Consider the following 72089-nt stretch of genomic DNA (forward strand, 5'->3'; position numbering starts at 1 on the left):
ACTTCAGGAAGTAAAATCTTTATCCAAGTACAGTTCTACAGCTCAAGAAGTCAGAAAAAAATATTGGTTAATATTATTATTTTGATAGTTGAAGAGTTTTGTAGATAGTGTTGTGTCATTTATGATTGATATTTTAGATATATTGAATTACCTATACGTTTTTTAGGCTTTCCCGCTTTTTGCTCTTAAATTCCGATTTTTTAATTTCAAATCGTAAACATTCCAATTTAGTAAAATAATTATCTGGCAACGCTGTCATGCATGCCAGGCATAAGTTTATGTAATTTTTTTCTGTACAATTTTCCGAATGGGGGCGAATGAATAATAATCGATCTTGATTACATTCAGTTAAAATAGTTCCACCTTGTGGAACGGCATGCGGAGAAAGTATAAACATTCTTTTTTCCTAGTACATGTTGCACGGGCCACATCTACCCGAGAATGCCATTTGACACTTGTCATTTACACTAGGATATTCGATTTTTATGAGAGCATTTTGACAATGTGAAACTAATTGGATTATCTCATCAATTGCATTGACTTTATGTGGTTATTGTAGTTTAAAAAATATTTAAAATGGTGCAGATAGACAAATTTTGCTGTTGGTGATTTGATGAGACTAAATTGTTCTAAAAACCTTAAATTTTTTGAGCACCTAATATAATATGCGTGATATTGATTGGCTACATTGGTGCCATGGATTGGACTAGTATTGCGACAAAAATGTCAATTGTGTTGTTTGGTGAAAAGGTTGCTACATATATTTTTCAACAGAATTCTCGAGTTGATTATTAGCTACACTAAAATTTTGATCAAACAGAATTGCGTGTGCAATCTGTATAAACATTGGAAAATGAATTTGCAAATTTTAGTCGATTAAATATAATTTCAGAATTGATATTCAAATTATTGTTCGGTAAGTATATATATGACACCCACGGTGGCCGCGCGGCTTAAGCGTTGTACTATAACCCTGTGGGTCCCAGGTTTGAATCCTGGGTCTGGCAAGTACACAAATTGTTTTTCAATTTGTATCTGTCAGGGTATGGACCTAATAGGTTGAGCAAGTGGCTGACATCCATTTCTCGTAAAAAACAAAAATCTGTTAATACAAACCTCTACTCTGTGGAGGCCCATATGATCCTATTAGGATCGGACATGGTCGAAAGAAGAAAAGAATATACAAAATAGTTGAAATCAGTGAAAAATCACAATAATAATATATTTGGTACTAACATCGATTTGCTGACTTGCCGGCTATACTTACTGCTGACCTGTTATGTTTAAATATTTCATACATGCGTTAATAAGATTCACAATGGAGAAATGGTCTACCCGTTACCATATTATTAAATTACAAGCAACACAATTATTATAAATTCTAATGTTTTGTATTATTCCATTTGAGTCATTTTTTGGGCCCGGGTTTCGCCTTTTGACATCTTTAGGCACACAAAATGCATTCAGAGTGCATTTACCATTGGTGAGTGCGCATAGCGCCTGAAGATGCCGGAACTCGAAACCCGGGTCGCAAAAAACTATAATTCCATCAAGTATCCTCCCTCGGTTGAGAGTATTAATATTACAATTAATATAATTGATAAAATTGTCCGATCGCCGCGGATCAAAGGTTTGCATACCCCTGATGTAGGTACAGCTCATACATATTATATATTTTATACGTATTATGCAAAATTCCAATATGACATATTGATTTTTTGATGTTAAGTAAACATTTATTTTAGTTCGCAGCTGGCTGTCTTGACACGTACTCAAGCATTATTTTTTTTTGGGCTGTCGGGTGATCCTATTTTTATATCAAAGAAGCTGGACAATCATAAAGTATGTAACAATTTTTTGATCTCGACTCGAAGAAATCTTACCTATTAGGTAAACGATAATAGGAAATGAACACATAGATTGAAATTGCATTGGCTTGAGCCAAAAATCTGTATGATATTGTAGCATGGTAAATTAGTGGAGTAGAAATTGTACTTGGTATGTGGCGGTAAATGTGAGATATGGTACCCATACTGGCTGTGAACGGGCAGCAGTTGATATTGATCATAATGTGAGTATAAATTTTATCTTTTTTTTTTTTTCATTTCACTTATATTTTTTATTAGGTACCTACTACACTATATTTTAAAAAGAGAATGCATCAAGTGAAATTAAATGTGTGTATTACATGTCACCGGTATTGGTAGTATTCAAAGCATGCATCGCAGTACCTATCCTGGGACGTCACAGGCTGTTTGAAAAATTTAACAAAACCAGAAATTGACGTTTTCCTCCAATGTTCCGCTCTACTTCCACCAAATGGTCTGAATAGAATTTAAATAATTTTCAAGAAGCTACTAAATATGGAGATGTTCACATTGATTCAAGATTTGAGAAAAATTAATGTTGCTGCAGTGGCAGGTTGTCGGTCGGGGCAGCAAATTAACGAAGGACTACAAATAATACACTTTGATGGTTGTGGATGTGTATCAGAATTTCAATTTGATGGACAACTTTATGTGTATTCGTTTTAAATATGGAAATAATGTGAGAACCAGGTGGGTACCTAATACAAACAATATAATAGGTAGATAGGTAGGTAACACAAAACTTGAGACTAAAAACAATATAATATAATACTATGTCTCTGCGTGGGTAGGTATCTACGAGGGTGGGTCAATAATTCCTTAGAAAAAAGCATTAAAACAGTTTTTATTTTTGTATTTTTTTTTTATTTCTCAACATAATCTCCTTGGAGCTCAATACACTTGGTTAGACGTTTCTCAATTTTTTTTAAACCGTCAGAAAAATAAGTTTTTGGAAGGTCCTCAAAATAAGCATTTGTCCGATCGATGACTTCTTCATTTGAAAAAAAAACGTTGTCCACTTAGCCATTTTTTTAAGTTTGGGAAAAGGAAAAAGTCACTGGGGGCTAAATCTGGCGAATACGGTGGGTGGTCGACCAATTCGAACTTCAATTCTTCAATTTTAGCCATTGATCGTAAACATGTGTGAACACGGGCATTGTCCTGATGAAAGAGGATTTTTTTCCTGTTTAAATGAGGCCGTTTTTCTTCAATTTTGTTTTTTAGCTGGTCCAATAAAGATGCATAATAATCCCCTGTTATTGTTTTTCCTTTTTCCAAATAGTCAACGAAAATAATTCCACGTGCATCCCAAAATACAGTAGCCATAACCTTACCAGCTGATTTTACGGTTTTCGCCTTCTTTGGACATGGTTCGCCTTTCGCAATCCACTGCTTTGACTGTTCTTTCGTCTCGGGAGTATAGTGGTGTATCCATGTTTCATCTACAGTCACAAAGCGACGAAAAAATTCATCCGGATTGCGTTGCATGAGCGACAACAGGGCTTTAGAGGCCACCACCCTATTGCGTTTATTGTCGACTGAGAGCAAACGCGGCACCCATCTTGCAGAAATTTTTTTCATACCCAATTTGTCATGTAAAATATAAATGACGCTACCTTTTGAGATCCCTGTAACCTCAATTATCTCACTCAACTTTAATCTTCGGTCACTTAACACCATATTGTGGATTTTATTGATCATTTCTGGTGTAGTCACCTCTACAGGACGTCCTGAGCGTGGTTCATCCTTTGTTGATGTACGACCACGTTTAAATTCATTTAACCAGTTATAAATAGTTGCAAGTGAAGGAGCAGATATGCCGTGAACTAAATCCAACTCATTTTTTATTTCCTTTGCTGTTAACCCTTTTATATTAAAATGTTTAATAACAGCTCTAAACTCAATTTTCTCCATTTTCCATTTTTCCATTTTCCATAAGCAATTTTTTTTTTTAAATGTACGAGAAACATACAACAACCCGACCAATCTGATTGAAACTTCGCAGCATACTGAATCGGTAGTGCCGCTGCATGAAAACAAACCGCTTACAGTACTAGTCGCGCCACCTGTCGGCTTTTCTAAGGACTTATTGACCCACCCTCGTACATCACTGGGTAGCTGTGTATAGTTTGATTCCAACATTTGATGAGGTGATGTTGAACTGTGGACTCGCCTTCTGAGAATTTGTATTTTTCTTTGACCATGTCCGATCCTAAGAAGATCAATATGACCCTCCGCAGAGAGATTGTTTTTATGAGAAATTGATGTTAGCCACTTGCTCAACCGATTAGGTCCATACACTGATACACATTGACAATTGACGCTCGGCCATTGTGGGCATATTTTTTAGGGCTTTGAACTTTGAATCTTTACACAAAAGGAACTGAAACACAAAGCTTTCGCTGCTCTAGGCTGTCGACAATGTATGGACTATAGTCCATCTTTATAGAATAAAACTTATTAAACCGGTGTTGAGCAAGCAGCCAAAACACATCGCTTCCGAGAATACTGTTCACTAAGTTGAACTCTCATAGTTCATGTTGTAGGTCTGCTGAATGCATTCTGTGGATGTTGTGCACTGTCCTTTCGGAATAACAAAATCCATTTGGATCATGTGAGGACAGGCAAGGTTGATTTCTGTAAAGCCGCGCTGACACGATCCGAGTACACTCGGACAGAGCGCATTCATACGAGACAGCTTCATACTAATTACTTCTATCCGAGCTACTAGGACCGTGTTCTACTCTTCCGAGCTAGCTCGGATAGGAGTAATTAGTATGAAGCTATCTCGTACGAGTGAATTCGGACCGTGTCAACGCGGCTTAACCTTAACCGTAGTGCACGACTGGAAATTGTGGAAAATAAATGAGTTGATGCTGAGCTAACAAATATCACAGTTTGAAAGATGTTTTAATTTTACGGAAATTTCAATCGATACACTGCGGGTCCCACATATGACAAAACCTACTCGCATTCAGTGGCGGCCGGTGGTCTTCAGAATAGCATTTTCTGGTAGTGCACAATGGTTTACCTTCTATACCCAGCATTAGAGCATAGGGCAAGCACAAGTTCGCACCACTTCCCTCGGTCCAACGCCAACTCTTGCGCCTTCCGCCATGTCAGACCTGCAGCACGTAGGTCGCTTTTGTAACACCGCTGCAGGGTGAGGGAGGGCCGGCCATGGCAACGGAACCCTTGAGGCTGTGCCATAAGGGTATGAAGTGTCACACTCTTGGGCGGCATCAGGAACACTTGTCCTAGTCACGTAAAGGTCGTAAAGCGTCTCTTCATTATTACCTTAATCACCGAAGGCTGCCGTGTCAATAAGCTAAAATAATATCTTAGTGTATCGTGCACTAATACGTATCTGAAACGTCGAACTTCTCAGAAGGTAAATTAAATCAATACGTTAGAGCAGTGGTTCTCAAAGTTGACTGGGCCCGACCCATCTAACAAAAATTTCCAATCTTAGGACCCATCTCTTAGCTGTCTTAGAGAAAAGAGGGTATAAATATTGGTAATGCTCAGATTCCCTAGTGGCGAGTCGTGGAACTACTTAATGCTGTCATATTTGTTCTAATTGAAATAAAAAAAATATTTTTTATAAGTGTTACCAATTTGAATGAAAGACTGTTGAAATAAGAAACACAACTTAAATAAAATAAAAAATTACTTAAATACCTAAACCTGCAAGGTTTTTTTTACAAAGTTATGTCAATGGGAAGGATGTATTTGTTTCTTATTTTTTCTTCATTACAGTTTTAGCATCAACTTCAACTTTAGTTACTTTTAATCGCAGTGAGTTTGATATATCCAATTTATTTCGGTATTTAGTTTTAATGTTAACCGTAGCCGAAAATCCGACCTCACATAGATATGAGGTAGTAAAGATGAGGAAGATTTTCATAGCTTCATCGAACAGGCAAGGATAATTATCAGCAACTGAGAGCCAGAATTTCGTTAACTGTTTACGATTGAAAGTATTTTTCAGTGACGTATCTTCTGATAAATCAATGAGTTCTTCACTTGCTTTTGTTGACATACTAGTTGGTAAGTCGTCTTGAAATGGGTTACAAATCCAACGCAACGAATCAAGCCATCTGTAGTGCATTGTCAATTCAAATTATTATTATTTTATCACAATATTTTCCGTAACTTAAGTTTATTTCAATTTTTAAGAATTATAAATAGCTGAATGAAATATCAAATTTATAACTTTCTATTTTTTTAAATTCATGTATACAGTGGCGACGGCCTACTCAATATTCGCTCGCGACCCACTGGTGGGTCGCGACCCATAGTTTGGGAAACCATGCGTTAGAGGATAAACCACGGAAGTCACGCTTAGACTTTTGTTCAGGAGAGCGATTTTAGTGTAGATTAAATGTTTGAAACTCTATAACTTTTTTAATAACTATAATAATTAGGGTCTGTAAACGGTATCAGTCATAATTAAATTTATTTTTGACCATAGTATAGATAGAAAGACCAAATCATTTAGAATTAAGAAATTAATGGACTTCCGTGTTTTATGTTCTAACACATAATGTAGAAGTACCACTAAGCAATACTTCACCTATAGATAATACACGGAAGTCCATATAGGTATAAATTATTTTTATTTTCTGTGCATCATTATTAATAATTATTTTATTATAAATACAAAATATTTCAGAAGTCTACATATGAAAAGGAATTATATTTTTTTTTAAATTTACATAAGTACAACATTATTTGAAATTTATTACTGCTCTAGAAAAAAATCAACGCAATGAGAATTATTCCTGGTCATTCTCCGGTACATCAGCTGATGAGGAATTATGTGGAATTCTACCATAAAATTCTTGAAATTCACGAGATATCCATTGATTCATAGTTTGCAGATCTTAATCGGACACGGTGGTTTTGCCTCCAAGATCTGTCAGCTTGGCCTAATAGAATTTCCAACTTTCTTATGTGCCGAATTGCAGGATGCCGATCACATCCTCTGGGAGTGTTCCCATACGTCGGTTGAAAGGGAAGAGCTTCTCAAGTCTATTCAACCCTCAGTTGGACCGGTCGGCCATTGCAACTTGGTATCTACGAGGGAAAATTTTTCAGCTTTTGAAAAGTTTGCAGCATTTTACGGCGAGCGAGAAGGTCTTTTCTCATCGAGAATTGACCACAATACATTATATCAAATAAGGGATCACACACACTCTAGTGCACGCCAACCAAGGTCTTGAGAAGTTGGTCCTGGGACACTTTCGGCACGAATTTTTAAGAGCGCCTAACGTTCGTTACGCCACGGTATACGCCTGCATAACGGGTGTAGAAACGTGGATGGAAAAGAAAGTTTGCAGATCTTTGTAATTTGGCCGTGCTAATTGGACGTTTTGAACATGTGGAATGCAAATGTGAAACAAAATATTTTGCGACCTTGTTTTTCTACGGAGGTCTTCAGTTTGGAAATCTTCATCACAGAACTTCGCCTTATAACGTAGATAACCAGCGCTATCAAAATATAAATAAAAAAGGTGTGCCATCAATATTCTTTTTTCGAAGCCATAAAAGGAGCTGAAGATGATGCATACAAAGACCAATAATTGTTTAACTTTAAAAGTCTTGTTTATTTTACAAACTGAGCCCAATCCCATGGAGTAATAATTATCTGCATACCGTTCAGCATCTTTTTTGACGTTCAGTTATAGAGTGGTCAGTGTCGATCTCCATGTGTGTATGGCCTCATAATAGGAATTTGTGATTTATGATTTTCAGCGTAGGAATGGTTTTATATATATACATGGTATATGAAAAACAATCATGATATTCCTATTTTGGCCAGGGCGATTAATTATCATACCAAATCGTCAGCTCTTCAATATTTGCTAAAATATTGCTAGATGCCTATTTCATCAAGCAGCAGCCGGTTATATTGCCACCCCTTCCACTTTTTATTTCATCCACATCAGTGTTGTGTCTGTCTCACCACTTCATCATCGTAAATTGTAAAATTCAGAGTCCACAATTTTTTCAGATGGAAACTATATTATATGGAGTAGGTAAACATTTCTCCAAGTCAACCATTATTACTTTCATCCTGGTAAATTTTTATTTTGCAAGAGTTTTATCAATCTTATTTAATTGCAGTTGCTTCCTGTATGTGTCTTTGAATTTCTTTTTCTTCAAAAGAAATATTAACATCTTTAAGACTCATCTTAGGGCTATTGCAGGCGTCACAGGTATCATTATTGCTTGGCAAATGAAACCCGAATAAAATTTTTATTTTATTTAATTGAAAATCCATTTGTATAGGTATATGGCGATAGAGCCACAATTTTGGGTTCATTCATGTGGTTATATTCTTTGAAGAATAAATCAAACATTTTTGTAATACTTATTTATGTATAACTAGCTGTATCACCTGGCGCTGCCCGGGAGTTACGTAAAGTGCAAAGGATTGAATTTAAAAAAGTCAAAAATATAATATTTTAGATTTTTATTTTTTTGTACATTTATTGCATTTCAATATTTTAAAAAGTAGGTGTACAAATTCAATTTATTATTGTAAAACTGTCCCGGGGTGCAACGGGTTAAAACTGAAACTCGAGACCCCGACCACTCACTCCGGCTCTGATGCGTCCCCGGGGTGCAACGGGTTAAAACTGAAATTTGGGACCCCGACCACGCACTCCGGCTCTGATGCCACTACATACAATTATTGATAATTGTCCGTGAGTGAAGCATTCCGACCTACGCGTAACACGTCATTTGCATCTAACTTTGCCATTTGACCTCCGATCAAGCTGAAATAAACGCCAATATTTTTAAAATGTACATATTCTAGCGACATTTTCAATAAAAAATGGGGGTTGCAGTATTAACTTCCGCGTTTCAAGGCCTTGTACGCGGTGTCTTTTTTCCGCAAAAACCGTAAAACTGTCCCCGGGGTGCAACGGGTTAAATCTGAAATTCGAGACCCTAACCAAGCACTCCGGCTTGTCGGCCTCCGTCTACTGTCCAAATTTTGTCGAAATCCGACTCCGCGTGTGGATTTGTACAAAGAAAAACGAAAATTATAGTACCTATAGATAATATGTACATATTGTTGGACATCCGTGTTTATGGAATTATTATACTGGTTTATTAACATTTTTCTTAGAGCATAAACATCGTAAAAGGACATCCGTTGTTTATGCACTAAAGTGAATTAGCTATATCGGTTAATTTACTACTTATGGACTTCAGTGTTTTATTCATTTGCGTAGGTAATGAAATAAAAAAAAAATCTGCATATTCTCAGAAACGGTAAAAACTGGACTTCCGTGGTTCATCCTCTAATCTACAGAAATAATATGTCTCTGTTTATTTAATCTATTTTTTAAAAAAAGTTTTTAAACAGTTAAAATGATTTAATATCAATAAAGAAAAATAAATGTCATGGTTTATGGCTTTACGCTCGAACAATGAATGCGTCAGCCAAATATGAATCGTTCTAAAAACGGATAACGGACGCTTGGTCACTTTGTTAATAGTGAAAAGCAGTATGTTTATTTTTTAAATTTCACATTATTATTAATTTAAGTGAAATTATAAAATAAACTAACATTGCGTGGGTAATATTTATATTGTAAATCAGCGTTCCTTCGAACTCAGATTTATTTCTGATGTATAATAATAAATATGTCATTAAAAGTATGTTTCTCTTATATTATCGTTCTTATTTATTATTCAGCTACGACCTACTACTCATGTAGTGCTGCTGTGTTTTTGAATTTTGATTTATTATATTGAATGTACCTATTTGAGTGGTTTAGAAATAAATGCGGGAGTTGGTATTTTCGTAAAATTTTGGCGATTCATTAAATCTTAAATGTGAAATTGTTAAAAATTAACTCGCCAACATTGTTATAAAACAGAAACTGACGTTTTTGTTTCTAGAGTCCTAATTTCGTGCGCCGATCATAAAGTGTGTAAAAATGCTACACAAAACGCTACCACAGGAACATTGGAGTACCGTTTAAGAAGTATACAATGGCTTCATTGTAATTCTGTGCAAACTGAAAATCCATTCGGATCGCAATCGCTTTGCGCACGGAGTATTGTTCATAATACAGCTACATGTTCTACTTCGCGAAGTGAGTGATACACATAAATGAATAACAATGAAAAGTTGAGTGATGTCTTCAAAAATGCTAGCAGTGCGTAGCACTTGGATGGTATTAGAGGAGCCGCCGCTGCTCGCATTGTATTAAAACAAATAGCCATAAAATTTCTCTTTCGAAAGGTTTCAAACTACTGAAGTGTCTACCCATTTACTTTTGTGTCGTACTAGATATTGCATTAGCAAGAAAGAAATAATATTTTATACAATATTTACATAACGACATGAAAACTTGTTTTGACAATAATTAATTAATAATTTAAATAAAGATTGAATGGCTCAATTTTGCTCCATTTTACGAAACTCACTATCGAAAAACAAAATGTGTAGGTGGGCCAGTGCTGCCATGTCTACTGAAATTTCAGTAGATCTACTGATATTTGTGTTTTTCCATAATTGTAAGTAAACTGATGATTATTTTAATAATAAACATGAAATGATTTTTGCACGCCCTTTTTTGATGTGTGACTCTTCTACAATGACAACAAAGAAAACATTGTAACTCTACCCAAGAACGCAATTTTACCCACTAACATAATCATTGTTTATGAAAAAAGAATATTATCAGTTATTGTTATTCTTATTAGTCTTAAATCATATCTAATATACTACATTTTCCAAAATCTACTGGTATTATATGGAATCTACTGAAATATTTGTCAAAATCTACTGATGTTTTAAATTTTGACTTGGCAACACTGAGGTGGGCATTGGTAAGTGGTAATACCAGACCAGTGCAGTGCACTTCTGTCACTGTCAAAAGTGTCAAAACAAGTTGTCAGTCTCGATATTGTGATAATGGCAATTTCCACGATTTGTTTACATTGTTACATTCACATAATATACAATTGGAGATAGTTTAGCCAATTAAATCATTCAATGTCATAGATACATACCTCTTTTTATTACATATATAGTTGGACAAAAAAAAGTCCGTGGGTTTTGTTATCAGTCAGTGCTAATTTTAATTGTTACGCTCAGCGGCCTTATCTTATAATACCTATTGTAGGATATTCGACAATCGTTAGTCGTGACACTCCTCGTACTCCACGGCGGCATTCTTGTTTGCATTTCACCAAAGAGAAGCATGAACATTTTTTTTTAATTCCAAGTGAGTTCAACATCATTCAAGTTGAATATTGTGTATCTTGTAGTTACCTCCTCACATATCGTTTGTAATTTCTACTTGTATTAATGTAATTTATCTGGTGGAAAACATGTAGATCCCTATTCAAAATTTTGCAGTCGAAATTAGCCATCCCCGTAGCAGAATACCAGCATACCGGCGATACCATGCAGAGGTCACGGGTTCAAATCCTGTATATTATTCTCTACGTGTACTTGAGTCCTGAGCATCGGTGCTCTCAGGTTCTATTGCCTTCTTTCCGTCTCCCATACGGAGATGAGTGAATGCCTGACGACAGATTCACGTAATATCTCTCCAGAAGGAAGGTGTGGATATCATTAGCCAGAAACTGAAGTGCTGAGGAAAAGCTTATTTAGTAATACGTAATATAAATTTTCCAATTTGGGTTATTCTAGAAACAAGATGCGACGAAATTTGGCATCCTTGATTAAATTTGTGCTTATGGCATTATTCGTGATCTCCGTGACTGTCTTCGCATTCAAGCTGATCAGCCCCATCAGAGGGCCTCAACAGAAAGAGCAATTTGCAGAGTTTAAAGGGTTTCAACATTCGGTGAGTGGTATTCAATTTTTACTATCAGCTTTATAATAAAACCGTCCCAATACTACTACACCCAAAACTACATGTCATCTCATGTCATGTCATGTTGTACTTGATTTTGAGCTTCAGAAGCGCACACCGATTAATCGGTCACATTGTAACAACATAATTAAATTAAGATTGAGAGACTGCGATGGCTAGGTCATGTGCACCGTATGAATGACAGTGAACCGGCAAAGAGAGTGATGTCCAGCAATCCAATAGGACGTAGAAGAAGAGGGAGGCCAAAGATTCGCTGGTTGGATGGAGCTGCCAGTGACTGCCGTATTCTGGGGGTAACGAATTGGAAAGCGGATAGGGACAGGTGGAGGGTGCTGTTGCAGGAGGCCAGGACCCACACCGGGTTGTCGCGCCCCTGATGATGAATTAATTAAATGAGCTGCTGAGGATTGTAAACACACAAGTGACATATAAGAGAAAAGTGAGTTAAAAGCAGTGTTGTTAACTTAAAAATGCCATTCACAAAAATATGCCAAATAGGGTGAAAAAATAAACTTTAAAAAGTCTGAAAACTAGCATTAAAAAAAATGTCATAATAATTATGTATACAAGCAGAGCCAACTGTCTAGTTAGGTCTTGCAGTCAGCTTGACGTCATATCGACATGCGGTAGATTTTATTATAATTAAAGTAAATCTAAAAATTATATAGGTATGCATTTATTTTGTGGTACAAGTTTTCCTTTTGGGATGAACTTTCTCACCTCAGACAGTTTGACATTTCACTGATAAGATGTCACTTTTATGATTTGCAAGTCGTTACTGCCAATATAAATTTGGGGGTATATCCGTCATTTAGCTATTTGAGATTTTGGCCAAATGATATTTCAGCCATTTGTGATTTTGGCCTCTATGGGATGTCGTCCGACACCGCCTCACGTTGCTAAGCCCAGCAAAACAACTGGCAATCGCCGATTGCTAACACTGATATTTTGATACAATTTATGGGTTTTATGATTTATGGGGCCGCCGCGCGGCATAAGCGTTGGACTATCATGCCGTGGGTCCCAGGTTCGAATCCTGGGTCTGGCAAGTACACATATTGTTTTTCAATATGTGTGTGAGTCAGGGTATGGACCTAATAGGTTGAGCAAGTGGCTGACATCCATTTCTCGTAAAAAAAATCTGTTAATACAAACCTCTACTCTGTGGAGGCCCATATGATCCTATTAAAATCGGACATGGTCGAAAAAAAAAAAAAATATCACGTCATGCATTTAAATGATAATTTATACATCTCAAGCATTCGAATATGAAGCAATAAATGTGATTATCATAAATTGCAATCCAATATAACATGAATTAATCTCCCATGTGTCCCCCTTAGGGAATAAAAGAAGGTTAGCTATGTAAAAAAAATAAACAGTAATTTTGTTCCATTGTCTATAAAAACAACTACAGTACACTCTCAGTAATCCGCCGCTCGATTATCCAACAACTACTATAATTCACCGTTATTTTTACTAGTTGAAAGCACAAAATCAAGCTCTATAATTTGATGGTATTTGAATGTCGAATTCAGTAGTCCGCCGCGTACAAGTATACAACGCAGATGAGACTGGTTTGTTTTCGAAACTTCTCCTTCGTAAAACATACGTTCATCGCGAAGAAAGTAATGTGCCAGGGAGGAAAGTGCCCAAGGACCGCATCACAATTATGCCGTGCTCCAATGCAACCGGGACACACAAACTGAAGCTTTTGGTCATAGGAAAAGCCAGTAATCCTAAGCCATTCAAGAATATCTGCCTCACTGAACAACTGGTTGTGTCTATTGATTTACTGTTTAATGTTTAGTTAATAAACTTAGTTTATAAATATGTATAAAATAGTAAATCCTTGATTTTGATTTTAAATAAAACTGTAATTTGCTAGTACAAATTTTTCAAAAAAAAACTATTTTTACGAAATACCTACCTGTTTTAATTTTTACCATATTTTGTATGTATGCAGTATCATCCGCCGCTTTCACTAATTGGACATTTGTCTGGTTTTTGGGGTGGCGGATTACTGAGAGAGTACTGTACTTACTTATTTGTAGTATTTAAATAATATTAAAAAATTGTTGGACAAAAATTTTAGCCTTAAATAATATGATGTTTCAGATCGAAACAAATGTTGATAAATGAAGGAATCCATAGATCTAAGAGTAGTTGAATTAGTTTGGAAAGGACTTAACAAGGAAGTGACGAAGGAGAAATTATCGATCGCATTAGTCACAACACGGTACTGACTTCTGTTGACACTTTATTGGAGTACATCGACCAATGGGAATTCGAATATAAGGATATAATAGCTCTGACAGCTTGAACTGATATTAGAAAATCATTAAAAGATTTCTGCAAAAGAAAAGAACCAAATTCACAGATTTTCTTAATAAATAATGAGTATTAAACATGTTAAAATAATTGTCTGCTTTCGAAATTAGAATGCAGAATTTTAAAAAGAAAAAACCATAGTTCAGATTATCCGTGTCGCCTCTCTCCACCATTAGCCCAGATAATCGGGAGTCTACTATACATAGCTTAGCAGGGATACCTACCTTAAATAAAGCGTAGTTACCTTTTGACTTTAGCTTAACTATTGGGAAATCAGCGGTGCAATTACTGATTTTTTTAAACATATTTGTTTATTTCTGTGTTGTCGTGATAAAGGGGTAGAATTGGTAATTTTTAACGTATCTAAATTGTTAATCTTACGGCTTGACTTGTCCTCCTTCAAATACTATATTAATCCAGTAATCTTTTGGACTCGCCTTAATTGTTTTATAATTTATTAATTAACTGCGGTAAAATTTGATTTCAATTAAATTATCATGAGTATGTTTAAATTAAAAATCTTTTTTTTAGAATAGTAATGTTGGATCATTTGAGAATGACAGTTCGTTTAAAGAATATCAAACACGTATGAAATTTAACTTTGAAGTCGATTTAAATAACTAACTGGCAGTGGCGAAGACTCCATACTAGGCGATTATTTAAAGCCTACCTTCTTAAGAAAAACATTTTTTAATTGCATATTGACATATTTATATACTTAATCACTTCATTGTTTTATGTTATATAAAAATAATTTATTTTGCCAACGAGAGATGTCGTATATGTAGGAATGTATTACAGTATTACAGAGTTTACAAAACAACTGCAAAGGTATTAAAAAATATACCACAGCGCGCCGTAAATAAATAATAAACGCCGCAACGTCTCGACGTAAATAAATCTCCGATTATGTGTGAAATAATTCTGAATTTTTTTCGTATGGACTTTACGTCTCGTAACCTCAGCAAGTCTGCTGATTTGTACGAAATAAGGTAAGCTCCTATCGCAGAGCCTTAAACATTCGCGCATAATAATGTTGTCACGACTGCGCACTTTGTCCAAAATCATTAATACGAGGGTGGGTCAATAAGTCCTTAGAAAAGCCGACAGGTGGCGCGACTAGTACTGTAAGCGGTTTATTTTCATGCAGCGGCACTACCGATTCAGTATGCTGCGAAGTTTCAATCAGATTGGTCGGGTTGTTGTGTGTTTCTCGTACATTTAAAAAAAAAATTTGCTTGTGGAAAATGGAGAAAATTGAGTTTAGAGCTGTTATTAAACATTTTAATATAAAAAGGTTAACTGCAAAGGATATAAAAAATGAGTTGGATTTAGTTCACGGCATATCTGCTCCTTCACTTGCAACTATTTATAACTGGTTAAATGAATTTAAACGTGGTCGTACATCAACAAAGGATGAACCACGCTCAGGACGTCCTGTAGAGGTGACTACACCAGAAATGATCAATAAAATCCACGATATGGTGTTAAGTGACCGAAGATTAAAGTTGAGTGAGATAATTGAGGTTACAGGGATCTCAAAAGGTAGCGTCATTTCTATTTTACATGACAAATTGGGCATGAAAAAAATTTCTGCAAGATGGGTGCCGCGTTTGCTCACAGTCGACAATAAACGCAATAGGGTGGTGGCCTCTAAAGCCCTGTTGTCGCTCATGCAACGCAATCCGGATGAATTTTTTCGTCGCTTTGTGACTGTAGATGAAACATGGATACACCACTATACTCCCGAGACGAAAGAACAGTCAAAGCAGTGGATTGCGAAAGGCGAACCATGTCCAAAGAAGGCGAAAACCGTAAAATCAGCTGGTAAGGTTATGGCTACTGTATTTTGGGATGCACGTGGAATTATTTTCGTTGACTATTTGGAAAAAGGAAAAACAATAACAGGGGATTATTATGCATCTTTATTGGACCAGCTAAAAAACAAAATTGAAGAAAAACGGCCTCATTTAAACAGGAAAAAAATCCTCTTTCATCAGGACAATGCCCGTGTTCACACATGTTTACGATCAATGGCTAAAATTGAAGAATTGAAGTTCGAATTGGTCGACCACCCACCGTATTCGCCAGATTTAGCCCCCAGTGACTTTTTCCTTTTCCCAAACTTAAAAAAATGGCTAAGTGGATAACGTTTTTTTTCAAATGAAGAAGTCATCGATCGGACAAATGCTTATTTTGAGGACCTTCCGAAAACTTATTTTTCTGACGGTTTAAAAAAAATTGAGAAACGTCTAACCAAGTGTATTGAGCTCCAAGGAGATTATGTTGAGAAATAAAAAAAAAAATACAAAAATAAAAACTGTTTTAATGCTTTTTTCTAAGGAATTATTGACCCACCCTCGTAATTAGATAATTAAAAAAATAATTTCAAAGGCGTTTAATCGAATATTAATAAATAAGTAAGTTTTTTTATTTTGTAAACTGTCAATTCATGGTGGAACTGCATTGTATTGTTGTTTTTATTTAATAAAACGCAATTTTTTTTTATAGTACTTATTCCACTTGTGGAATTCCACAAGTGGAATAAGTACTATAGAAAAATTGCGTTTTATTAAATAAAAACAACAAATAAGTAAGTATAGATTGTTTTTATAAATAAAAATAAATTTTATCTAATGATTTTTGATGGGTATACATGTTTTGAAAAATACGTAATTTAAAGACATTGCTCATTTTTATGTCGTCAATGAGTTTTTGAAGTTTCATTGAATTAGTATGTCGTTGTCATTTACTAGTGTGTATCTATTCATTAGTAGTAAATATTGTACTATTCTCGTAAGTATACCTGACAAGTGTGCTCTTTTCATCAGATCTCAACACCCTACCTCTTTCCAAAAGTCACCCTTCGCCACTGCTAACTAGTCACCGGTGCACATGTATTTGTTCAATCTTCAGCTTCTCAAATAAGATCTTAATATAACTATTACTGCAGTCATGACTTATTGTTTTTTCTCTAGGGAGATGAAAAGCGCCTGGTTTCGAAGATCGATTGGCATGACTATGATAAAATACGGAGAGACCGGGAGAGCAAAGGTCAGTCGAGAAACAGCCCATTTCTTTTACAATATGTCATAATAAATACAGTAAAGTAAAATTACCATGATCATTCCTAAGCAGAACATATGGGCCTCCACAGAGTGGAGGTTTTATGAACATATTTTTTACGAGCAATAGTTGTTAGCCATTTTCCCAACCCATTGGATCAATTACACACTGAAAAACCTACCTGCATGGAATCAGAGGCAAAATAAATGGAACAGAAAAAATATTTTTGACTAGCAGTGTACTTGTAATATAATTTAGTATAAATGTCAACATTGATTTTGGGAGTCTAGGCGTAGGTGAGCACGGCGCGCCCGCTCACATGCTGTCGTCAGAGAAGAGTCTGGAGGAGGAGCTTTACAAAGTGAATGGCTTCAATGCGGCGCTCAGTGACAAGATTTCGCTGCACCGGTCGTTGCCCGATATTCGCCACGCAGGCTGCCGCGCCCGCAACTACAGTGCCTCGCTGCCCACTGTGTCTGTCATCGTGCCTTTCCACAACGAACACTGGAGTACACTGTTGCGGACCGCTCACAGTGTGCTGGACCGCTCGCCACCCCGCCTTCTCAAGGAGATCATCCTCGTAGACGACTTCAGCTCTAAAGGTTTCTCTTCTATTCTCGCATATCATCCGAGGGTGGAGTTAGGCTGCTAAGATCCGACATAAATAGTGCACACTAAACTTTGTCAGTCAAACGTATTTGTTTTCATTGAACTAAGACTACAATGTATAGATAGTGTTTTTTAATTTTTAAAATTCAATTAAACCCTGTCTAATCCGAGCCATAGTAGATAATAGTCAAAAATATTTGTTTATCTGTAAAATATCTAAAATTATGTCATTAACCAACCATACATAATTTTAGATGTATTAGATAGAAGAATATTTTTTATTGATTATGGTTTGGTTGAGCATGGCGGCCGAGTTAATTTTTTATATAGAATAATACTAAATTGACTTCCAACATTAAAATATTAATAACTCAAAAAGTATGTGTTTAAATCATTTGAATTTTTGAACATAAATAAAAAATGATGCTTAAATATGATTTGAAAGACAGAAAAGAAAACAAAAATATTTAAAGCGAAATCGGGTGGTTCAAAGTACATTCAATTAAAACTTTCGTTCACTTTTATTCAGAATTTTAAGTTTAGTGCTAAATAAAAAAAATGCTTGTATTATAAAACATTATCTATTTTCATATGATAATTTATTTTTATTTATTTTGTTTCTTTATTAAACACCACAACAGGCCGTTCAGCCCAATAATAGTGGTAAAACTCCCAGGCTTGAGGAATTTACATATTAGATTATGCAAATATATTTTGACCTCACTGGAAATCGAACCCAGAACTCTGTGATGGAAGGCCAGACTAAATATTGGACTAAAGATTCAATCAACAGATGTCACAAACTGAAAATTAAAGAAATATTTAAAATATGTTAAGTACCTTAGGTACTTACTATTTTTTTATATGATATTTTTTAAATCCAACATTTTATTCTGGTTGGTAAGAATCCTTGCTATTCAATATAATAAATAACCCTGTAGCGAACTTGTTTCTAAACACATTTAATACCAGAATTTTTCAATAGATGACCTAATACGGTGCAAAAAAAACATTACAAGGTACCCCTTCTAACACGAGAATTTCGCACTCGGTCTTTAATGGGTAAATGAATTTAAAAAAACTAACCAACACCATCTGTAATATATTGTATTCTTAATTCAACGAAGTATGACTGAAAAAGTGTGCACTAATTATGTCGAATCTCAATAGCCTACCTCCACCCCTCACCTCTGCTGTGTAATGTATAGCGTAGCGGTCTTTTCAACATCATCCTTTAATGCATTATTTTATTTTGCATTCAATGAGTTGGAGCGAACTGGCTCATTGCTTTTTGCCAAATATTTTAGATCAGTCTATAATCCAATAATCTGGGACTGATTCAGTTAGATAATAAATATATCTTAGCAGAGCTTAAGCTGATAGATTCTTCCAAAGGTGCTGGTCCTGACGGTATTTACCCTACTTTCATAAAAAACTGCGCTAAATCTCTCGTCCTCCCACTATCCATTATTTATAGCTCATCACTTCAATCCGGAATATTTCCTACAATTTGGAAAAAGGCGTTTATCATAAGTACCCATTTTTAAAAAGGGCTGTCTATCCGACGTGACTAACTATAGACCTATATTGGTACTTTCATCTTTGGCAAAAATATTCGAAAAGCGTATTCATAAAATTATTGATCACCATGTCAAACAATCTTTTTAGTATGGATTTTTACGTCGACGATCAGCTTCGTCAAATTTAGTTGCATATGTAAACTACCTGGAAGAATCTATTGACTCTGGTAAACAAGTTCATTCAATTTACATAGACTTCAATAAAGCTTTCGATACAGTCAATCACTAACTACTGTACAAAAAACTCAACTTCTTGCATTTTCATGGCCCCTTCCTATCATGGCTGTACTGTTAATTTAATTAACCGCTCACAAAGTGTCGTAGTCAACAGTCATTCGTCTGACACGTTCCCAGTTCCACCTGGTGTACAACAAGGTTCACATCTAGGTCCACTACTTTTCTGCATTTTTATTAATGACATTACAAAAGTGATTCTCAATTCCAATTGTCTATTACACGCTGATGACCTGAAACTTTACAAAGATGTACAAAATATTGATGACATCTCTCTTCTCCAGAAGGACCTAGATAATGTTCATAAGTGGTGCATGGAAAATCACATGATTCTTAACTCAGACAAGTGCTTTCACATGAAATTCACTCATCCCCGTTTTTCATACCATCACATTTTTTTGTTTTTTTCTATATTATATTTATCCTCTGTGAATGATCCTGTTGGTTGACCTAAAAAAATTAAATTGCTGCCGATGTTTTCAGATATGAATAAGGTTCGACAGTGATGGTAGTGTAAGATAATGCTTCATTGAAGTAATTTCGTATTACAGCCGGCATGGTGACAGTTTTAACATAAAATAAATTGGTGCTGTCGGGGTGGGGGAGTCTGAGTGGCTGCTGGGGTTCGATCCCGGCAGTATTTCACTGGTTAAATTCTGGGTTGTTCTATCTCCATTTGAGTGAAATGTTCGGGGAAGCAATTTGAAAGTTGACATTCAAATACATAAATGACCAATACATTTATGTTTCCAACTGTGAATTTCATTTGAAAGATTAATTTATCATGATTAAAACCATGTTGGATAATGATGATGTTTTCCTGTATTTTGTACATTTTCATCTTTGATCTGGTTAGGAGTACCAATTATTTCAAGATTTTTGAATGGTATTGATAAATAATAGTAATTCCCTAAGAAACATTAGATAAGACTTCTATAATAATGTTATTAAAAAAAACACTTCAAACGAAAACACAAGAATCAACATTGAATGGTGTCTATTCAAAATCAGAAGAGTGTATGATGGTATCGGTAAGAAATGAAGAAATGAGAGAAACAGCGTGCGATGAAACAGATTGAAATGAACATTTTTTTAACACTATGAGATAAAACAGTATGGAATTGAAAATATATTTTAAAACGGAGATAGAACAAAAATGAATTGCGGATCATGTGGCATTTAAAACTCGTTTTTGCCCAAAATGTTAGATAGAACAATTCGAAATTCAACCAGCGATCTCTCTAACCGATTGAAAGGATTTAATTGACCCAATCAAATTATAATTAAAGGATTATTCAAATTTTCATACAAAATTACCTTTTGTACATGTATTGTAATAAAATTATTATTCAAGTAAAACCCCCATCGGTTTTTTCATCTGCAATTCAAGTCATCCACAATTAATAATTATGAATAGTGTTTTCAAAAGATTCAAAAGATAAATAAAAACTTCACTAAGTGGTATTTATAAGCGCATTTCCTCTTTTCAAAATGTCAGTCGCATTCACATTTCAGAGTTTTTGAAGGACAAGCTGGACAGATATATGAGAGAGAATGCGCCCAAGGTCCGGGTGCTGCACCTGGCATCGCGGAGCGGCCTGATTCTGGCGCGGCTGGCCGGTGCGCGCGCCGCCACAGCCGACGTTCTCATCTTCCTCGACTCCCACACTGAGGCCAATGTCAATTGGCTTCCGCCGCTTTTAGGTAACGCCCTCTGCCATTATAGCCGTTGTTTGCGGCTACTACTATGTATTCCATATTACATTATCATTGTCCATAGTGAATGAAGATTTGGGGAAGACAATTGACCGGCAGCACATTTAGAGAGTCCAATTCAAACCCACAATAATGCATCACTGTCTTTAGCTTTGCAGCCTACTGTCCATGTCTAGTTTTCTGTCAAAACTACATTAATATAGTATGTCTATTATTCCCTTTTTAAGGCGTATTTATTTGATTATAATGCAATAAATAAATCTTTTACTAGGGAGTAAATGATAATTTTAACGTATTTACCTGTTCACATGTTTAATATGCTTGTTTTCTTACATTATTTTCATTTAATTGTTACCGGGTACGATTCACTCGAGCCCCTAAGGCGCCAGGCACATATAATCGGGCGTGCAGGGCGCTCGCGCATATTCAATGTGAATCATCAAAAATACAATGTGATCAAATATAATATTGGCATATAATAAATATGGCAGAGCACACTGGTTTTGATGAAGCGCTATGCCCGCCCGCCCCATGATTCACGCATTGTTTGGCTTATCAGCGGGACAAATTAACGAAAATACTACGTCGTTAAATATGTCAAAGCCCATTGAACACGGCAAGCAAAGAGGCGCGCGCTATTTTATTTTATCCGCTTCTGGACGCGTTGTCGATAGGCGGGCGCCTCCATTATTTTAATAACAAAGAAGTTATTGTTTAGTTGCTGGCTATGCGATATATTGCTAGTAAAATTATGTCATCTTGAATATGAATTACATGCCGCCGAAAAATAAAATAATAATTTTATTGCTTTGTTATGAGAGGCGCTGAAAATAATAATTATTTTGTGCTTCTCGTGCCTCTTATTACATAGGTGAAGGGTAATGCGCGGGCGGGAGGAGTGTCATTTCGGTTGTATTTAGCTTCACGGGCCTACTTCGCAGTGATCGCCTCGATCCGACGCCTTTGGTGGGCTTTATGCCTAAGGGAGAACCGCCACCTTCTCAGGACACGTAAGGTATATGTTATATGTGCAATGATTCGGAATTGGTTTTTCAGATCCTATAGCCGATAATTACAAGACGTGCGTGTGTCCGTTCATCGATGTGGTGGCGTACGACACGTTCGAGTATCGGGCGCAAGATGAAGGGGCGCGCGGTGCTTTCGATTGGGAGTTCTTCTACAAGCGGCTGCCCCTGCTGGAAGAAGACAAAAAGCATCCTACTGAACCCTTCAAGTGAGTTTCCCAATATTTAGTCATTCGTCAGCCGTTCCGTAATATCCCGCGTTCAGTCCGTTTACTTTCAAATACTTTTATGTATAATTTTTCATTTAAATTATCAATCGCCACTGATGCAATATTTGATGGATAAAAATGACATTGCAGGTATCTCCATACTTAGTTTTTACATCTACCGTTAATATTGGTTTATCAGCAATTATTTGTTTCGGTAGTCTTATAAATGGACTACTTCCGGCACTGCAAGTCACCGGCAGCAGTCAGTAAATGGTAATTTAACTGAGTAATACATTTTTACCAAAAATATTTATTTTCTACATTTCGGTCGTATCACTTTATTTTAAGGAGGATCACATCAAAAGTTGCGATTTCAACCAAATAACAAAGCATACGCCCTCACGTAAGATAAAAATGCATTCCAATATCCAACCGGTCTATACATTGATAAACTCGTTATTAAGATAAGCTTGTTATATCTTGTGGAGATACTGATGACTGCCGTATACTGGCGGTACCGAAGTGGAAAGTGATCACTGTGGATAGGGACAGGTGAAGACAGTTGTCGGATGAAGCTGGGAGCCACCCCGAGTTGTGGTGCTCCCGATGATGATGACGATGATTACTATTTTTATATGAGCGCTATCCCAAACTTCCTCCATTGTCCTATTTGAGTCGTTACCTATTTTATTATTTTTGTTGTCCACAGGTATATAATAGAAATCAAAATGTTGTTATTATCATAATAACCTTTTCTGTTACTATTAGAATAAAATGACAAGAGTGCAATCTGTTAAATCGATCTGATACGACAGGAGTCCAGTCATGGCGGGGGGTCTGTTCGCCATATCGGCGCGCTTCTTCTGGGAGTTGGGCGGGTACGATGAGGGTCTGGACATTTGGGGCGGGGAGCAGTACGAGCTGAGTTTCAAGATCTGGCAGTGCGGCGGGCAGATGCTGGACGCGCCCTGCTCTCGCATCGGACACATCTACAGAAAGTTTTCGCCCTTCCCCAATCCGGGCAGGGGAGATTTCGTAGGAAAGGTTAGTCAAAAGTGAACTTATTTTATTTAGAGTTCATCTGGCTCACGGTGCTTCATGAGCCGCTTACATGACGTGCTGAGTGTACTTTAATTTTAACATTACATATTGTGAAACGGTGTGACGGTGTGAGGAGACTCTTTTTGCTATTAATCTTTATGTTTAGAGTATTTTGATTTGATTGCCTAAAAATTGTCGCCATTACCCTTCCGCAGATTTATGAAAATAATGTTTAGGATGAAAATTAAACACAATGATATTATGTAGTACTCATTCCACATTATTTAATAATCATTAGGATCGGTTTGGTTCGCTTTAAGGCGATGTCTTCGGCCTAAATAACACATATAATGTGACTTTTACGCCATCTATTTATATTTAAAGGCATCTACCATGAATTTCTAAAAATCTGTTACTAAAAACTTTGGTCAGTTTCAATCAGATGGCAGTGAGTTACCATAACTAATTTTAAAAGTAAATTAAAGTTGCCAATGGAATGGAATTCTAGATGAATAAAATTGCTAGACAAAAATTCATTTACATATTATTATTTAAGAATATAATAATATATTCTAATATAACCACTTGAGACCCGAGGGAGAACCAGCCATCAAAAAAAATATTTCTTTGATTTTATGGAAGAGAAGTATTAGTCTATTGACAAAAAAATTTTTTTTACTTTTTTTTTATTTTATAAAGTAAAATATACTATATGCACATACCAGGTAACACTGCAGATGAATATTACCTACTCTATAAACTTAGGGAAGGTAAAGAAAACAACTTGTCATAGGAATGGTCAATTTTAATAGAACATTACACAATAAAAACAATACAAAAACATTATAAATAGGATAATTAAATATATTTACACTTAAAATTAGTTAAAATTATGAAATAAAACCCTAAATATGTACTTTAAAATTGCTTTGAGCTGCATCCTATACTGTGTGATACAGCTCAAAGCAAAATTTTGTGCACACGTATATATTGCATTTTATGCAAATATACCTGGTGCGGGACTTGCATCCAGGGTATCTGCACACGGATGCTGAATGGTGGCCAACGCTGTCCAAACGTACCTCAGCGATCGGTTGGGGGAAAACCGTTCTCCTGCGAGCTGGTGGCTCTGTGTCTACCTGCGATGTCGACATGTTTCTTGGCCGACCTCGTGCTGGCAGTGTTAAAATGTTGGCTACCCGATCTTCATACCGAATCATAGCTTTCGCTAATCTGATTCAGTACGACAACAGTCTCATAATATCCTTTCGGGGTACATTTTCTAGTTTACAATTCCGCATATACATTAGCCAACAGTTTACTACCGCCAAGTCCACAAAGTGGTTAAAAACCCTCACAGGCCATTTGCATGTCTTCATCGCAGTCCTGTAATAAGCAATTATCCGATCGCCGACATGCCCTCTCGCCAACAAATCTTCCTCCAATTCCGGACCAGCATTCGGCATACTGAAACAATAGGAAAAAAATATTATTACATAATCCATATTTCCTCATTAATTCAAGTATTTAGCAGTAAAAATACAAATAATGATGGGTAATAATATGTTTTGATTGAAGTTTACTATTCAAACCATCAACTCCTCATTCGAGACAATCGCTACATCATGTGTACAAGATGTAATGAATTCTTGTTTTTATGCCAAAGCATGTAATGAAAATGAATCTAGTGTATGACCGGATGGTATATAAAACCAATAAATATATTATTAAGAAAATTGTAAACCTACCATTTTGTGAGCCAGGGAAGCACCCTGGATTGTGATGTCGAAGGTTGTAAATGTCGAATGTAAATGTCGTCGCTGTTGTCGGACTCGTAACCGTCGCCGACTTCGCAGTCTGTCGTCCAATATTTCGTCGAGTTCATCAGTATTAAAAGATTTATCTATATGTAAACAAAAAAACATAACCTAATTACATTCATATACTCGTGTCAAACTTATCACTGTAGATAACGTTTTCAATTTACGATTATGTTGTATTAAAAACACGGACACGTGTTTGAAAGCACATAAAATATTTGATTATAATCAATCATTGATTACATTGTATAAGCATTGTGAATAATTATAATGATGATTATGAGATACATTTTCGAGACAAGTTTCAGTAATTTTGAATGAAATTAAAATTTTATTTTATTAAATTCGGTTCTACAATCATAATATGCGAATGAAAGAAATTCACTATCTATTAGATAATTTACAAAACGTACAAGATGGGCTCGATGACATTTGTCATAAACATAACCTCAAACTAACGTAAAGTATTTATAATTTTACGAAAACGATGAGTCTACGCCTAAAATAATATATATTGATGATAAATGCATGATGGTGATTGAAAATACAGTATATGTAACTCTTTTCAATAATTTTTGAATGTTTGTTTGACAATCAAAACTGCGTGACATAGTTTGTCATTTTGATGTACGATAATAATATTATTTATTATACACTGAAAAGTTTACTTACTTGACAAAAATGTTACTGATGAGTCGATTCCTTCCTGTTTTCAAACAATATACCTAATAATGGCCAAATAAAGAAGAATTGTCATAAATCCGATATTAGATCGAGAGCACGAATGCTACCATAGACTAATGCTACCATATGTTAAAATGCGAGATTTGTTTATTTTGTTGATTATTTTTATCATAAATAATGATAAAAAAACAGTTGTAATTTAAGCAAATACTAATTGCAAATAATTCGCAGTTTCAAATTTTGAATATAGGCAGGTTTATATGTAAATTAAGTTAATATTGTAATTTCAATTATTAAGTTATTTTTATTCATATGGCAATTTCGCCTCAAACTGATAAACTGATTTTTGTCAAAATGCAGAGAAATGTTATTTTGTCTTGTCTATGTGTGAGTTTCATTTTCAACGTCATGTTATGGTATGTGTGTTTTGTATGGAGATATTTTGTTTCCAAATAATTCCACAACGGCAGCACCATACAGACAAACATGTTGCCAATTTGAGCAATTATTATGGTTTCGATTTCTATCGATTCGTTAATATACAAAAATACAAGATTAAATTTAAATAACTGCCGTAAAAATTAATAAATAATATTTTTAATAGAAACGCTAAGCGTTATTCGCGATAAATTGCGTGTAAGCCGAGATTTTTCGATTTTAATTGCGTGCTTTCTAACCTCTAAATCGATGTTTTTTAAATTTGAAAAAAAAGATATAAGGATATAATAAATTCCAATTTTCGCTTAGCGTTTCCCTGGGTAATAGATTTACGTACATTTTTATCGTAATTTTGATAATAAATCTTATGTCATTCATTCTTACCACCCGATAGAAATGTACCGAATTTGACACTTATTTTTGGTATATAGAACTCCATGATACTTCTTAATTTTTTATTTTATTTTTCTCATTACTTTTGAATATATATTTACCGATTAATAAACTTTTCTAGCTATTTTTCGATAACAACTTTACCTAGAGACATCACCTTAATCAGACATTCTGTCAACAATATTATGTGGAATACAAAATGTACAATATTACACCCATTAATTTATACTGACATTTTAAAAACAAAGTAAAATTAATAAGTTAGTCATAAAAGTCAATATGTAAATAAAAATAAAATATTTTTCAATAATATATAGTAAACTTTTTCACCGGTTGAAACCGGTTTATCAAAATTTTGATGCATTATTGAGTCAAATAAGATATTTTCAACATAGGAGACAACAACGACCACTTAAACTTTGTTGGATAATGTTAACATTTTTTATCAGTACCTTATTGAGTTAAAAAATAACATAAGCGTATCTATAACAGTACTTATGTATTTATTATCTATTTCGGAAAAATAAAAAAATCAGAATACAAATTGTGATGAGAAGATATGATAAATACATCAATGTATGTGAGAATCGTTGACGTCTGAAAGACACTGCATTCGTTGATCGTTGTGCAAATCATTTCAGAACTATAAGCGGGTGGCGGAAGTGTGGATGGACGAGTACAAAGAGTATTTGTATAAAAGGCGACCTCACTATCGCAATATCGACGAGGGAGACCTCACCAAACAGAAGGAAATCAGAAAGAATCTTAATTGCAAGCCTTTCAAATGGTTCATCACCGAAATAGCTTTCGATTTACCCAAAAGGTATCCGCCCGTGGAACCTGAAGACTTTGGAAACGGAGAAGTGAGTAACTAATTAAATTAAAGTAATACATTACTAATTATCACTCGCATTATACGAATCGACCAAAGACATTGAACTGTGGAGGTTGTTTAAGGGAGCAATACAATTTTGTTCCAGATTTTTTTTGTTTTACTACTTATGTTCGATCCTAAGAAGATCATAATAAATGTTCCTCTGTAGAATAGATGTTGTATTGACAGATTTTTGTTTATACGAGAAATGGATGTCAGTTATTTGCTTTACCTTATTACATAGACCCAAATACACGTTGAAAAAAAACAACATGTAAATTTTGGCCATCATTGCTAACAGTATTTTCTCACAGCGTAAACAAAATCGATAATTTTGAATCGAGTCTGTATTTCTGTTATTGTATTTGGAAAATGAATGCCTATTGGAAATATATTTGAGTTATTTGTTTTTGCAGATTCGCAGTGTAGCTGATGAAAAATTGTGCATCGACACGATGAAGTATGGAGGCGATAAGAGTTTTGGAGTGCAGCCGTGCGTTTCTGACAATGCCCACCCCGATAACGCACATCAACACGAACAGAAGTTCCAACTGGCCTGGTCCAAAGACGTCAGGTGACTTTTACTGTTGTAACTATGTATGTATATAACAGTGGTGAAGACTGCTAGTCGAATGTAGGTAAACGAGTTGTAAGCCAAAAGAACACATGGACAGTAAAATTGTACTTACGATGCGATACTTATGTAAATGTTAAAAATAATACAATGTCAGTAGTTATTGACGGACACACCCTATAGCAGTGATGGCGAACCTATGGCATGCGATATGATTTTGCATGGCACGTGAATGTTTTATTTTGAAGAGAAAAAAAATACCAATATTTAAAAAATATTTTTTTGTATAAATAATATTATAAAGACAGCATGAATATAGAAAAAAATATTCAAAGAATAAAAGATAATATGCCTTCGGCTAGAGACACGGTGAAAGATAGAATCTCAAGAACTGTAATTTTTAAACTTTTTGATAGAATTCTTTAAAATATTTTTTTTTCTTTTTTCCCAGTCGAAAAAAATATTTGGGAAATTTTGGCACGCATACCTAAAAAGGTTCGCCAACCCTGCCCTATAGCATGCATGTCCACTCTTTTGACTTCACAGGGCTGCACATGGCCAAAATAAATTCCACCATTTTTATCTCGCTTCCAAAAAGTAATTCTTTACTACGATCGGCTTTTCCTCCCAAACCAAATAATGTTCTCCCCAAAATTTATTACGACAGTTTATTGTTCACGAAAAATTTAATTTTTAAAATAAAAGACAATGACAGGGTGAGGTAATGAAATCAATGAAATTTCAAAAACTCACAACTCTATTGTGTATATTTTTTAAATGGTTTTTGAATTAGCCCACCTATTGCATGAGTGCACGCTCTGCTCTGTTAGGGAAAGATTTTTCCCCTTTCTCCTTCTGATATCTAACTGATTGTTTTTTGTTGCAGGCCGAAGGGACGCAACATGTGTTGGGATGTTTCGGATCCGAAAGATAAAGCCGCTCTGTATTTATTCCCTTGTCACGGATACGGCGGTAATCAGTTGTGGCGATACAAACCTGTGAGTTGATCCGAAGATATTTTTATTCCTTTGGAATGTTTAAAACTGGATTCTCACTTTCATCTATTTCTTTGCTTAATATCTACATAATATTTAAGATTTAAAATAAATAAGTGCTCAAGAGTTATACTCGTTGAAGATTGTACTTATGTCAATCTAAATTTCATATTGTAATTTATGTATCCTTATAACATAAATCTCTCGCCATGAGTGGCAGATATTATATTCTTTTTCTTCCACCCTGTCACGACCCAGCATTGGGACATAGGGCAAGCACAAGTTCACGCCACTTTCCTCGGTCCATCGCCAACTGTTGCGCCTCCCGCCATGTCAGACCTGCAGCACGTAGGTCGCTTTTGTAGCGCCGCTGCAGGGTGAGGGAGAGCCGGCCACGGCGACGGAACCCTTGAGGCTGTGCCACAAGGGTACGAAGTGGCACAGCCTTTGGCGGCATCCGGAACACGTGTCCCGCCACGTAAAGCATCTCTTTGTGTTATCACGGGTGTTTGTAACGCGGTCATACCAATGTACCTCTAAGATGTGCAGTTCTGCATGCATCGACGCCGACACTCCTCTGCGGGTTTCTGGTCTGCTCGTCGAGCTGGTGTTCAGATTCAAATACTTGGGTGCTACGTTTGCCAACGATGGTGGTATTTCTAGTGAGCTTGGAATCTGCATGGGTATGGCAGGGAAGCATTCAACCAACTTGGAGTCGCATGGAGGTCAAGGCTGTATTCTGTGAGGACCAAATGTCGTTTGTTTGATGCGTGCGTGCTATCGGTGCTCCTGTATGGCTGTGAGACCTGGCATCTTACTCAAGAGTCTCGGCTTTTGAGCTTTGAGAATCGATGTCTTCGCCAAATCTTAGGGGTACATAATATTATATTATATAATATAAGGAAATGAACATATAGACAGGGAAAAGAATATGCACTAAAATATTATGTACCTGACATGTGTGTATTGATGTTTTAATAACTAGGATGATTTTTGCAGAACGAGATGTGGCTGGTCCACGGTGGAAACCCGCGCTGCCTGGATGTGGATTTGGATTTAAAAAGTATCTTTGTCGCGAAATGCGACAAAAGTAGAGAAACTCAGAAGTGGAAAATCGAACATACAAATGTGGATCAACTCAACAAATGGGATCACATCAACGACTCATTATAAGTTCTCGTGTCATGGCTTGTTTGTTCATCTATTCTTGTTTATATCTAGCAATGAAAACTTAAATTTGACCCGAGCACAATGCAGTGTTCCCTCTGAGCTTTAAGCTCGAGTGTGCTCACAACGGCATAGGCATTTATGGGATAAATTGAGTGACACACATATCTTAATCAGTTAAAACCCTTTAAAAAGTTTGCGAATTAAAAATAAACCTCTATTTTGTAAAATTATAGGTAGATGTGAATGACTGCATTTTAGATAGTCTCAGTGCATGTAATATCGCTATGTCATCTCAATTCTGCACAAGATCATTTTCACACATTCATCACATTCAACATAAAATTAGAGGGAACGTCGGTCTCATGACTTGTGATAAAGACAAGCGGCGGAAGAAGAAACGTTTTCATCACAGTCATCAACGGTCTGCCGATATTTAAATTGCCTTAGAAATTGCAACCGATTTCTCCACTTGTCAAATGAATGTTTTCCTAAATATGTACATAGGTGCATAGTTGCATGGTTGCAAATATGTATATGTATTGACTGACGCCCTTTTGGCACAGAGCATTGGTTATTATTAAAATTGTTACCATATAAATATCTACTATCTATAATTCAATACATAATATTACTTGTTGATTCTGTAAAATGACAGGTGAGCCAGTCGATTTGCGGTCTACAGCACTGCAGCAATGCGATGAAAGCACTTTTCTTTCTTTAAAATTAATACATATCGCACACCTAGTACAAGACTATCGTAAGTCCAAAAAGGTCAAAAATGAGATTATTACACAGCAACATGAACAATTTGAATATCTTTATTGTGCAAAGACAATCGTAACTCTAGGTGGCCTATGGGCGTAGGTATTTCAGTTACAATAGTCTAATCCTGCATTTTTTTTCAAATCTTAGTGCAAGACTATCACTTACGAAAAAAAAAATCGTTTTTTCGGTTAGATACATGTTCAAACACGCGCGTTAACATGATCTTACTCCCTACTTCAGTTATCGTTTGTCAATTTATGACTACGGCCATATGTTGTAGCTTAACCACTGGGAAATACCAATAGAAATGGCGTATTTCAAAAAAATACTACCTTATTCTTAGGTCAATAATTATTATAAAACAATCATTATTCGTAGTATGTTTTATCACATTTGAATAGTCAAAGACATAGTTTATAATTGGTATCTTTAGAATTACCTTCAAATGTGGTAATCGAGCCCATTTTTTGAAAAATAAAATGCTCAAGTCTTGTCAAATTTGGGATGATAGAGATTATAAATATAATTTTTATCGTCAATATTTCTATTATTTAAATAGTAAACAATTTTACTAATGGTTTTATAAATGCGTTTATAAATTAATAAATCTAAAAAATCTTAACACCACTGCATCATGGATATACTGAAATATGACTATATTCTTAAACATTAGATCGAGAGGCTTAAAAGAATACTATGTTATGTAATAAAAATACTTTATGCAGTCATCAAATGTTTAAAATAGATATAAAGGATAATAAGGCTTCAATATTATATAGATTATCTACAACGTTTAAGGAATGTCCAGGCTTATACTCTGAAAATACCATAAATTCCCCATTTTAACCTACGTGGCACATGTGGGGCCTTAATAAAGGACAATTGCTGATTCTGAGTAAAAATTTGTATACTATATTACTTTTAAATGTTGAAACTTGAATACATTTTTCATACAAAATTATTACGTTATTTAATTTTTCTTCCAATTCTTTAACACAAACCATTGCAAGACTGTCATATGTCTTAAAAGTTAAAATATTACCATAAAAAGTATTTATTTAAAAAATATTTATCAAATATCATAAATTCAACTACATCCGATTGAATGAGAAAAAAATAAAACATATTTTTTTGTATTTTCTAATGTTCACACGCAATAGTAAAAATGTGCAATTTTAAAATTCGATTTCCCAACAATCAACTATTTGGACTTACGATATTCTTGTACTAGGTGTGCGATATTATGGTTTCATTTATTGACTAACAATAATACTGATGAATATTTCACTTTCAACTGCTGACGTATGATGTGTTTTTTAAATTGTAAATTTTGAACTCAATACTTACTGTTGTAAATGTAAACAGCCATTCCCGTAACCCTAGTCATCATATTTAAAAGTCAGCTCATCGTAACAGTTGGCCCATCGATAACCGAATGAATAATAATATGGCAGCCATTAGTTTGTATGTAACTTTACTACATTTACACAGTATACCTCCAATTGAGTTTAAAATTCTTATTGTATTTATATAAAGTCAATTATTATTGTTATTGAGGAAGGAAGGATTTGGTTTCTTACCTCTTTCTGTGTACTTAATTTCGCTATAAGCAGAGAAGACTCTTCGGTGGCCGCAATGAGCCGTTCACTGATGACCTCCATGTTTAATGGCAGTATACTGCAATATTGTTGTGTGATATGTACTTGCAAATTCGTAATTTTTTTACTATTCAATATCTAGGTTAGGTTAGGTTAGGTTAGGTACAACTCCTTTCTTTATGATAGCGGTGCTTAAGTATTTTCTTAAAAGTATTTTTTACAAATTTATACTACAGAGTAGTGATGTGTTTTATGTATATAAAGGATAAGTAATTATGTACCTATTTAAGTCTACGATATACAACATATGGCTAACCATAACTGTTGTCAGCGTCACCGGCCATAATTTTATTATAGTGACCGTGTAGTGTAATTATTTTGACTTTACGTACAGCCATATTGTACTTTTTCAGATAACACTGATAAAATTATTAATATAAAGGAATTGGCGAGTGGACTGATTTGGTTAAAATAAACATAGTTTATTTTTACCGAGCAACTGTAATGCGTTATGTTTATTATGGATCGAGTGATGTGACAGTATCTAATCCCACATTTTCTATTCCATTAATTGAGTTGAAAATTGTTCGACGAGAAGAAACGAGAAGAGACGAGAAGACATGGGAAACAGTCATTTGATCTGTTAATCTATCTGTCATCAAACTTTCTTAGTTTAAAAGAAAAATTGAATAAAACTGCTAGCGATTTGACATTCGAAGATTCATTTTTTAAAGTACCTAGTTACCTAATGAGTAATTTCATGTGTGATTTATAAAAAAAAACTAATATGTATATTATAGAAAGCAAAACAAGGTACCTACATAATACTTGGCAAAATTGAAGCAGAAAAATATTGCATATTATGCACACTTTACTTTCTTAGTTTTTAATTTTCCGTTCATTCTTTGTCTCCTAAATGTTGCCTATTGAAAAAATTTGACTGTCTTGATATTTTACGGCACACCTGCCGAGGACCATCGCGTTCATGCACAATGCAGACCAGTTGCGTTGTTGATTGTTTGTTTTCCATTTTGAATGGTTTTGATCGTCAAGCTGTTCTAAAGATATAGTCAAGTGTTGAATGGTAGTTGTAATATTATCTAAAAATGCTCATTCTAAGTTTACATCAAGTACATAATATAATCTTATGAAAGAAGTGCAATTTATTGGAATATCTTGGATATAAATAATATATTAGGCATGTAGCTTTACTTGTTAAAATTGTTATAGTCCTCCACAGTCAGCTGCAATAATATGTTGTCGTTATATATAGAAAGATACCTATATAATTTATACCTATAGATAGAAGTCAGCAGTCGGAACAGCCGGAACACGAGTCGGTAACAAATATTTGTACATCGAGCGGTGGCTCACCAGTGAGGTTATTCAACCGCAGAAATATGTACTGTTTCGATAATGCCTCCACTAGATATGTATCATTATTCCCATATTATTGCATCTATCTGTACCTATTCTTAATGTGTCAATCTAAAAGATGTTGGAAATTGTATAGGAAAAGCAGTACATATTACTGTTTAATTCAATATAACCATCTACCTACTCGTGGATAGTCTTAAGTCGGTCCAAATTGCTATTTTGACAGAAATGTGACACGATTAATAAAAATTGCACTTATCTCGGTGGACAAACCTGAATGTGAAAAATAGTCGCTCGGTGTGCTAGTTTCGTTATTTGTACCGCTTGCTGTTCAATTTGATAAAAAATAAACACAATACTATTATGGTGAAACCGTTCATACCTAAAATAAACATAAACTACACACTACAGTTGTTTGACACTTATTTAAAGTTAATTCAAATTGAAAGTAAATTTTAAACCAAAGATGTTGGTAAAAAACCTTACAATTCAAATTCTTTGCTTCAAACAGTTTCCATATTTGTGTCATTTTTCTATCAACGTAGCGTTGTCCTGATGTTAATACATAATATTATTGTTTTTAATTAATAATCCACGATAAGTAATCTTTATTGTAACGGTTTTTATTTAAGATATTAATTGTCTTGGTAAAAATTTCAGACTGAACATCTGTGAATACTTTTGTGTTTTGATTTTACAAAAGTGTGTTTATGAACATTTCCAATTATAAATAAGAAACTATGATGTACTACAATATTTCGGTGCATTGAATCCTATAAAATCTATCAAAAAGTCGAAGATTTTATTCTTGCCTCTGTTTAACTAATACTACAATATTTTGGTGCATTGAATTTTATACTGTGTAATTTTTTATCTGACTGCATTTATTTGTAAAATAAAAATCACGTTTTTGTTAAGAATGTAGTGTTTTATTTACTGATTTATAATTATCATGATTAATTTAATACATGTAAGTTTAGTGTTAGGTTGGAGAGCTTCCTACAATCTAAAATAAGACACAAAATTTAATGAGATTGTGTATGTTTACTTTGAGAAAATTCTCTTCTATTATTAAGACCAGGTCTATGTAATCAAAATGTATGAAAGCCCGACAGTATATTAATTTGTAAGGCTTCAAATGTCTCCAATGAGGAAAAAAGAAACCTTTATAAAGCTGCCATAAATCTGAAGCAGTGATGTACATAAATTATAATAAAATGACAAATTAATCTGTTGCATTTGTCATATTCAATGGCATCTTATTGTAAATATTCCTGCTAAATATAAAGGATAATAATATTACAATACTTTTGTTTATTTATTGATGAAATGGTAGGTATGTAGAGGTGAACAGGGCCAGATTTAGATTTGAAGGGGCCCTGGGCTAATGCTTATTGGGGGCCTTAATAAACTCAATTAACCACTTACCAGTTTGATTTTGGTGAGGAAGAGTGTCTAAAAATTGTCAGATATTTTTTTTAACATTTTTTAAACAATTTATTAAAAATTTTATTTTTACGTTTGTTTTACTTTTTTTCACATTAAATTAACACTTTTTTACAATGTTTAAAATTTTATGAAAAATGTCAAATTATCTTTTAACGTTTTATTATATTTTTTTTTACATGTTTTTTTTTTACATTTTATCACAACCGATATGTAGGTTTACAATGTTTTGAATTTTACGGAAATAATTTAATAAGTTTTTTGGTATGGTAAATTTTGAAACATTCAATACACAACCCTACATCACAATCCGGATAGTAGTATCTCGTCTCCTTCCGTATTCGTTTGCCGTTTTCATTCCTATGTGAGCAGCATACTTTGCACTGTCTAGTAGGCTAGTAGTAGTGGGCTAAAACTAAAATGAAGCTAAATAAGTACGAATAATATATACTTATTTTTTACGAACTCACGTCTAAAATGTGCACAATGACAAAAGTAACTAAATTCAAATTACAATAACACGCGACATACCTAACACAAAAATAACTATGAATGAACAACTGAGGTCATTGACTAATCGTAATATACTCAGTACCACTCTGCCCGGCTGTAAATAAAGCTTGTATTATGACATAAATGTCTCATATATCAATCACACATCAGTCAAAACAAATAAAAAACTGCGTAACAAATTGAAATATGATCTTTCCGAATGTGGCTCGTGATAAACATTCCTGACAAGTTAACAAAAAAAACGCCCGAGCGAGGCTCGGGCAAGTCAGTGTGCCGAGTGAATCCGCGCCCGAGCCACACTCGGGCAAATCAGTCAAGTGGTTAAAAAAAATCATATATCATAGAATCATATAAAAAAGCATTTGTCCAGAACTATTGCACATTTGCTTATTTGTAATTTTTATTACGCATGCTTGACTTATAAAGTCAAACATAACAAAGTTGTTGGACGGTGCTTTTAACGGCGTAGTAAGACTTCCTCGATATGATTGATTCGCCCACAAATTTTATGTGTTTGACCGGTGGATATAAAATATGCGTATTGTAAATACTTCCGACTTATTTATTGTTGCAGTTGGCTTGAATAATATTCTATTTTAAAAAAGCCCAATTTTGTCGGGCATGACACAGGCAGCAGCAGCAGCCCCTGCCTCAAGGTATTTTTCAATTAATTTAACCCTTACCAATTCGCGGCTCTGGGCTATAGCCCCTTTAGCTCAATATGTAAATCCGGCTTTTTATCAATAGTAATTTTCGAATATCAAAACCAAGAAACTCGTCCCGTTAGGTGCACGGCTTTACCTGAGCCTTGATTTCTAGGATATGGGGCCGGGTAAAATTATGGACGTTCATAACACTATTTAAATAAAACGAAGATAATTAATATTAATTATTGTGTGCATTGCAGCTAACTCAGTGTTATAAGCTGAGTGTTATACACCCTTTCCTATAGAATGTCCCAATTCAACATAAAAAATAATATATATAGATAAAAAAAAAAAATATTTCCACTGGACGCTTCTAGCCCAAGCAATACTTTTGTAAGTAATCTATAATGATACACGTAAAAGTGGATGCACATAGTGTTGATTCATGTTTTGATTTTTTGCATTTTGTTGAGTCACATGTTAGTCACATTTCATTTTATTTCGATTTTTATTGTGCTTTAACTTGCCATCTTTGCGTTAATAACCAAGATATTCTTGTCCGAGCATTCTTAATTTCTTATTCTTGTTTTTCTTCCATTCAGATTCATCGGTTTTTTTTCCTTTACCTAACATCTTCATATCTCCAAATTCATGTTGTAGCTGATTTGTGGAATCACCAAGAGTTTGTTGTTCTTTTGTTTCCTCATTGAATACCTGATCACTTTGTCTTTCTTCTGTTTCTCTATTAAAATTTTCAACAGTTTGTAGCTCTTCATTAAAACCTTCAGCAATCTGTCGATCTTCTGTTCCTTCATTAAAAACCTCAACAATCTCTCCCCTCTCAATTTATTTATTGAAAATCTCAAGGGCTTGTGGCTCTTCATGGAATACCTCAACAATTCGTCGTTCTTCTGGTTCTTCAGTGTAAACTTCAATGGTGTTCAACCATTCATCTTCAAACATAATTGGAAGAGAATCAATGGCTACATTATCATTACTTTTTCAATGCAGACCTCATAATTTCCTTCGTTTTTTTTTATTGCTCTATTGCTAACTACAAAATTCTTTCAGCGCGATTGGGTAACATGATCTGAAAGAAAGAAATTAAATCACACTATCCAAGATGTACTGTGAGACTGCAGATAGACACTTCTTCCACCTCATAAATGAGTCGATGCAGATAGACACTATTTTCCGCGTTAAATTTGAGCACTTAAGGATTTTTTTCGTTGAACAATAATATTTCCATTCGATCCGTCATCAAATTTTGTACAAAATACACCAATAACCCAGAATTCGCCAAAACTGCCGATAGATACTACTATCAGATCACCGTCGAAATGTAATTCTAAAAAAAATGTAACATTGTTAAATCATGGATGATTTAACTACATAACCATGAAATCATAGGAGGAGAGGGAGGGGAGACATCAGAATATCCATGCCATGGTCTGGGTCTAATAAATTCTGACAGATATTGAAAGAGGAGTGTCTTGGCATGGCGTGCGACTTTGCTGAGATATATTATATTTGCTGCCTTCCTCGCAACACCGTTTACTTTTTCGACCACATAGTCTGCGGGGAGGTATATAAACAGGGCTCGAAATAGACCGGAGCGGAGTTCATGAAATCGGCAAAGTTATCGCTACGTCTCGTGGAAAAATTATTTTGACCGTCTGAGATAGATAGATCATAATAACCAAAAATCTTACACACTTATTTTATAAAATATACATAAAATTTGATACTTTGTTAATATTTTCGAAAAATTATCGAGCGCTGATATAACATGGAAACATTACAATATTTTGGTCTTGTCAAATGTTGTAGAGCAATGTTCTTCAACTTTTAATACGCGGCCCGGTGAACATGAGAAATATTTCGCGCACCGGTATTAGCCAGAAATAATAACCATTATGGATAGAATTTTATTTATTAAATCTTATGTTTTCAAATTACAACTTTTGGTTAGTGTCACATCTGCTGCTGTTTCTTTGTAGGCAAGTTTGATACACCTACGTGGTTGCAGCATTGTTTCTGAGAGACGAAGCGCTGCATTACCATCCATTCATTTCGCTTAGATGAAAAAGTCTTTTCACATAAATAGGAAGTCAAGAAAATTATCAATAATCAGATCTTTATAACTCAGAGATGGATATTCTTTATCAAAGGATATCCAAAATTGAGACAATGATTGCATTTTATGTTTGGACACCAGAGTGACATCAGAAGATAACTCGATCAGTTTTTCTTTCTCACGAGGATCAAGTGCGCATGATTCAATATCTTCTAAAAAGGGATTATTAATCCAGAGGTTAGAGGTCCGCCTTTACGTAGATCTTAATTTTCAGAGAAATATTTATTTAAGTTTTCAGCTAACGCTTTTAAATGTTGGCTTATGATGTTGAATATGACTTTCTGTATAATATCAGCAGCATTCAAAAATTCTCCCAGCATATTTTCATCTAGTGCGAATTCCCCGAATCGTGTAGCGATATAGTCGGGTTGATAGCATGGTGAAAGCTTTCGCGGACCGGTAATAAATTCTTGAGGACCGGCGCCGGTCCGTGGACCACCGGTTGAAGAACACTGTTGTAGAGGTAGAGAAAGAGTTCTCACTATATGGATGGAACATGTATTATCAAGAGCACCACTGTTTTTCAACTAACACAGGGCTTGCGTATTGTGGAATGCTAAGAGGGTGAAGCGGAGCCGTGGAGAAGAGTCACAATCCTTAGTAGGCAGTGACGTCCCGTGGGGGTAGGCAGATTGAGCGTCGCTTGGGGGCGGCTGTTAATCGAAGGGCGGCAAATCGAGGAGAATCATTTTGTACATATAGAAAAAGCTACCTAAACTTATCTTTCTATTAAAAAACTGGCTCATTGGTTGGAAACAAAATGTATTAATTAACATAAAAGGTTTAACAGGACTGTATTTTTTTGCCGGGTTCGCGATATGTAAGAAGCCACTGTATTACCTACCAACGTCAAAAAATCCCACATTTGGGGTAAATATATTTATAAATTTAATTGTGTATGTTTCAGTGGTACATATTTTGTTAGTACCTAGTGTATCAATACAACACATTTCTTAGATATTAGAGTTATGAAAGGATGATAAAAAATACTGGATAAAAAATGAAGCGGCATTCTGGCGCTGCGTAGGGGCGGCATTTTGTCTAAGGACGTCACTGTCAGTAGGAGTAATATTCTGTCGAATGAGCAGAAACTACCTACATTGTTTTATTTTATTGTGTTGATTGTCAATTCATAGTGGAAATGCATTGTATTATTAATTTTAATTAAATCCAAATTTTATCGTAGGTACTGATTCAACTTTTATTAAAATTAAAATTGGAAAATAAAAATGGAATCAGTACGATAAAATTTGCGTTTTACTTAAATTAATAATACCTATTCTAGATACGTTAGGTGCCTATTAGTGGTGCGGCAACATAATCACCCATTCATATATTTTTTTGTACGCCCATGGCTGACAATGTGTTTTCTTGTGCACTAGGTAAGTTTAGTGTATTTTTATTACTCGTGATCTTGGTTTTTGGTCTATAAAAGAGCCAATTCGACGAAGTTAAGGGGAATTTGTCATTAGTCAGAAACGCCGCGGCGAAGCAAGATGACTGCTCTGTTTGTTTGGACGTCGGTCTTCCTGCTAGCCCACCTCACGTGCGCCCATATGACAGAGATAATGGTAGAAGACGACGGGGCCGGAAGAGCAAATTCCATCGAAGCGATTCCTGCCGAGGATTCCGTAGCTTCGATTCCTTGTCATGTCGAGTTTCAAGTGAGTACCTGACGACACACGTATTATACTAACTATTACAACCCCTTTACACGCACGTGGATTTACTGCCGGCAATACATATTATCATGAAAAAACATAAAAGCAAATAAAGCTGTTTTACATTATTTTGACATTTTTACCGCGCTTTAATTAAAATGTGTCGATTGATATATTTTTTGTTCCAAATCATCAATACTTTTTTTTTTAAATTAAAATATTATATAATTATATCTATCGATACCTAACTTCTATGATATTTTTTAATACTACAACAGGCCTAGGGGCCCAATAACAGTAGCATGGCCCCCAAGGGGGGCTGACAGGGCTCTAACCTAGAGGCCTGGGCTCAGGAAGGGCCCGGCGTGACGAGTCGACCAGATGAGTGAGATAAACACAGACCACAAATTTGCTCTAATAGTAAAAAAGTCACCTGCGGCGCTATTTTGCTTCAATAGTTATTAATAATTAAAATATTTGATTATACGGTGCAATTTTTACCTGTGTGCCGATACTCGACAACTTCATAATCCAAATGGATGTAAATAGATGGGAAAAATACAAAAAATCGCTAAAAATACACCTTAATTTTACCGCGTACACCATGGAAAACGCTAATGTAGCGCGTCACACTGCCTTTACCCTTACTGATAGGTAGGGGCCCCGCCAAACATCCTAGCCTGAGGGCCCGCTTCAGGATGTGGGGGCCATGAACCGTAGTGAAATTTAATAGTAGCATAAGTGAAACACTCACTATCATTCTGGCAACTTTTGGTAATTGCTATCGAGTTCCTTCGACATTTTCACATGTTGTCAAATAGCACACATTATCTAATAATTAACACGCTCCGTTTATACTTGAATGAGATCAGTGAGACAATCAACATTTTGTGTGTTATCCATTGATTCACTATAAAAATGATAGGCCTATGGCTAAATTCACATAGATTTGATGCATACACATTTTATGATAGTTTGTAAATCATTCGGAGCTACTCATTGGTCGGCATATTGGTACTAAACGATATGAAACCAATACGGTATCGCCTGATTAGTGTGGAGTGGTTTTACAGCCAATGAGATTTTATATTGAGTTAGCCCAAACTCAAGGTGGAAAATGTATGGTTTTCGTTTGTAAGAACATCTCCATAAGGGTAACAACAAAATAACCTCATTGGTATTATCAGTTATTGTCGCGACAGTTTAATTTGCACTCGATTGCCGGCGGTAAATCCATGCATGTGTACAGGCGGTATATTGATGTATTTCGTATTTTTGTTAGTTATGGGAGTGATAACCAGTTCAAAATTCAAAACTACACTAACAATCCCATGACCATCACCATCAAGAGAAGGTACCTTTACCAAACTTTAAATTGCCTATTAAAAGATTATAAGGGCGGAATAACCATTGTCCCAGTCAGGGCTACCGCCAAATAAAAAGCATTTTTGAGCTTGAAATAAATATTAATATATATACTATACTATAGCAATTTCGGAATCTACACTACTATCATAAAATATGGGTATCACTTTTCATTTGAACACCTTTACTAATATGTAGAATAAATATAATTTTATTCAAATAAGTATTTCACTATTGTTTGGAGATTGTTATATTGCCTAAAAACAGTTATTTTTTTAGTTACCTGTGCCTACTTAATAATATAATGGTACGCCACCGATGGTTGGGATTGAGTACATTCAAAATGGAAAATGAAATTTTACAAATGTTTTCTCAATTAAGCAATACCCTTACAATATTGGTATTTCTTTTTTACTAAATTTATGTAGGTAAGTAACTATTTAGTTTTAATTATCCATAATATAATAAATCCGTAAAGGTGTACCCGCAAATAAGGAAATAATATTGGTAAGTATTTTATATCCACCCTTTAGTTTGAACCTAAAAATGTTATGCCGAATGGAAATCGGTCCAAGTGAATTGAATGGGTTGATAAAGAGAGGCTTCGCGAAGAAAAACAGCAACCCTTGTCATTAGATTTCTTTAGTCAACTGAAAAAGCCCATTTTAACATAATCAATCAAGATATATGTAGATATGTCGTTTGATTCAAAGACTGGCTAAGTATATAATATTACGTATGTTATTTGTGGGTATCGTACCTATTTATGTAGTTATGCCATATATTAGTTAATACATTATTTACGCATATAGCATAATATGTATGCGCCCGTGGCTTCGAGTAAAAAAGAGACAACGGAAAAACATAAATTGAAATTATTAATATCTATAAGAGTATGTACATAGGTAGTCAAAAGTCAATGAGAAATATGTATAAAAAAAGGAAAAATATGATTGTTCCTTTTCAATAAAACTAAAAATAGTAAAGTTAGCATACGATAAGTCAATAAATCATTGAGTATTATAACTCATATTAATATTGATTGATGTTAATTAATTTAAAAAAAACACAATAGTCTTGAAGCATTCATGTGTGTTTATTTAAGACTGCGGCTGTGTATAATATATACATTAAGTTTTCCACAAGTACCTACCTAAAAATTGAAAATACCTACCTACCTATATTTTGTAATAAATAATACGACTAATAATTTAATGAATTTTTAATTAAAGAAAATCTAAATTTAGTATCAATTTATCAACTTGTTTTACACTGTTTCCTACTATTTTATTTCAGTATACTATTATTATTGTCCATTGTATTTATAACGTGCATGCTAGTATTAGGTAGTACCTAGGCATTTCATTTTAAAAACTTTAATGCAAAATAAAAATATGTAATATATGACTTCATGGAGTGAGTTCCAGACGACGATAATCTCATCGCCGTCGGTTTGTATTATGTACATTTTACATGGTCGAAATTAGAGTCGGCAGGTACTAACACTAAATACCTATGATATTAATTTGATGAAAAATTATCTGTACGCGTATTTTAACATGGAACATGTTTTACTAATGATCTCCGACGCAGAAGCGTCACGAAAAATAAACGAGCAGCCCGCCCCGATTACTTGCATTTTTGTTTTCGTTCAGTAGCCTACATTCTGTGTGACGCATTGCTCGTCTGTTACTAGGTATTACTTCTTTAGTTTTATTATTGTAATTACATAATTTTCAGAAAAGTGAAATTGTTTGAATCCTTTGGATTCGGTTACTTTAACAAATAAATTTTCTTTCGAATTTGGACAACCAGCATTCAGAGAATCTGTAGGCAAGGCATGTTCCATGGTCAAGAATTTCAGCTTTCAGAGTTTAAGTAACCATCATTTGAGGTGCAGCGCCGAGTTTGTCAGTTATATAACTGACAATATACGTAGACAGCTAGGTAGTTTTTAAAAGTGAATTCAATTTTATTTGAAATAAGTGATGAATAAATAATAATACCTATTGTTTTTTTTTGTATTTTATTTCTGATTAGGTAATGAAACGCGTAGTCGGGCGGTGTATGAAGATTGGTAGAAATTCTCGCGGCTGCGTCGCTGGCACATATTTGCACCCCTTCCACCCCGAGTGTCTATGATGAAGAAACAATCCAGTGCATCTAATATATACATGTGTATATTTTATATAAATACCCATTTAATAAGTGATTTCTCCATTGTTTCTAATTTATTTATTTTTCGAATAAATTGTAATTGTTAAAATTGTAAATCATTCTAGTATAAAAATAAAGCAAAGATGTACTTACTCGTATATCAATATATTATTATGTAGTCACAATATCATTAGTCTTGCATTATACCTACATATTTAAAAATGAATTCAAACAAGATACGTGACATTATTATTATAAAAACTGAAGGTGTCTGAACAAAATAAAATGTCCAACTTCACTTCATCTACTTTCAGTATTTTTCACGAAAACGTGTCGTTTACTGATTTTCTGACGACATCGCATTTGGGGTATTTTTCGGAAACGAGAAACGGAGCTATGTAAAAGGTTTTTGATTTTAGTTCGATAAGTTACTCTTAAATGAATGGTCTGTAAATTTAATTTGGATATTGTTTTTGTAATTTATTTGAAGAAAATAGAGCAAACCGAAAATAACATTGTGTATTATTGAAAGAAGAAAAGCTATCCATAAAATTATTTTTGGATTTTATGATAAAAAAAATACTTTAATGTTTATTTTAAACATGTGCCGCCAGTAGGTAGGTATTAACATTTTAATATTACGCCGATGTCATTAGAACAAAATTGTCTATGTTATTAGTGTAAAACCAGTTATTTTTATGTTTACGATTATACACATTTAATAATTGTAAATTTGAATTATATTTAAGACTACATAGATATTAATATCCGTCCCCATGTGTGCTTGGTGCCAAGGTGTGTGAATGAATACTTAGTAACACATGATTTTCATCATAAGGCGTCTACGACGTAGGCTCTACGCCGTACATAGATCGTAGCAGTGCGTAGCGCGTAAATTAATTGTATTACTTGAACACTTGCAATTGCACTGTGATGCATGATTATATATATTTTGGTGCTAATTAATCGAATGATCATGTTACTATGCATCCCTCTTACTGTTATATAACTTACATTACAGCAGACTTTTGCATTACTCGAAATGCAAAATTTTACAATTCCAACAATTTTCCCAAAATATTGATATATTTATGTAATTTTATATAAGAATATTATATAAAAAGAACATGTATTATTTTTTGTTATATACCTACATGCCAAGCTCCGACGGTCAAATAAAATAACAGTCTTTAAACTTGTGGTTGGAACATTTATTCCGGATGCCGCCAAAGAGTGCGACGCTTCGTACCCTTGTGGCACAGCCTCAAGGGTTCCGTCGTCATGGCCGGCCCTCCCTCACCCTGCAGCGGTGCTACAAAAGCGATCTACGCGCTGCATGTCTGGCATAGCGGGAGGCGCAAGAGTCGGCGATGGATCGAGGAAAGTGGCGCGAACTTGTGCTTACCCTATGCCCCAATGCTGGCTCGTGACAGGGTGAAAGAAGAAGAAGAAGAAAGAAGAAACGTGTGGCACGCAAAATTAAGTCATGCGAATGTAATTAGCGCTGCAAGCGAAAACCTGGGTAATATTTTCGACACGTCACAGATATTATTTTTATAACACGATTCCGAGAAGTTACATATAAACTTAAAAACATATAGGTACATAAAGTAATCGAATGTTATTACTTTTTAATAATTATCGAATCGGAGCTGAGGTCCGGTGCGCTCCGATACGTTTCGAGCCCTGTATTAAAGTTTCTAAAAGCTCGATTCATGGCATATTGTGGGTGACGTGTTTATTGTCAACAGATGGATCATTCCATTGCTGGATAGGTTATGTGAGTTACGTACTTTTACAATACCACCGGGTGACTAGATTTGTCCAGAAATTAACTATTCTTTGAGCTATGTAGGTAGTTTGCCTATTTGCATTTAAGGTTCCCTTATTCAATTAAAAGTGTTCAATGATCTGATAATTAATGTTAATATTTTGTTAGTTGTGTATAATATATATTATATAATGCGATGCTCAATAACTGAGGTGGCTATATAATATACCTACACCATCATAGAACCAAAAATAATCATAAACCAACTAAATAGTACTTACGTAATACCTAGTAGTCACGTCTTAGTAAAATCTCTATGAAAATGCTAATAAAAAAGCTTTGTTTAGTAAGAAAATGGGATCGTTTGAACCCCTTTCTTCAATTTAAAAGTAATTTGTTTGCGTATTATGATTTATGACTCATCTCTGACACAGAATAAGCACAGTGTTATTGTGAAAAATAAGCAGCCGCAAAGCGGCGTTGACAGCCAACAGCAAACTGAAATCAGTGAATTTGAAACAGCACTCTTGAATAGTTGGTGCGGCTGCGGCTGCGGATGTCAGACCCTCGTCAATGAAGGTGCTGCCAACTCAGAATTTTACCATATGAAAGAAACGATCTGGACGACCATTGACTGACATTGTTATTGTGTCGGTAGATATATTTTACATAGGTACATTACTTGACCGTGCACAATAATTTATGACAAAATCTTTAATGGAAAAGGAAAGCGAAGAGCCAGTGGTTCATCTAATTTTTTCTCCAATTAATTAGCCAAAGACGTAGGCACATAAGTCAGCAAATTTATTAACACATTTATATATATATATATACATTTATTATATCTGTATTGTCTTATGATAATATTTATTGTTTAAATAAAATAATAAGACTGACAAGATAGACGACTATGTATATTTAAATAATATCAAAATATTTAAGATCAGACATATTAATCATCATCATCAGCCTGGATCAATTCACTGCAGGATGCAATGTGAATTGTGTTCCCATATTGTACTTCGAAGAAGTGAACTATCTCGCCGATCCGGTGGTCTCTAGGTGTACCTTTTGGACGAATTCTAGGTACTTCTTAGTTATCATTAAAAAACTAGATTATTTTGTCCAGCTATCATTTCTTATTCGATCTATGTGTCGTCTCCATTTTCATACATAGCAGAATCTCATCACATAGCCCTATTTGTTCTTTTATGTTCTTACGCTAATGTTACTTAGTTTTATGTTTTCTTACCTTATTCCTCACAATACATGTTTCCAGACCGTGATGTGTGAAATCATTTACTAAGGGGCCATATTTTGTATGCATAATATGTAATTACGGGAAGTACACGCCGGTTGAACACGCTGCGAGGTTACGTTTTGATACATTATTCAGGTTACAGGAGCACTTATTTACAATAAATTTAGTTACCTCTGTATAATTCATTGCTGCTGCGAATTGCAAACTACAATAGATAGTTTACCAAATTAAAATTAATGCTATAAGAATAATTAACCACGGACATCACTGATCTATCATAAAAGGCTTTATTCTCAATTATATGACGACCAAGTTTACAATAATACTCTTCGATTCTATTAAAATGTTTTAGGTGATCAGAAATGTACAGATTGTTTAGGGTTAGCTACAAAATACTTCATTTTCGACCGTTTTTAAATCCGTTATACGTGTTCATCAAAAGTTTTGCTTATTATAACTCTATAACAATAAAATATATGATATTTTTTGTTTATTTCTTATTGTGAAGAAAAAAGAAAAAGCACAAACTCGTCATAAAATATCTGTGAAAGGAGTTATGATTTACTTTTCTTATCAATGTTTGGAGCGGCCGCCATCTTGGATTCAAACGTCGCTCAGGTTATCTACCAGAGTACATACAGGTGTTTCAGTTGATCATTCAATTTATTCTTTCAAAATCCCATAGGATAACATAGGCATGTTTTCCGTCTATAAGTAGGTAGTTGATAATAGTTTCTTGATATCATAATTTGATGATTGATGTTGAAAGTTTTTAGTAAGTATTGGATTAAAATTGAACGTTTACCGGGAATGAAAGAAGAGACGCGTGTCACTGCGCAGCGAGAATCGAAATAATTGGTAAGAAGGGGAATCACATTGCGCGTGTGTTGGTTGTTGTCTCGTTGCTTTCCGAAAGCGCGCCACGGAAATGAAATTACGTAATTAAGTTTCCTCTTATTATCGCAGCCTCAGAAATCAGTGGGTGTATCATCATCATTTCGAGGTGTTTTTAAGAAGTATTTGTTTTACTTAGTTGCCTATGTACCTACATACCTACTTAGAATATAGGTACATTTAGATTAGGTAGGTATGTCATAATATGTCTTTTATTATCATTATGTCGTTATTTAAATATTACAGCATGCTGCTATGAGACTCAATGCTAGTAGTGTAGTTGTGTAGTTGTGCTAGTAGTGTAGTTGTAGTAAAACAGTCACTGAACCCCCATTTTTTATCACATAATATTATTATAATATATACTTAATTTTGTTCGATCGTCGAGTGCACCTTCAAATCGTTACCGTGAAAAGGACCTACTGTAGGTCTTCACTTGGATGCGGTGACCAAATCCAGTGCTGCATCCTGAAACGGCCCCCCAGACCAGGATGTTTGGCGGGCTCCCCTATTTATTGCCAAGGTTAAGGGCAGTTTGATGCACTACAGTAGCGTGTCCTAAATATTACATGTGAATCAATCATCAATCATCATACACAAAATAGCATCGCACAACCACATATTTTCAAATGTTACATTGGTATGAGAGTGTTACAAGCGGACACAACAGCCCACGGTGATCAAAATAGTCGCGAAAAGACGCTTCGGGTGGCTGGGACTTGTACTCCGGATGCCGCCAGAGAGTGCGACACTCCGCACCATTATGGCACAACCTCAAGGGTTCAGTCACAGTGGCTGGCCGACCATCCCTTACTTTGCAGCGGTTCTACAAAAGTGTTCCACGTGCTGCAGGCAGTGGCGCACCCAGGATTTAATATTGGGGGGGGCCCAAGGAGGATAATGTAAATTAGTCCCATAGGATCTTTTCTTCTTCACACCCTAATTTCTCGTTTATCGCCCTTTTGTCTATTGCACTCGGTGTACCTATACCATGGTCCCCACATCCTGAAACGGGCCCTCAGGATAGGATATTTGGCGGGCCCCCTACCTACCGCGAACATTAAAGGCAGTGTGAAACACTACATTAACGTTTTTCAAATTGTGTTTTAGTTCAAATTAATGGTACAAATATTGGCGATTTTTAATACATTTACTTTAATAATGGAGCTATCGAGTATCGACACATAATAATCAAAAAATATATTGCACAATTACATAATTGAACATGTTCATGGTTATGAAGTATAATAGCGCCGCAGGCGACTTTTTTATTATTAAAGCTAATGCATGATGTGTGTTTATCTCACTTATCTGGTCAACCCGACACGCCGGGCCCCCCACAGCCCGGCCCCCCAGGCTAGAGCCCTGTCAGCCTTTACCTACACCACTCCGGAATTCGGGTGGACACCGAGAATTTTTTGACAGTTCCATTAGGGATTGGGTGTCTAAAATCATTCTGATAATTTTGGGGGGTGCCAGGGCCCCTTGGCCCCCCCCCTGGGTGCGCCACTGGCTGCAGGTATCACATGGTGGGAGAGACGAGACGTGGCGATGAACCAAGAGAAATGGCACGACCTTGTGCTTGCTCTACGCCCCAATTATGGCGCGTGACAAGATGAAGTACAAGCAATACCGGTAAGCATGCCATAAACTCATCCCCATAAAGGTCAAAAATTAACGGTTATATTAATATCTTTAACCACTTTGGGATCGTGCGTCAAAAACTAAATTAATGTGAAACCAAAGATTTTTTCAGATTAGTTTTAATGAGCCGATTGCATTGCGGGCATGGCCCATCTGCACAATCATATAAATTAGTAAAATAACTTATATTACATGATATTAACTCAGGGTGATAGCCCACTACTTTGTGTGAAATAGGTATACATAATTAAACAACAGACTGATTCGATTTGATTTACCCCACTCTCTCTGAACTCAACAGCTAGTAAGCAAATGTATTTTTGCGTAATACACATCAAAGATCCCCGATCTCTGCTGAACAGAGTCAGTAATTTGACATGAGATTAACACGTCTACGGCAAACACAATATTATGGTAATATTGGTACCGTGAGTCGTGGGTTGAGATGGAGGGAGATGCCACATAATAAAAGAAAACGCCTGCCCTAATAACGCATGTGAGAAATTTATAGTTTGTGCGGATGGTTCGTAAGAAGGTTTATCGACGGGTTTATTACCTCGATAAGTGAAGGTCTTTCGCTATTACTTGCACGCGATGTTTCGCTTCGACGTCTCTTTTACTAGCGCCTTCTCTTATGCTAGAATTACCTACTAGCCAGAATAGTAGCCAGATATTCAAGGCGAAGGTCAGATGATAATAATATACTTAACTACTGTATATTATAATATACTGCATAAAATATATGTCAATTTATATGTACAAAAACCGCACCTCCGAAAATGTATCAATTACTTTTGTAAATTAAAGTCAACCATTTTTAGTGGGATTGCAATTCCAACTCTCAGAGAATGTTTTCAAATCCGGGGTTTCGGGATTCATATTCGGGATCGCGACGCCAGGATCCATGATTTCTACTAAAAAGTGTTTTTTTCACTTTATTTTAGACACATTTTTTAATTGGGTTGGTAGATTATATGGTAGATAAATTGACCCATTTATGGGTTATTCGCCATTGGAGACTTACCTGCCTTGCTCTACATCAAACAGTCACTTGTTTTATTACATAGTTTCTTCCCTGTGTACCCTGTGGGGCTATGAGGTAGGATTTATAAATCAATCAGTAAAGTCATTCTTTCACAATACGTGTAAGGGCCATGTCAAAAACAATTTATAACCAAGTTACATGCTCATGTCCCCCACATACTGAAGCGTCCCCACAGGCTAGGACATCTGACAGGCCCCCGTACCTATCGTGAAGGTTCAAGCCCTGAAGTTTATTAAATGGTAATACGTATAGTTTTAGCTTTTTTTTGTATTTTAAATAAATCCTCTTAGATTATCAAGTTGTCGGCTCTCACCTGAATCTCATATGAATCACCGATCGAGAACCCCAGTCAGGAGTCCGGTAAGCCACCTCTTGTGGGCAGTGGCGCACCCAGGGGGGGGGGGGGCAAGGGGCCTTGGCACCCCCCAAAATTATCAGAATGATTTTAAACATTGAAATTGAAAGTCGATAAACTATACCTTTGGGCTTAGACAAACAAAAACACGGCAAAAAAATGATTTGTAATTCTCCAGCACCCTTTTTAGAAAAAATTCTTAGATTTTAATTTCTAACACAAAAATTTCGAAACACTAATGTCAGTTTTTTTAGAAACCCAATCCCTAATGGAACTGCCAAAAAATTCTCGGTGTCCACTTGAATTCCGGAGTGGTGTAGGTCATGGCTGGGGAGGGCTGACAGGGCTCTAGACTGGGGGCCCGGGCTGGGGGGGGGCGTGTCGGGTTGGCCAGATAAGTGAGATAAACACACATCATAAATTAGCCTTAATAGTAAAAAAAGTCGACTGCGGTGCTATTATACTTCATGGCCATGACCATTTTCAATTATATAATTGTGCAATATATTTTTTGATTATTATGTGTCGATACTCGACAGCTCCATTATTAAAGTAGATGTATTAAAAATCGCCAATAATTCACTCTATGAGTACCCTTAATTTGAACTAAAACATAATTTGAAAAACGTTAATGTAGTGTTTCACACTGCCTTTAATCTTAGCGGTAGGTAGGGGACCCGCCAAATCGCAACCCTAGTTTTAGAGTATGACAAGTCAAAAAACAGCATTCTGAGATAATTGGATTCAAAGATTCAAACCCTCTCAACTAAATCTAAAAATGTATGTACCAAACTGATTTTCTTGCTCAACGTGTATCAGGGCTTGTATTTTTGTATGAAATTGTTATTATATTGAAAAATTATACAGAAAACATATTTTTAGTAGTATTTTTGAAATGTCATAGTCTAAAATTGGACTATTTTGATAAATTTTGAAATAACCCATCATGCACACAATACAAACTAATATGAAACAACATAAAATCTCTTCAATATATTATGCATATCAAGCAAAATAATAAACAAAATGGTTATTTTAAATTATTATTTCATAATAAAATAACTGGAACAGATAAACCATCACATACCTACCGATTTTTTAAAATATATAATTGTATAAGATTATGATTACCTATTCAAGATTCTTGCACATTATGTAATGAAAATTATTTATAATTTAGAATTAATCAGAGTAATTTCCATCACTCTCTTCGTGAACCAAGTCGATTCTTGCCACTTGAGTACTATTAGCGACTTTCAAATTATTGTAAAAATCGTGGTACGTCATAGGTATCAATTTTTTGCATAAGGGTTAAAAGATCTTGCTTTTTCTGCATAGTTATTCTTGGTGACTGATTATAAGCTTTCTGTGAAATTATCATATTCATGGGAACCGGACGACCCGTCATGCGATGCCTTATATTATTTTCCTTGTTGGAAGAATCATTAAAATTGGTTTTAATGAAAAAACTATACGGTGATTCTTTTTTCAAATGCATGACTTTGATTGCTTGCCATGTTACCTTCGTACCTACGGTAGTTATAACATAATTTTGTCCCAGCTCATCGGACAGCAATTTCATGTCAAATATATCATCAGTTGCCATTGCATTAACTCTATAATGTTCATTATTTTCAGCCATGGCTATAATGGCTATCCGTTGAGCTGGTATGAAGACTGGAGCACTTTTAGCATTCTCTTTTTTCCCTTTTCAATGAGTGAGTCCATCGCAATCCCCTGATTTTGGGTGTGACCCGTAATCAAATATTTTGCGTTATAGACTTTATATTTTCTGTTGCCAATATATAAATACAACGCAACTAAATATTTATTCTTATTTTGTCCAGCACAGTTATCGGACCGAAAATGTACATTCTTATTTAGACATTCCCTTTTCAAGAAATGGTTTATAAATACAACTTCCAATTTTATTAGAACCTCTTTTAGCAGTCACTTCGTTCCAGATACAACAAAACCCTTTTTCTCAGCAATATTAAAGATAGTGAAATATGTTGCAAGTTTTCTGGTGTAATAGAAGTTTGAGACTTCACCACAGGGTTATGAAAGAACTGCTTGCAAATCGAACCATAAAACTATCATATCTGGATCAGGGATAGCTCCATTTTTCACGTCATTTTTTTCACCTCTCGTGCTTTTTCTTATTTGGGATATGATCATTGAACGAAATTATATGTTTTGCTGTTTGTGTATCATTTAAATTTGTATTATGGTGTGCTGACCATTGGTATTTTTTGACTGAAAGCGCCCAATATTAAATTCTGTATTAAAGATCGTAGAATACTGAGGTAAATTCACGAAAGGTCGATCATTTTGTTGGCCTTTTCCTTTGTATAGCCTATAGTGTTGCTGGTAAATTGTCTGGTAGTTAGTCTGGTGTAAGCGTCGGACTATAGCGTCGTGGGTCATAGGTTCAAATCCTGGGTCTGGCAAGTACACATATTGTTTTTCAATTTGTATATGAGTCAGAGTATGGACCTAATAGGTTGAGCAAGTGGCTGATATCCATATCACGTAAAAAACAAAAATCTCTTAATACAAACCTCCACACCGTGGAGGCCAATATGATCTTATTAAATCGGACATGGTTGGAAGTTTGAGCTCTTAGGAAGTGGGATTCTACTCTAGGAATGCAATTGATGTGATCTCTAATATATTGTTTTAATTCGGTATCAATTTTCTTATGATTTTCATGTGTTCCTCTGAGATCCTTTTCTATGATTCCACCACTGTTTGTTTTATTTATTACTGTATTTATCAACAAACTACTGTCAAATTGTCAATGTTTTTAGAATGGCCAGTCACCAGTGTGACCACAACCCAAGTTTTATTTACTTTATCCATTCCTGACCTATGATAATTCAAGAAGTCATAGTCTTAAACTCGCTAAGATTTTGAATCCTTATTTAAGATCATAACAACTCAAAATATCATAGTCTATATCACACAATACTATTTATAAAAATTATAGACTATTCTTTCTGTCCTGTATTTCCGTAGAATTCATTTAGACTTGTGATAGTCTTTGACCAGATAAATAATGATATTTTCAATCTTTCTGCATTATTAACTCAAAATGTAAATTTTTTGACTTGTAATAGTTTAAAACTAGGGGTTTGAAATATCCTAGCCTGAGGGTCCGTTTCAGGATGTGAGGACCATGGTGTAGGTACACCGAGTGCAATAGACAAAAAGCCTATAAACTAGAAATTAGGCTGTGAAGAAGAAAAAGATCCTATGGGACTAATTTACATTCTCCTCCTTGGGCCCCCCAATATTAAATCCTGGGTGCGCCACTGCTTGTGGGGGCCATGTCGCATGCTACTACACTCTAGTGCTATGTACTTGTTCTATGTCAAAAGTTACGATTCCGTAGAGATTTTTTCGATATAACCGGCTATGGTGAGAGAGTGAACTCATTTGAGAAAACTTATTTAATTTAATTTTATGGTAAAATAACCATAAGATAATAATATGTATTAAGATGAAAGCTTTCTATGAAGGGTCATTATACAATAATTTGAAATATTATATTTGAAACGAAAATATTTATTTTTAATAACTACGAGTATTATATATTATATAACTAACGATCAGTAGTATTGTATATTATTTTGTATCAGTTGACAAACTTGAAACCGGTTGAAAACAAAACATATTTATTTCACACACAATGAACATACCAAATTATAAATTCAAAGCGTTCAGGATATGGCATAAAGTAATTAACAATGTTGAAATAAAAATACATGGTAATATGAATAAATAATAAAAATAAAAGTACATGGAAGCACACAGAGTGAACTAGGTTGATAGACACTATCTTAAAAACCTATAAAACAACGACCATCTAAATTCACCCTCGCGTAAATGGAATATATCAATATCCGAAGCGATTTGATCACACATAGTTATAGCCCTCCAAATTGGCATTACTAATGACATGTTAGTTCTGTACCTTGGCAGAATAAACAACGGATGCCCCCGATTTTATAATTATCAGACACACAAGTCAATATTACTAAGAATGGTATATTTTCCATTTACGCCGCGTATCCGCGTTCGGAAAAAAACATGTAGCTAAATAAAGATCTTTTCTAAACTTTAAGCTGCAGTATGTAAGCATATCTAGACACTAGACCCACTCTCAAGTCTGCTTCGAACTAATTAGTTGTAGAGAATTTTTAATAGCGTAACATTCGAAAAGAGCCGGGAAGTGCAAACTTGGAGGACAAAGCCTAACCAAGCCAAACATCGAAAATCTACAGGAAAAACAATACTCGCGAGGCGTAAACGATAAAACATTGCATTTATAAATATTGAAGTCCAGTTTGTTAAGCCAGCTCCAATCTAATATAGTATCTATATCAAGTTGTGGTTGACGACAATCGTCCAAGGTGACAACTTCCAAGAAGAGTCTTTCAGTCAAATTTTCTTGAAAAACGGATGATATACTATAGTTAATTATAATTAAGTAGGTATTTAAAATAAATTCATCGGAGGTGGTCATGGAGCCCATAGCCACCCCTTGGATCCACCAGTGGTGTGTGTGTACAGTCAAAAATAATAGTAGCGCCGAGTTTTCATGGTCATGGTTTTCGAAGTCCGGGATAGAGTTTGTGATTTCAAAAATACTCGAGACGTCGAGATAGGTTTATGATTTCTTGAGATTTTTCGTTTTTTACCATTCTGACAGAAAAAAATAACCGGGTAATATAATATTCCGTTCAGAATTTAAGTCGACAGGTTTTTTCTGCGATTTTTTAGAATTTTTGTTGCGATCGGTAACTTTCTTTTTCCATTACTATTTCCCTCTCTTATTTTTGTTTCATGACAATTTCTCGAATTCTCGATAATATCATTAATCATTTCTTGAGAAATGATAATTCTTGAAGTTTCAGTGAATTAATTTCTCTAGAATCGAGATTCAGTGTTTCTGGTTATTTCTGAAGTATGTGGTGGTTACAAAGAGCGTCGTTACAAAAAGAAGAAGACATATATGTACCTAGATATCATTAACGAGAAGTACCTACTTGTTGGAAACAAGTTTGTCCGCATCTACCTGTTGATCATCATAAGAAGGTTGATAGACACGCATACAGATTACAGAGTAGCTATCTTTCCTTTCCTCACTTTTTGAACGCAAAATATCTTAGCACGAGGGACGTTTTGATCGATAGCCCCTGAGAATATCGCCGGTCGCTGCGTGGGTTCAAATACATATCACTGACTACCCTGCTTCTAATATATTTACATAAACGAAGAAGGGTCTTTGTACGACGCGAAGGTATAATGCAGCCATCGATAGCGAATAACAAACGATAAGAGAATAAAATTGATGACTCCCCTTCTTTTGAAAGAGAAATATAATATAATTTCAATATGTAAGTATTTACTAGAAATTACTGTTAATTTGGTTAGACATTAACATACATGTTATGTAAAAATGTTAATTTTTTAATATGCTTAAATACACTATTTAATCAACGTCGTCAGCCGTATTTATCCATTGCTATATGACGAACTATCCAAGGTGTTTGAATGCTTTTCGGCCCAGGTCCAGCGACGTACCGACATCGCAGATATGACGAGAGGCTGCATAGTTCTCTCGTCTCCTCGTTCTCATCGTGATATATTATCGAAGGTCGCCCCGAGACTTCATAATGTGCCATGATATAGTTTGTAAATGGGGAGTAGCACAGACAGAATGCAAGCGTGAAACACTCATTCAACTTTATCACCGATTTGAGTTTATCTATGAAAAATAATAATTTCGACAACGTTGTACCTATCTAGGTATTCTACCATTTGACATCACTTACAAAAATTGTAAACCTCTTTACCCGAAGGGAAAATAAAAGTCCATAAGTTGGTAGGTACTTCAGATTATTTTTATTTCCACGATATGCAACAAATAAGCGTGACAAGTGTCATAAAAACATACACGATTAACATATTTTTAATTTTAATATTATTGAATTGGACCTATATTTTGACTTTTATCAATTATGTACCTACACCGAAAGTATTTTTTCAAATTTAATAAAGCTACCTTTATTTATATGAAACCGTTGTAAAATGCAATTCTTTTTATACTCTTAGATTCGCTATTTCCCGCCTGAGTTTTGGAGGAAGGATATTTGACAGTATTGGCAACCGGAAGCGCGCTTTCCGCTTAAAATGATACGCAGCGGATTCATGACAAATATCATTGGTTTATGTATATTATTATTATTTAATGTGGTTAATTATTTCTGATGAAAATGGTATTATTACTATTTCAACTTATTTATTCTAATACATATTATGTGTAACGTATTGGAAGAGATGTAATTATGAGTAGGTATACAACCACACTGCAGCACATAATTAATGTTTTGTTCTATTTTCGCATGAGCAATCGAATTAGCGATCTAATTCGCCGGCTTATTAAGGCATCGCCCGACTAAATCAAATTGCCTCCTCCTTGTCTAATCCACTCGCACGACTTCATAACGTATTGTAATGGTAACCTTACAAATGAATTTCTAGCTTTGCTTAGACTCGGAGAAAATTTAATTCTAAATAATTACTTTCATATTTATACCGCAAATTTATGATTTGATAAGTAAGCAAGTTACCGCAGGTACCTACGAAAGTATGCAGATACATGTAATCTTATTCAAAGTTGCTTTATCAATATTATCAACCCGACATTGGCATATTTTAATTTCAAATTTGTGAGCATTATAAATCGGTCGGCTGAGTGGATAAATTATTAGCGGAGGGTGGTGGTCACTAACATTTTTTCAAAAATACAGAAAAAAAATTACTGCTTTCTAAAATTGGCCACTTTCGTGCAATGACCATTTTGCATGTATGGACGAGGTGGGCCTGGTGTTTAACAATAATGTTTTTGTCTCTTCTGCAGAGTTTGTGAAATGATATAATATTTGGTACTTACTTGTGTTTAAATATTTAATTTATAATTATCATTTTATGAGACCACCCCTTACGTAGATAACTAACATAATATCTGGTAACTTTTAAAGTCTAACATTCAAATTTGCGATTTATTATTTTTAATTACAGTGACAAACTACAAACGTTTAATTCATTTAATATATATATTTACAATTGTTGCAGCAGTAGCTAAATTTGTCTTCACGAGAAAATTCCACCGAATTACGATAATTTCCAGATACGGGATATTAAAAACGAAATGTATAGAAAACAAATTAATTATTAGAAAGCGGTATTGGCTCATTCACTTAGTGACAGAGTCATGTTTCAGCTCAGCGGGCTGTGTAATCAGCTAAGTGATAAGAAGTGGGAGGAGTGGGTGCGGGGTTGCTCTACTTCTCAGCCACTGACTGACAAAACACAGGGCTGAATGGAAAAATCTTAATATTTCTAATACTTTCTCATCAACAGATGCTCTTTATCTACTACCAAATAAAGGATTGTATTCAATTAAGTCTACCTAAAACACCTTATTATTGTTTTGCTCCATCCGGTGATTGGACTCCATCGTCACGACACCCCTTGATACAGCCACTTCGAATGTTAATATTTATTATGTTGAGTAGGTATGCAACAAAACTATTCTCTCACTTTCCAGCTACGAAGTCCTTTTCGTAGCGCCATTCCAACATTGTTCTATTTTTACATGAATGGATTAGATTAATTTCATATTTATCTTTCCACACCCAGTTTATTCACATCTCAAAATCTTCTAGTTATCCTAATTAGGCATGTCTTTTACTGAATGTCCATGTTATTAAATATATAAAAATGTATTTATATACGACCTATACGCCCACGATATCCGAGGGGTTAGCGTGTCGGCTTACAATGTCAAGAGTTCCGAGATCAAATCCAGGGTAAGGCAAAATTCATATGTTGTTTTTCAATTTGTATTTGAACCCAGAGTACCTGTTCGGTTGCGGAAGTGGCTTTCTCGTAAAAAATAAAAATCTGTTGATACAACCTCCACTATGTGGCGGTCCATACTATTATGCGTATATGTATATATTTTTAAATAACTATTTACAGTAACTATACACTTATATAATATGTATTATCTTATCATATAAGGTCGAAATTGACATCATAATGATTATGTCGAAAAGAAAATACGGTCAAAAAAATGTTTATGGACCGTAATGAAAATACCAGCAAACTAGGGTTCATTTTTAATGTGGAGAAAATTAAATATATGGTTGTATTCGGAGGACAAGAAAGACGTCATGACACTTTCAGGATGCACAACAGTTCTATTGGGAGGGTCATAAATTTCCTACACATGGGAACGAGAGTGGCATAAAAATCGAAATTAGCAGAAGAATAATTATTGGACCATGCAACAAAAGTCACTTCGGTCTAATGAATGTGCTACATTTCAAGTTATTGAACCGATACGTGAAATGCATCTTATACAAAACATTAATAAAACCAGTTGTAATTTATTCCTCACCTAGTGCTTGACCAAAAATATGGAAATAATGTTGGGTTTATTCGAGAGGAGCATTTTGTGCGGTATCTTCCTACTCATCAATGACACATACTCTAAAGTTCAAGTGGACACGGAGATAGAATAAGGAACTGTATGCTTTGTACACGAGCCTGCACAACGTACATTCCATCAAATTAATTGTACATAGGATGGACGAGTGACGCATGATAAAGCAACTGACATTCGGGAAACCAAAAGGCAAACCTAGACCTGGCCGACATCATACAAGGTGAAGGGATAGTTTCGAGTTGGATTTAAAGTTATTGGGTATTTTAAACTGAAGGAAGTGGCTTTAGACAAACCTGGTTGGAGGCAGATGCTAGAGAAGGTCAAAACTCACATATAAGTGTCAGGTAGAAGAAAAAGAAATACATGTAAAAATAAACAAAAGCTGGTGAAGTTTTCATAATTTATAAGTGCATAATAAATATTAAAAGTAGGTATGTTTAAAAAAATGATTTAAGATACAAGGGGAAGATACCTAAAGATGAAAAGATAAAATTAATAAGTAATAATAAATGATAGGTTAAATAGATTATGTATATTACCTTATACAAATGGGTCTTAGCCCCTTGGGCACTTTAAGGGTATTAACCCCTACACCCCCAACTAATTCTGAGATTATGAACATATTATTATGTAAATAAATATTTTAAAAATCTATCATTCTTTTGTAATATAAATTTATTAAACCTATTAATATTTTCACCACGAGCACTTAAGAAGGTTAACTTTTATTTGCCGGCGTGGCCTGCTAGCTGATATTTTTTCTGTGCGTACATGCCTTAATGCTCTTGATTCGACACTGGAACAATAAGACAGTGAGCAATACTTAAGGCACCCTCGACGTCAAAGAACATCGCATAAAAGATTACATGTCAAATCGAACGTTTTATATTAGGTATTATATGAAAACTAAGAAATTGTATGCAGCACGCTTTTCCATCTTTAATATATCATACGTCAAATCTGATGCGTGGTCTTATTTTGTATGTCTCTTATGCTATGTAACTTTTACGCGTCATAAGTCAAGTAGTGGTTTTAATCTAACAATATTTAAGTACATACCTAACAATATTATAATATGTTATATATATTATAAGTAATTTTCTTGTCTTTCAAAATCGTTTGTCTAGGTCAGGGTTTCTTAATCGTTTTAGGTCGCGACCTATTAGGGAAAATAATAACACACAGATAACAATTAAATTGAATAAATTTTACCTTTTTATTATAGACTGTTTAATGATAGCAACATTAAATCTTATAATATTAATGTAAATCCTTAACTTTGAATACTTTTTTATAAATTTTTTATAAATTTTCAACGAATCGTACCTATGTTGAAAATAGACAGATTTGAAAAACATCAGAAACATTCCTACCAATTAACGAGAGTCCTGGAAAAATTTGGACCGAATGGCAATCGGATTCACATCTTTCACTATCCGGGTGAGTACTTTTAACCTTTGTACTATTGATTCAATCTTGTAATTATTTTTATAGATAGATCACATGCATCATGATTAATAACTTGCTCTGTCGGGTGCTTCGAATTCCACCATCACCAGTATTCCTCTTAATTTTCAAAAAGACCCATAGGCTAATTAATAACCCTTCATTTAGATCAGTGGTCTCCAAACTCAATAAGGATGTAAGCTACTTTCAGAAATTAAAAATGTCTGGCGAGCTACTTAGACATATTCCTTCTTTATAATTTTGTATCATCGTCCTATATCTTACCATTCATAATATTATTATATTACTTAAAACAAACTAGGACATCGAGCTTCCAATAAAACATAAAATGCGTATCTATTTATAAACAAAATAATAATTGAAAAATATCTTGAATTAAGAGTAAAAGTAAAAATAATGGCATTATCAAGATGTACATCAGCTGTGAGTATGTTTCTATATTTAATTTTAACCAACTTCATAGTGGAAAACGTTGATTCACATAAATAGGTAGAACAAAACAATGCCTTCATTTTGAGCGCAATTCGAACTAAAATTTGATACTTTTCTATTGGGACGAAAGACCGTACAGATTCTACAGTTGAGGCAACACACTTAAGCGACAAATCACATTGAAATTTTATCACTTCCATTTCTTATGAAGGGCTATCTTCTTGAAAAGTTTCGACGATATAACTGGCTAGTTTTTCATTTCGGAGTCCAATAATAAAATTGAGAGGCAAATTTATAAATGATAAAATATCCTATGCGAGCTACCAAAAATGCCGCCACGAACTACCGATAGCTCGCGAGCGACCGTTTGGCGATCACTGATTTAGATTCTAGGTGGCTTAAAGAAATACAAAACGTTTGAAAAAAAAAATTGAGTAGGTATTTCCACATCGATCACTATGTAGTTTTATACAGAATGCTATGATCTATGTGATCCATAGGGAACAGAATTTAATATGAAAACTATTCGCCGGAAATTGGAAAACTAAGCGTAAAGTTATGTTATTTGCCGCTGACTTTGAGAAATTTATTTATTTTTATCATATTATGAGGAACCTAACTATAATAGGGTGCATTAGTTTTCTTAATTTTTTATCGAATGTTAACTCGTTAACGAAAGAAATATTAACAACTTTTAATATTAAATTGTATCATAAACATAGGTAGGTACTTAAGTATTAAGTTAATGCTGACTATAATATTAAAGTTTTTTTTGTACTATATTGAATATATACGAGATTTTTAAATGTAAAATTCTTATTAATAAAAATACATCATTTTGAAAAAAATCAGAAACACTTATTAGAATAAATCTAAGTAAAAGAATGACCAAGAGGGATTCAAATCCACATCTTTTACTGTCCGGGTAGGTGCTCTGATCATTTGATAAATTTACCTACATATGTCTCATGCGAATTAAAGCTAATATTTACATTATCGGTTTCGTTTTGCCATCAAGTCAATGATATTGCAAATATGACCTATTCAGAAGGCGTCATGTGTTAACCAAATATTGATTTAACCGATACACGTTATGACGTTTTAAACATGCTAATAATTTTTAATTAACATTTTTTTTATTCAACAAATAATTCACAAGATTTAAGAATGTACCATTCTAATTATTGGACATACATAATTTTGAAGACACTTCTGAGAAAATAAATTATAACCAATAGAAAAAATCACCCAGCATGAAACGAACCAGCGTTTCTCGGGTTTAGTGCCCATCCACATAGACTACTATGCTATAGGCGTCATACTTAATTGCAAACTAAAATATCTAGTGGCTCTTCATACTCTCTGAAGCGCTTTCCAAATTGGGTTACTATTGGCTATCGGCATTTATTTTAAATCAAAGTAGGTATTACTTTAATTACTAACCGACGTCATGGATCACTCCAAGATTTTTTGTTGTAACTTACTTGAACTTATTAATAATTTTAATTAACTATTTTTTTATTCAAGAATAATAATAATTATTTAAGAATATAACATTCTAATTATTGAACATACATAATTATTAATCAATGACTATTTTTATTCAATACCTACCAATTGAATATACACAATAATTTCATTAATCGTACCTAACCCTTTTTCTGTTTTATTTTCATATATTTTGGCCCCGTCTCTATTTAAGGTTTTCTCAGACGCATTTGCTTATACGGTTGGTAAAGAATTAGTTTCATCAAATATATTGATCTTAATAACAGTAAGATAAGGCCTGTAATAATATCATGAAATTTAATAATATCGGCAAACAAGGGTGCAGTTTCCCGTATTATGTAAGTAAGTAAAAGCAGAGATAAAAGGTAGGCACAATATTATATGTACGAGCTTACATATCCGTCTGAATGGCGGTGACTAGGGTAGGTATTCGGAAGGCTCGTTAGGCATACGAGAAGGCAATAAAACACGAAGCGTGTGGCGAGATAACAGCCTGCAAAAGCAGGTTCCATCTCGCGAGACTTGGAATAAATTGCACGCGGGGTGGTACGAGGGTGGGTCAATAATTCCTTAGAAAAAAGCATTAAAACAGTTTTTATTTTTGTATTTTTTTTTTATTTCTCAAAATAATCTCCTTGGAGCTCAATACACTTGGTTAGACGTTTCTCAATTTTTTTTAAACCGTCAGAAAAATAAGTTTTCGGAAGGTCCTCAAAATAAGCATTTGTCCGATCGATGACTTCTTCATTTGAAAAAAAACGTTGTCCACTTAGCCATTTTTTTAAGTTTGGGAAAAGGAAAAAGTCACTGGGGGCTAAATCTGGCGAATACGGTGGGTGGTCGACCAATTCGAACTTCAATTCTTCAATTTTAGCCATTGATCGTAAACATGTGTGAACACGGGCATTGTCCTGATGAAAGAGGATTTTTTTCCTGTTTAAATGAGGCCGTTTTTCTTCAATTTCGTTTTTTAGCTGGTCCAATAAAGATGCATAATAATCCCCTGTTATTGTTTTTTCTTTTTCCAAATAGTCAACGAAAATAATTCCACGTGCATCCCAAAATACAGTAGCCATAACCTTACCAGCTGATTTTACGGTTTTCGCCTTCTTTGGTCATGGTTCGCCTTTCGCAATCCACTGCTTTGACTGTTCTTTCATCTCGGGAGTATAGTGGTGTATCCATGTTTCATCTACAGTCACAAAGCGACGAAAAAATTCATCCGGATTGCGTTGCATGAGCGACAACAGGGCTTTAGAGGCCACCACCCTATTGCGTTTATTGTCGACTGTGAGCAAACGCGGCACCCATCTTGCAGAAATTTTTTTCATGCCCAATTTGTCATGTAAAATAGAAATGACGCTACCTTTTGAGATCCCTGTAACCTCAATTATCTCACTCAACTTTAATCTTCGGTCACTTAACACCATATCGTGGATTTTATTGATCATTTCTGGTGTAGTTACCTCTACAGGACGTCCTGAGCGTGGTTCATCCTTTGTTGATGTACGACCACGTTTAAATTCATTTAACCAGTTATAAATAGTTGCAAGTGAAGGAGCAGATATGCCGTGAACTAAATCCAACTCATTTTTTTATTTCGTTTGCTGTTAACCCTTTTATATTAAAATGTTTAATAACAGCTCTAAACTCAATTTTCTCCATTTTCCATTTTTCCATTTTCCACAAGCAAATTTTTTTTTTAAATGTACGAGAAACACACAACAACCCGACCAATCTGATTGAAACTTCGCAGCATACTGAATCGGTAGTGCCGCTGCATGAAAACAAACCGCTTACAGTACTAGTCGCGCCACCTGTCGGCTTTTCTAAGGACTTATTGACCCACCCGTAGATGAAGAAAAATCTATTCCACATTTTCAAATCTTTCGTCTCTCTTAAGGTACATTTTTACTATTCATAAAAGTATTGACGGATTCTTTATCTCTATTGAATAAACCCTTTTTCTGTATTACACACATAATGAAATCCTTTTGGGTAAAAATAATGATGACAATATAGGATGAATATGTTTTTTTATAATGACAACTTGCTTTCAAAAAAACTATGTAGCTAACTAGCCTAACCTACCTACATGGGCTCCAGTAGCTATGAGAAGGAAATTATTATGCTAAGAACTGCGATGTCCAAGAACGTTAGGATCAGTCTCACCAAAATAATATGTAAAAACCGATGCATAACAAAAAACCACAAAAAAGACTCATTATAACACTGATATTTTCAAGCAGCGATAGCAAACCTTTATAAATGCTTATCTACTGCTAAAAAACTAAAAAAATATTTGTAATACCAGATGACGTGCTAATATTGTGAAAGATAAATAAAAAAGGATTAGTATTTAGTGTATTATTAGACGGAGAGACGCTTCATGTGTTTGGGCAGTGCTCCGAAACCTTTTCTCACCCATGGCACACTAAAGGTCTTCCCAGAATTCCGCGGCACACCACACGTAAAACAATTTATATACCAAAACATGAACCCCAGGCCAGAGTCTTCGGCGCCCCCCTACCTATCGCTAAGGTTTTGGATATGTGTTTCGGATGCCGCCAGAGAGTGCGGCATTCCGTATCCTTGTGGCACGACCTAGATGACCCCTCACCCAATAGCGACGCTACAAAAGCGATCTACGCGCTCCAAGTTTGAGAATCGCGAGAGTTGACGATGGACCGATGGAAGTGGTGCGAACTTGTGCTTGCCCTATACTGCAATGCTGGGGCGTGACAGGGTGAAGTAGTAGTAGCATTATAATCTAGAAAATATACTAGGTGGCAGTGCCATCTCTCAACATTATTTGCTCAATTATTTGTCCGTGGGCTGTTGCATCAGCCTGGCGGAGTCTCTGTCGAGTCTCTCCATTGCAGAACTCGCTCATTTGTCTTTATTGTAACGACGATTTGCTGATGGTTCTCCGTCATCCATAATGTTTCTATTTTTTGATTGGTTGGGTTACATACCATACAATAACATACTAATTTCTAATGTAAACGCTCAGAGTAATCATATGTTCTATTAAAATACCTAACACAAAAACAATAAATTTCAGCAACACGTGCTCACAGTTTTTAAATGCAAGTAATCAGCCAAATCATTTTTTTTCCGGCGACGTTTTCAATTTTTTTAAATTCAGCCGTAAAAATTCTATCTTACTCTAATGCATAGAGCGGAGATATAAGCGTGCCGAATCACTCGCATTTATGGTTCGTTTTTGTTCAGGCCTTGCATCTATTCTAAACGCCACTTTATTGCAGTGTAATAAATTGTGACTTATTAGAATTTGAATATTTAAGAGAAACACAATGAAATATTAAGAAGATCCGATTTAGCGACGGGTACCATTCATAGGTATTTATTTCATTATGCCCCGTATAACGGTCCATTTTTTTAAGTGAGGGTAGAAAAGCGTACTTTCCCATTGTGGTAGGTATTTAATAAAAAAGTGTCCATGAAACATCTGTATTACCTCAAAAACAGAGTGGTTCATTCGAGTTATCCCCATTGCATGTTTCAATAAGCTGTGATATTGTGTGTAGGTACATTAAATTTATATAATTTTATTTTAAACAGGGCCTCCGTGGACACCTTACACTAAGGGGTATTGCGAAATGCAGTTTCGCCAATGGTTAATTCATATATATGCATAAGATATTCCCACTTAAATAAGTACATAACCACTCAAACACACAAATCAGTGAAGCACAAGGCCAGGCCCATGTCTCAACCCACATAATATTAGCTATCTGAAAGTGTCGCGTCGCGCGTCGGTCCCATGGGAGGTTTGTACAGCTCTAGGTATGTCTGTTTTTTCTGGATACTCGTTTTAATTCAATTTGTTTTAGTATACCATAGAAACACCTATTAACGGTGATTACTCTTCATTTGAATTCATTATTATCGACATTTTACTAACAAGCATACAAATAATTGTTTCACGTCTTCAAGACACCTATAGTACCATCAAACATTAGGGTGGTTTGGTTGTATCTTTGCATTTGCAGACACACTGTCATATTTTTACCATTCCAGACCGATTTTGTATTTTGTATGCTGTTTGTTACACATTCATGAATATTGCGTGTATATTGCGGCTTGCTGAATTCTCCCATTTATATTGATGTCATCTGCATAAGCGAGTAGTTGCACATAGAGGTTTTTGTAGAGAAATCTCGTCTCGAAAGTTATTCACGACAAATAATCAGAAAAAGTAAATTTCGAATCTCAAGAAATAAATTTTAAAAACTTCAAGAATCCTCGTTAATCGATAAATCATACGAAAATCATACAAAAATCATGCAAAAATAACAATGGGAAGTTGAAACGGAAAAAGAAAACTGCCGACCGGAACCGGAGCATAAAAAATTGTGGGTTAAAAACACCGTTTGAATCGGAACGTAATTTTGTAAATTCATCAGTAAAAAAAAATGGTAAGAAAATGTAAAAAAAATCTCTCGACGAAGTTTATTAACTTCGTTCGTAAAAACGTTTTTGGTCAGAAAAACCTAAAAAAATATGTCGAATTTTATTTCTTATATTATACGTTATAAAACGTTTTCAGCCGCAGGAAATTTGAACCAGATGAGGTAGAAAAGGAAAGAAAATATCTCGAGATTATCGAGATCTAATCGAATTCGAAAATTCTCGAATATTGAGAAATCTTAAGACTAGGTGTAGACTATTGCGTCTTGAATGACTTTTTCTGAGGCCACATTGAATACAAAATAGGTGAGGGCGTCTCCCTGTTAAAACTATGCGATACGTCATTTTGTACCCGAATCTTTTTGACGGTATGACTTGCTTTTCCCTCCACCACCCGCCACGTCTCCAGACTCGTTATGCAGGCGTAACGAACGATAGGCGCTGTTCAAATTTGTGCCGAAAGTGTCCCAGGAGCAACTTCCCAAGACCTTGGTTGGCGTGCACTAGAGTGTGCGTGATCCCTAATTCCATATAATGTATTACGGTCAATTCTCGATGAGAAAAGACCTTCTCGCTCGCCGTATTTATAATGCCGCAAACTTTTTAAAAGCTGAGAAATTTTCCCTCGTAGATACCAAGTCGCATTGGCCGACCGGTCAAACTGAGGGTCGGACCGACTTGAGAAGCTCTTCCCTTTCAACCGACATATGGGGACACTCCCAGAGGATGTGATCGGCATCCTGCAATTCACCACATAAGCAAGTCGGAGATTCTATTAGGCAAAGCTGACAGAGCTTGGAGGCAAAACCACCGTGTCCGGTTAAGACCTGAGAAGTCCAATGGTCTGGAGTCAATCTGGTTATATCCATGCGCCACTTAATATTAGGAAAAAACAAATGCGTTTGTCTGCCCTTGGAAGAAGTGGTCCATCGCCCCTGCCACACACGCAGCGCCGTGTCATACGCCAGGTCGCGTACAATAACTTTTCGAGCGCACCGGCTCATGGATCCAAGACCTAAAGGCGGCGATATAAAGATACCGCCAACCTCCGCCCCCAGACTCCCGAGCAAGGCGGTCATGGCACCACGGACTTGAATGTGCAGGTCTAATGGAAACACTCCGGCAAGGACAGGCTACGCGTCGGTAGAAGTCGTCTTATAAGCCTTAGTGAGGGCAATTAATGCTGAGCGTTGACCGCTGAGTAGAGTTTTCCGGATGGACAATAACTTACATCTATGGGCTTGCGCAGACAGAGAGCGGTCGGAGTTCTGCGTTCAACCGACCGTTGACCGCTAGCGTTCAGGGACAGCAGACAGGTGGCGGTCAACAATATGCGTTCCATTTGTATACAAACGTTGTAGTGACACAGGCGCTGCATAATGCGAGACCGCTATATTCCGACTGCGAGTGGAAGTGAGAAAGCACCGCTGTTGCGTACTCACTCCCCCGTGTGGTTTCGCTCTATGTTGTTTGACTGCTCAAATTCCATTCTAATTTTTATTTACTTTCGCATTTCAATACAAAGCTTCGATGAATTATATAATTTGATTACATTTGACATTGACTTGTAAACTAAATATAATCTAGGTACTAAAATTACTGCTGTAATCAATGCATTTTATCAAACCGGATATTTAAAAACTTAATATCGATGATTTTAAACGAAGTGACATATAAACTTATTTGTTTGTGTACCTACCTCTATCTATAATATTTGACATTTCGATTCTAACCTTTTAATTTTACCCATAGCCTCACATGTCAAATTTATTCTATTATTGAACTATGAAAACTATAAATCTCGCCAAATTATCAAGTATTTATGCACGTAAATCAATCAAGTGTTGATTTAAAAACAATATGTTAGTATTAAAAACGATTTATATAATTTGCTTACTTAAATCAAGTATCAATCTTCTCTATATCGATTCATTTTTCTGATCCAGACATTGCAACGGTTGAGAGGTACGGAGTTCTTTGTAATTGCGGGAATAGAACCCTAGAACGCTAGCGTTCCAATTAACCGGCGCGGTCTGACCGCCGGCTGTGTGCCCATACAGTATGAAGTCCGTACAGTACAAAGAACGCCGAACTCCGAACGCGGAACTCAGACCGCCTGACCGCTCCCTGTCTGCGCAAGCCCTATGATACCACGTGCTGGAGGCATATCCAGCGATACTCATAAAGATTGCATCATAAGCTATTTTAAGAGATCTGAACTTAAGACCCCAATTACTTCCAGTAAGCCAGGAGACCCGATGGTAAGCTGCTTTGGCTTTAGCCACCGAAGTTTTGGCGTGGTGCAAAAATGATAATTTGTCATCCAATAAAATGCCCAGATATGTAACCTTATCTTTGACTTTAACTAATGTACTACCCATACGGATGGTGGGCGACCTTGAAGTGAGGTTGGCTGCTCCCTTGAGGAGGATGGATTCTGTTTTATGCGGAGCAAAAGTGAGTTTGTTTGTAAAGCCCCAGGTCATAATGGTTTCCAAAGCCTCGTTAGCAGCTAGTTCAAGACCATTGCGGTTGTTCGCACTCACAAGAAGAAGCGCGTCATCCGCATAGGCAATAATACTACAGTCGTTTGGAAGCGTGATCGACAGAAGGTCATCAAAAAGGATATTCCATAGGAGGGGTCCAAGAACTGATCCCTGGGGACACCCCATTGTGGATTTCCTAGATATTATTGTATTGCCAGTATCATATAATATAGATCTGTCACTGAAATAATTTTGGATTAGTGCATATATGTCTCCCGGTACACGTTTTAATTGAAGTTTACACAATATTAATGGCCAAGAAGCACTGTCAAAGGAACCCGCTATGTCTAAAAGAATGCCTAGTACGTATTTACTTGTTGCTGTTTCAGTGTAGTTGATAACTTTTCGAATCGCATCCTCAGTGGATTTACCCGGCCTGAAACCATATTGGTTCGGGGAGAGTAGAGCAGTCTCTGCGAGGTGAGTCTCAAGTCGTGTGCACATAAGACGCTTCAGTACCTTGCTGAATGTAGGCAAACACATGCTTGGCCATCAAATTGTCAATACAATCATGGCCAGGTGCTTTCCCAGCGAGAAGGCTTTGAAAAATGCCACCGATTTCATGCTCGGATGACAATGGCGAAAAGGTGACTTGGTATGGGAGCGCTGCTACAATACGGGCTTGCTGAAGAATCGTATCATCCGTGGAAGGATCATCCTGTGGTATGAGGGCATCAAGTAAAAGCGTGGCTGTTTCAAGCTGCGTACTGGTGAATCCACGACCTAGAGGTCGCTCAATGCCACTAACGATCTTGGTTGGGCGAAGTCCAATCTTAATCAAACCCCATTTTAGAGCACCAGCGATATGGCTCTTGCACAAGCGCTATATCCAGGCCCTTCTTGAGCATTAAGGTATCCAACTCCAGTGTACTGACCTTTCCCTTGCCCACATTTAGTTGAGCAAAGCAAATCATTTTAATTCATAGTCTGTCATTGCCCGTTTTCGTTCCTCCGCATACAGACGAGCTGGGCAAGAAGTACTGTGAGTCGGATGATCATTTTGACGTTTATGGCGGTGGCAGGCGACACATTTTGGAGCAATCTCTTTTCCGGGACAGTCTGCGCGATCGTGACCTACCTCAGTACAGTGGGCACACGTTGGAACCTTGGCGGAACACAGTTTTGCCATATGTCCGTACAAGTGGCAATTAGAACATTTTATAACCGCCAGAAAGTCTTGGACTGGGTAAGATTCCCATCCCATGAAAAGACGATCATCAGCAATCAAGGCATGCCTTACAATGGGTGGGACAAATGCAATAAAATGGCACTTTTCCGTGCCCTTCGGACCTGCCTTATGGCTGAGGCTGATTTTCTTAACGCAGTCTTCTTCAGAAAGGCCCGATTTGTCTTTTGTGGACTTGAATATAGCTTCCTGGAGCTCTCTTTCGGTTGTTGTCGCCGGCAAGCTAAATATAATTACTCGGGGTTTCTCGCGTCCGGCGATTTCAGCGCGCAGGCCAGCCTCGGCAATACCAGGGGCAGTGAGTAGGCGTTTTGCCTCATCTTCTGTCCGGGGATGGACAATAATTCCACCATTTCTAATGTTGCGGATTCCTGTGATCTGAACGCCTAGAGCTAAGGGGGCAACAGTAGACGGTTTGACTCGTGTCATGAGACATTTTTGTCTGATATCTTAAATTATAATATATCATCGCTGCGTACAACGATGTCCTGTTAATAGTGCCATAGACCGCTCTAAAATCTACAAATATAATACGTGTTTTTCTTAATGTTTTTTCTATATATTTTGAAGATTTTTTAGGATTTGCCACAACGAGTGAATTCGGTTGATTATCGTACGCCTCTGCTGAAAGCCGCATTAAGTTACCGATTATATTATTATCATCTATAAAGTGGTTGCAATTTATGATACAAAGGTAAGACATAATCTAGAAGCCAATATTGAGTAGGCCAATTATTCTACGATAGTGAATGACGAGTACCTACTGTTTTATGGATGAAGCATATTCTTTATTTTATTCCTACGGGAAGTATTCATCACTTGCATATTTGCACAATTATTACATTATGCATAATGTAGA

The 72089-nt window shown here is 35.4% G+C and overlaps 1 protein-coding gene across 3 annotated transcripts; it reads left to right on the forward strand.

The window, feature by feature from the left end:
* The first annotated feature begins 1743 nt into the window (after positions 1-1743).
* On the forward strand, positions 1744-31734 carry Pgant6 (Polypeptide N-Acetylgalactosaminyltransferase 6). Of its 3 annotated transcripts, none has more exons than XM_085958806.1 (11): positions 1744-2071; positions 11554-11710; positions 17050-17125; positions 17428-17739; positions 21076-21264; positions 22333-22510; positions 23326-23554; positions 27528-27749; positions 28177-28334; positions 29221-29332; positions 30329-31734. In XM_085958806.1, the coding sequence occupies exons 1-11, from the start codon at positions 2022-2024 to the stop codon at positions 30500-30502; spliced, it is 1857 nt and encodes a 618-aa protein (XP_085814932.1). In that variant the 5' UTR covers positions 1744-2021; the 3' UTR covers positions 30503-31734. The 3 variants fall into 3 exon arrangements, with proteins under 3 accessions (XP_085814932.1, XP_085814935.1, XP_085814933.1); XM_085958807.1 differs by lacking the exon at positions 1744-2071 and adding an exon at positions 10745-11122; XM_085958809.1 differs by lacking the exon at positions 11554-11710 and having other exon boundaries at positions 1933-2071.
* Positions 31735-72089: the final 40355 nt, after the last annotated feature.

The sequence above is a fragment of the Rhyacophila brunnea genome, unplaced genomic scaffold, assembly GCF_057557595.1.
Source record: "Rhyacophila brunnea isolate RB1 unplaced genomic scaffold, BYU_Rbru_1.0 scaffold_8, whole genome shotgun sequence".
In the NCBI taxonomy this organism is placed as follows: Eukaryota; Metazoa; Arthropoda; class Insecta; order Trichoptera; family Rhyacophilidae; genus Rhyacophila; species Rhyacophila brunnea.

What these genes read in the sequence shown, in the direction of transcription:
- Pgant6 (XM_085958806.1), top strand. Translation starts at nt 2,022, where the DNA reads ATGGTACCCATACTGGCTGTGAACGGGCAGCAGTTGATATTGATCATA. An exon ending in GCCTGGTCCAAAGACGTCAG is followed by an intron (nt 28,335 to 29,220) that starts GTGACTTTTACT and finishes TTTTTGTTGCAG; the next exon opens with GCCGAAGGGACGCAACATGT. An exon ending in AGTTGTGGCGATACAAACCT is followed by an intron (nt 29,333 to 30,328) that starts GTGAGTTGATCC and finishes TGATTTTTGCAG; the next exon opens with AACGAGATGTGGCTGGTCCA.